General features: G+C 37.2%; 3 long non-coding RNA genes across 4 annotated transcripts; 2 read left to right on the top strand and 1 right to left on the bottom strand.

Annotated features, from left to right (window-relative positions):
* Positions 1-32,693: 32,693 nt before the first annotated feature.
* On the top strand, positions 32,694-36,740 carry LOC139132768 (uncharacterized). The gene is made up of 2 exons (XR_011552417.1): positions 32,694-32,778; positions 33,844-36,740. It is a non-coding gene; the product is annotated as an uncharacterized lncRNA (long non-coding RNA).
* Positions 36,741-38,654: 1,914 nt separating this feature from the next.
* LOC139132769 (uncharacterized) lies at positions 38,655-43,145 on the bottom strand. 2 transcript variants are annotated; one of them, XR_011552419.1, is made up of 3 exons: positions 42,797-43,145; positions 39,767-39,991; positions 38,655-38,818 (listed from the first exon to the last, which is right to left on the bottom strand). It is a non-coding gene; the product is annotated as an uncharacterized lncRNA (long non-coding RNA). The 2 variants fall into 2 exon arrangements; XR_011552418.1 differs by having other exon boundaries at positions 39,767-39,996.
* A 3,177-nt stretch (positions 43,146-46,322) lies between these two features.
* LOC139132422 (uncharacterized) lies at positions 46,323-56,158 on the top strand. Its single transcript, XR_011552284.1, has 3 exons — positions 46,323-46,488; positions 54,536-54,580; positions 54,821-56,158. It is a non-coding gene; the product is annotated as an uncharacterized lncRNA (long non-coding RNA).
* Positions 56,159-69,122: the final 12,964 nt, after the last annotated feature.

The following is a 69,122-nucleotide window of genomic DNA, read 5'->3' on the forward strand; positions in this document are numbered from 1 at the left end:
TTGGTATGAATACATTTTCATCTTACTGTTGTCATGTTGAAAGTGCAGTGACTGTGTTTCCTGCGACGAGGTGAGTTATAGATGGTGACTTAAGGAGAAACTCAACTTCAGATCGCGTTCACTCCACGCATGTGCAAATGCACTGCAAGATCAGATAGGATGACTTTATTTTAAATAATAATGAACTTGAAGTATAGAGACCGGCCTAAAACCATCATGATGTCAAAAGAGCTTACTAGAGCAATGTGGGACAAAAATTTTCACACTATTTGTTGGGGTGTGGAAACATTTTCAATTCCCCTGAAAATAACGATTTGTCCCTGCTATGGAAAATCTAAACAATGCCATTATTGTAATGTTTACGTGAAACAGATAAACGTAATTTCAGCTTGTCCAATAGACTTGGTTCAAGTCTATGATTTGTGAATTTTTGAGTGGAGTGAACGCAACAATGATTTGTATTTTGCTTGCATGTGAAACGTGCGCATGAGTGGAGTGGGCGCGATGAGTCGGGTGAACGCTATACAGGGGAGTTTCACCCGGAATCACAATACTGCGCAGACTCAAAGGTTACCCATTAAATCGCTGGGAAAACCTGGCCTGCGCTACCAAATTCCGCATAAGTTTGTACGAAATAGGAGAGACAAAAGAGAAACTATTATAAATGATTTTATTTTTTTTAAATTCACCAACTTGAACCAAGTGTACTCGTCCAAGTGCATATAAATAAATCGCATTACTTCAGAAGGAAATGCAGATATCTACAACAATCTCAGACGGTTGATGGCGAAGAGATACCGATGTAAACAACAAAGGCATCGTCATTGACTGCTACACAAAGAGAATGTTATCCTGTGATTGGATAACGTCTCTCGAGCGCTAACTTTTGTATTCCTTGCATCAAGGGGGAGGGGCACACTAGTAAGCCTGTATACAAACACAGTACCTTAGTAAACGTCGTTGTTGTACTTGCTGTGAGGAGAAAACATCCGTCAACTTGCACTTCTACAGCACTCCTATGAAATGGCAAACTACTTGACGCAGATTCACCTGCTACTACGTGCGTACAACAATTTACCTTCAAAAAAGGTGATGGTCAGTACAGGTTAAAAACGAAACACAGGCTAGAGTGCGAGCATGTTGCTTCTCTGCTTCTCATCCATTTGGATACAAAGTGATGTTCGCTGTATATCGACATGTAAAGTAGCGAGCACTGTATTATGTTGTGATAGTCTATGTAGCTTCACGAACAATCTTGTGCTTAATTGTTTCAATTTAGTTTCATCAGCAGCCGCAGCAGCATCAGATCACCATCTAAGTTTCACCTTTGACAATATCCTGCTTATGCAAGAGAGAATCAGCATGTTTTGCCTTCGCCCTTTCAGTACTAACTTTTACACAGAGCTCGCTGGGGTTCTTTGAAGAGCCCCGTTCATGACCGCTCGAAATAAGTTAGTTACGCGTACGTCTGGTGCAGTGGCGTACGCATGTTCGTGCTAATTTAACGAGTGGCTTTTCTCATATGCATGCACTCTTCATGAATTGGGTGTATTTTTCTCTGAAATATTCGAAATGTGTTAACTTTTAAAGAAACCATTATTTCTTTACGTGACAAGTATTCTTGAACCCCGTTCTACCCTTGAATTCAACCGGTCCATTTCCTTTTATTATATAACAGTTATTAATGACATTCAAAGAAATTGCGAAGCTTCAAACGAAAAGTGAACGGAAACTATACAACAGTTCGTTAATGTCGGGAAATATAGCAAGTGCTTCTGTACAGGTGCAAACTCTACAAAATAGTAAAGATATCAAAGGCATTAGCTAATTTATAATGATACTTTATGAGCTTGTTTGCCTAAATTCACGAAATACATCAAGAATATTTAAACAAGTATTAAACCTAATAATAATAACAACACAGAAATGTCGTTGCTGTTCTGAACGTCTCTGCATTACGTGACATCTGGTAATCATGTGATATATATATAAATATATATATATATATATATATATATATATATATATATATATATATATATATATATCTGTGCTAACAATTGAAATAGTACGTTAAAAATTGAACTGAATGCATGGCTATTTTGAAATATGTTGTAATTGGCTTGACGTTTTTCACTGGCTTATGTCCAGTTTTCCGATTGGCTGATTTTCAGTTTTCCCATTGGCCTATGTCCAGTTTTCCGATTGGCTGATGTACTTATATTCTGATGAGATTCAAGCCTTGTTTTGAGTTGTACCATTTTGTTGAAGGTATATATCAGTAAAGGAATTTAAGTGGTATTTAATCAGTAGGGAGATGCTTAATTTTGTTAGTGATAAACATTAGTTTGTAGGTGAAGATAGAGGCACGTACTAATACCGTAAGCTTTGATAATCTAGGGTTGAATTTAAAATGTCATTTAAAAAAGGCCTAACACAGTGAGGACTTTGACACCTGTACCAGAATTTGGAATGAGCCAGAGCAAATATGGCGTCCAGTGATTGCACTTGAGCAGCGATACTAACTACTTATTCTTACTGCCTCATGCAATTAATTTTCAAAGTATCTTTTTTCGTGATTCATATTTGAAAGACATTCTGTGTGTGTGTCTCTAGATTAGTTGAGCAAATATTAATGTGATTGAGGGTGGGAGAAAGTTATACTGGCAAGATCGATTGCTACGGCCATGGAAGTATTATACTTCCATGCTACAGCTGTATACAGCTGTACTGCGTGAGTGGCGCCCTCAAGTATCCATCAATTTTGAAATGGAAAGTTTTACTTGTTGGTGAACAAGTCTAATTAGTACGCATAACACCAAAATAAAAATATCAAAAACTATAGAAGCTGATAAAAGGATCTTCAGACTGATTAAATAACGGTAGTCAGAAGGTTTGACAAACTTTACAAATATAAATAAGGGAGCCTTCAGTAATTACAGGGGGGTAGGCTGGAGGAATTGAGGGGAGGGTCATTTTTTAGAAAACAATTCAAGGGGGAGGGTCACGTTTTATGAACCTATCTTGGGGAGGGTCACTTTTGACAGAAGCTGATTTTATGGCCAAAACTTTGATTATCAGATATTTCCTGAATAGCAAATCACCAACAAAATACATGCACATTATAGACCGCTAAAAAAAATCATAGTTTCATCATAGACCGCAATGCATAGTGAATCGACATTTCAGTTAAATTCCAAAATCAAATTTGTTGCACAACCATAGACTTGTATAACCACTCTAGTCTAATCAAGAAAATTAATATCAATAATCAAGAGTACACAAATGCAAAGATTTACCTATTTTTGTATTGGAAAAAACTATTCATATCATTTCATCATAGACACCATGAATAGTGGTGTGCGCGGAATTCCCCCGGCCCAACTCTCCCTGTAATTATTGAAAGCTCCCCAAGTTATAAAAGTTAAGTTACTTTTTTCAATATTACAACAGATATATATATATATATATATATATATATATATATATATATATATATATATATATATATATATATATATCTGGTAATCATGTGATATATATATATATATATATATATATATATATATATATATATATATATATATATATATATATATATATATATATATATATATATATCGCTTGTTCATGGACCGTAATTACGTGCATGGAGGCACCAAAGAGACCATTTCTTCTCCCGGTTGGTCAATATGAGTTCATGTACTTGTACAATGATTTCCCTGCGACGACATGTCGGGACGTAGCGGGGTATTCGTCTATAGTTATACCTGGTATCGCCGTTACGCATTGAGATACAATACGGCAAAGTAACTGAAGGTCCAGTTTGGGTCAACCATCAATTATACAACGTTAAATTAATGATTACTAGACAACAAAATATTTTACTTTTGACGTAAATAAAAAACAACATTGACTACTTGTTGATTCAATGCGACATGGGCGCTCTGTGCACGCCTACATGATGCAGACGTTCTCAATGTCCTTTTCTCATGCAAATCATGAATGTAGCAGTGTCGCGAGTTCTTTAATAAAAGCTAGCAACAAGCAATAGATTGACCATTCAATACTTTGTAAATTGTCGCACAAGACTTCACCTATACCCATACGTAACTGTGATTGACATCATAGTCTCAATTTTTTCGATGTCATTGGCTTTTGGCCGCAGTGAACTATTATGAAAGCAACTGGCGTAACTGTTTCACCTTTCTGAAAAATCTATGACATCGTAACTAATTTTTTGCTCCTTCGTTCGGCGTTGGCATATACAATAATGTGTCAAGCTCGGAAGTAACGCGAGCCTTCTTCTTTTGGTAAACTAAATGTAACGAGGCGTGCACTGCCTAAGCGCAGAGAAATGAATGCATATGGTTCGTTAATTTTTTTTAAATTTACAAATGTATCAGTTGATCGCTTCATTTTAGAGGACAATACGGTACTAATCATGCGCCATGTGCTTCTGTAGATGTATTTATGACGGACAGAGTTATTTTTTTTACGGAACTACCACTGTTGGAGGATTACAAATCATTCATTCATACATTCATTAGTCGTGTAGAAATAGTGACTAGGGGGGGGATCAGTATAAAAGAAACGCAACGCAACGTTACATAATTACCCATACTTCACCGGAAAGTCTCGGAGGTGAACCTCAAAATTACTATTTACAAACGTTCAAAAGAGCAGACTATGATTTTGCAGCAAATTATACAAGACAGAATGAGCTATCATGAAGCTTTGAGTCTTGTCAGAGATTTTTACCAGAGTCTGAATATCAGCAATATTCGGAGTGTGCACTACACGAACTCATGACAATTTTAACCTGCTTGCTTGTAATTCCGGTTTCAGATAACCCTTCAACAATTGGACGTATATCAGAAGCAGCTGCAATGGCGGTAATGGTAGCGTTCCGCTTAAACAAGAAATGACCAATTGACTGGAATAAACCATTAGAACTAGTGACCAGGGGCACAGCATGTGAGGGCGTGGACATCGATGTGTTTTGTTTGGTATGTACATCACTTGAATCTCTTTGATGTACTTAATAGGTTTCTTTATGTGTTTGTTTACCAAATTTGGAAACTATAATCGGCAGATATGACATCATTACGACATTTTATGTTCACAGCGGCAAAAATATCATTGATACAAAGAAGTGGATCAGTTTGAGATTCACTGTTATTTTGAAATCGCATCAGAAATAAGTTTGAACTATAGCATTGTCACATCATATAATTGTACGTGTTAATTTCATTGCTTGTACCATACGTATGCGCATGCATGATTTCATTTGATGGCAGTTGTGCTTTTTCTGAGCAGACATGAGTTCAAAATTTTTCAGTCTTTGGTTGTTCCGGGAAGCGTTTTGTGCCCGACTTGAATCTCTGTATTCCTGGCGGATGATATATTCATTGTAAAATATATTCATCTTCATTTTCCAGGTAGTAAACAAACGGGGGTCGTGAACAATCATATAATCTCGACATCATTATATGCTATTACATTTTTACATATTAAGAAACCACAAAGCATTTTGAAACATTTACAATATCAGCGGATGTTTATAATTATTACAAATTGCGTTAACTAATGTTACAAAACAATTTTTATTACAAAATGCTGATACCCTTATTACAAATTTTATTACAAAATGCTGATACCCTTATTACAAAATGCGTAGACCATTTTATTACAAAATGCTGATACCCTTATTACATTTTGCGTAAGTTGTTACAAAATGCGTCATATTACAAAATGCCGCTGTACAAGGTGACATATTGTTATATGCAATATCTTCTTTAGGTTTCACGAAATATGACCAAAACATACCCCGTACCTCAACGTTTACATTGGACATTACTGTCATAGCTAATGTCGAATTCTACCAATTTTTCACCTAGACATAAAAAATGGGGCAATGTTTTGTATGAAATCTGTTTTTTGGTACTGACACATTTTAAGAATATGAAATAGACTTTTAACAGAAAAAATATTGGGATTCTATAGCTTTACCAGCTGTATTTTCAAGGGTACAGCAAATCTCAGTATTCCTGATTCGCATTCGTTTTTGTTAAATCTGTCTTCTTATAAGTCGTCTGCTGAGCTTGTTATTGATTATAACCTGGCTTATTTTGAGCATTGGAAAGGTAATTAACTGGTATTTACAATGGCATATTGTAACAGGCAATATCTTGTACAGATTTCATGGAATATGCCCGAAACTTACCCCATACCCCAAGGTTTATATAGAAAGTACTGTCATAGCTAACGTGATCAAATTCCGCAAATTTTTAGTAGACATGATAAAAAGAGCTCTGTTTTGGTATTATATCTGTTGTATTTGGTACTTGGTCTTGTCAGATATGTGAAATAGACTTTTAACAGAAAAAGTATTTGGATTGTATAGTTGTAACAGCCATATTTTGAAGGGAAATGCAAAATCGCAGTACCACAGACTGGCACCTTTTTTGTTAAATTCTTCTTCTTGTAAGTCATCTGCTGAGCTTATTTTGTAACACAACCTGGCTTGTGAGGTACGTATCATTAGTAGGGCAATTTATTCGTCTTTAAGATGACATATTGTAATATGCAATGTTCTTCATAGTTTTTCTGAAATATGGTCAAACTTTACCCCATACCCCAAAAGTTCAAATCGCAAATTACGGCTTATCTTAAATTCTACCATTTTTTGCTACACATACCCGGTAATACAAAGGCAATTCTTGTATGAAATCTGATTTATTCAATTCTCTGAAGTAACGTTTATACTTGTGTTGATTTTTCAGTGTCTAGAATATTTCTATTTCAATCACTATAAATACCGGTACACTTCAACATAAATCTATTGATTTCCAGAGAAATCAAAAGAAATCAATGGAGATCTATACATTCTATGTTGAAGTGTTGTGATAGCAAAAGTTAATTAAAAAAAACACAAATTGCAAAATATACTTGCCCTTTGTATGTGTACACATGACAAGGACAAATAAATTTGTAATATTTGTTTCTATTTCAAACACTTGATATAGTGGCGCGGCATATCCAAAATGTTCATAAAGATTGTGCATTTGGTGATAAAAGCATAAAATTTGGTATGAATGTAGATTATCATCATATAAATCAATTTGGATACCAAGCCACCACATGTTGAGCCTCGTTCTTGTGTGGTGGCCATTTTTAAACATGGCGAGCATCAGTCACTATAAAATCCAATAGTTGGATGATTCTGGGAATAGTGGACGTATTTCGATTCTGTCTGTGGCCTCTCAGCTAGGCGACTGATGCCGTATGTTGTGGGTTCGAATCCGATTGAAAACTAGCCGTATTTCCATCATTAATGCCCCTAGACATTGCCCAATAGGGACAATGTCTAGCTAATCCATACATCGACTACCCAAGTACCGATAAATTAAATTAAATATTGAAGCACAGTCATACTGCCTAAGCAGAGATGTACCTATAAAAATGTCTGTATTACGACTTTAACCAAAACGGCACCAGGTTGTTTCTGCATCAAGTCGTTTTGGCCCAAGTCGTTTCCGCCTCTCAATTTCCGGCCCCAAGTCATTTCGGCACCGCAATCCAAACTGGTCTCGGCATCCCCGTTTCAATTTTTTTTCAAACTAATTAGTTATCAACTGACCCGTCATATCCGTAAGCGTGACTTTTTGCATTCTGACCAGTACTTTTATCACAGACACTTGATTCGTTGATTTGCAATCAGTACTGATTCACAGTAAACAGAGAGAAAATGTTCTGGCCTGTGAATCCGTACCAATTGCGGAGTGACAGGTCAAGTACCAGTGACTTTTATGTGCATTTTGTGTTACTTTTGCTGTGCTGTTTCGGCACCGCTTTCAAAACATTTGCTGTTACTATCGATAGACTTGTGTCGCAGATTTGAAAACGATATGATGATTTTTTTCTTACGGCCTTTTACCATGTTCTCACGAAGATAAAAGTATGTACGTGAATGTTGACACTATACTTTTTAGTGCTTTGATTCGTAACGTGTAACATTACGGTAGTTCCCCGATAGACCCTCGTTTTTCGTGAGGGTCTATGGTTCCCCGAGGTAGCCTGTGAGAAATAGAGCAGTGCTGAGACGTGTTAGGTCATGGTGCCGAACCGACTTTGTGCCGGAAATTTGGAGGCCGAAAAGACTTGGTGCCGAAACGTCCAGAAACCAACAAAACAATGATGAAAATGCGTGACATAAGTTTGCCTTATCAGTTTTCCCAAACATATCTTTTTCTAGCTGTTTCGTCAGTAGACCAATAAACCAATGTTCTTTGTTTTCTTATAGCAGATGACAAGACAGAGCTAGAGAATACGAGCATGCCTGCATGATGCTGCAGTTGCGGCAACGCAAAGCTCTTCCCCAGCCTCAGAACCAGTTAGGATTCCGCCATGAACCTCTTCACCTGATCAACTGCCACCACCCCAGCAAAAAAGGTTAGTACATACTTTTGCACTGCTCTGCCCTGTGGATTTCAATGATATTTGTTATATGATTGATGTTTTTCGTTATTGCCATCTGTATACTGGAACAGGTATAATGAGTATAGGTATACTGTTATTTGAGGCTAAAAAATATTGAACTGGTTTGATTTGTGGTCTCTTTTTATGGCAAATCACATTCTGCCCATACACAAATCAGCTTATAGCAGGTTGTTGGTCTTTCACCATAGTATACCGGTAAATTGCAATTACCCTTACTCTTCATTCTATTTTTAAAGTAACTGTGCAGTTTAATTGCATATTTTGAAAGAAGTGAAGAAAATTCTATTGCGGAGGCAGAAATTTCCGAATACATTTTCCCTCCTGGCAAAAGGATCCTGATAATCTGTTCTTGCGTATCGTATTTTGGTTGCGGAAGAAATGCCACTATTTCAATGTTCATAAGGGATATCGCGACACCGTTCTTTTTTACATAGCCAAGAAAGGGAAGATCGACAGAAACGGTTAAGAATGTACCTAAGGCAAAAGGAAAAACTGTCAAGGCCAAGCCGAAAGAACAACGGGTAAGTTTATCACATCTATTTGTCCTCTGTGTCTAATGGGAAGTCCCCGCTTGCCTTTCATTTCGGCACCGACAACAAAAAACTGTGTCTTTTTTGGCCCTCTTGTCTTTTTGAACGGCCTAAATCATGTATCACAGGTACCGGTATATATTGTCCCATTCCGTCCTATGAGAATGTTTAGTCATTAGTTTACTGATGACCCAAAACCATTCTTTAATGGATAGGCAATTTACAGTTTGACTGTACGATGTACAAGTATTCTCAAGTAGAGTACCGGTATAACGAGGGTTAAACATCGAAAACTCAATGGAAGTTGCTTTGGTCAGAATGCACAGTCTAACAGGAGTGTGACTGCATCGATATGGAGCCTGAGAAAAGACCTCCGTGCTACATGTGTACCGTATCTCCACACGGTCGCTTGTAATTCGGAAAACATAAGTACCTATTACTTACGGTGATCCTCGTTGTGTATCGAATCACAAGCGACTGTGTATCCCCAAGATAAATTGATCAGGGCCAGGATGCTTTGGCAAAAAAAGGTCGATCAGGATCAAAGGGTTCCAGTTTACCATTTACCATAGAAAACTATCCATAACAAGACAGGTTGTATATGTAGACGTATACGCTTGAATTTGTTGATATGAAAATGTGTGCTTGTTACTGTTCACAAGTGTATGTCTAAAAGAGTGCCATTGCATGATTTTTTTTATTTTGGAGTTATGGAAACGAAATGCATTTTGCACATTCCGCTGTCACACGAGCGCCTTGTCTGGAGTTGTCAATGACGTAAGCCGTAAATGTTCAACTCAGTGAGATCGCAGATGGAAATTTAAGTTTACTAAATTGTCTGTCACATTTTTTGTAGATTGTCATCGAGAGTGTTTCGGCACCTGAAGCTGCTATGCTTCCCAAACATGAAATGGAGAGTGAACGGGTCCATGTCAGCAGCATTAGTATCAATCTGGGGGACAAAGAGAGCCAGGTGGAGCAACTTGTTGCGAGTTCGCAGCAGCTCATCAAATACCACACAACGTTGGCGTCCAGACTGACAGACATTACACCAAACGTGTTCCAACTGTGAGCACATCCCAGATATGAGGAAGGAGATACGAGTGCAGCAGAGCGAAATAAACCACCTAAAGGCCAAGCTTGCTACACTTAAGCATACTCTCGAAGTCATAAAACAAGCCCACCACCGCCTGGACAACACCATACAGGTAGAACCAGTGACACCTTCGCCACAACCCAGCCACACCACCGATAGTAACTGTCTCACCTGAGGTAGTGTCGCACCTAACAGCAACCGGTGCTGCTGTTCAGGTTTCAGTCACTCCAACCGCATGTGCACCAGAAGCAATGCAACCCCAGGACAACATACCACATAGTTAGCAATTGTTTAGAAAGTAGCAGCTCTCTTAGTCCGTGGGCTAGAGGGGGTCTACGTGCACCCCCCCCCACAGGATAACAAACCTGTATTTTTCAGAACCCTTGGGATCCCTAGAATACGAAATGGAATTTTAACAGGAAAAATATAGGGACGCAATAGCTGTTATGGTCATGTTTTGAAGGGTACCGCAAAATCACGATTTTCCAAGCCAAATGCATTTTCGTCAAATCTGTCTTCTTGTAAGTCATGTGCTGAGCTCATTTTTTAACATAACCTCACTTGTTTGGTATCATTAGAAAGGAAATTTATTCTTCTTTAAGATGACATATTGCATTATGCAATATCTTCTACAGTTTTTGTCAAATATAACCAAAACTTACCCCTTACCCCAAAATTTAACATTGCAAATTACAGTAAAACTCAAATTCTACCAATTTTTAGCTGGGCATAATAAAATATGCATTGCTTTGTCTGAAATCTGTTTTATTTGATACAGGGACATGTCAGAAATATGAAATAGACTTTTAACAGAAAAAATATTGGGAATCTACAGCTGTAACAGTCATATTTGAAGGGTACCGCAAAATAACAGTGTTGCAGATTTGCATGCATTTTTGTTAAAACTGTCTTCTATAAGTTATCTGCTGAGCTTGTTTTTGGATATAACCTGGCTTGTTAGGTATTATTAGAAAGATAATTTACTAATCTTTGAAATGACATATTGTAACATGCAATATCGTGTGTAGTTTTCATGATATGTAACCAAAACTTACCCCATACCCCAAAGTTTACATTGAAAATTTCAGTCATAGCTAAAACCAAATTCTACCATTTTTTTAGCTTGACACAAAAAATCTGGCCGTTTTTGCTATGAAATCTGTTTTATTTGGTACAGAGACATGTCAGAAATATGAAATTGACTTTTAACAGAAAAAATATGGGAATCTACAGCTGTAACAGTCATATTTTGAAGGGTACCGCAAAGTAACAGTGTTGCAGATTTGCATGCATTTTTGTTTAATTTGTCTTCCTATAAGTTATCTGCTGAGCTTGTTTTTGAATATAACCTGGCTTGTTAGGTATCATTAGAAAGATAATTTACTAATCTTTAGAATGACATATTGTAACATGCAATATCGTGTGTAGTTTTCATGATATATAACAAAAACTTACCCCATACCCCAAAGTTTACATTGAAAATTTCAGTCACAGCTAAAACCAAATTCTACTATTTTTTTTAGCGTGACACAAAAAATCTGGCCGTTTTTGCTATGAAATCTGTTTTATTTGGTAGAGGAACATGTCATAAATATGAAATAGACTTTTAACAGAAAAAATATTGGGAATCTACAGCTGTAACAGTCATATTTTGAAGGGTACCGCAAAATAACAGTGTTGCTGATTTGCATGCATTTTTGTTAAAACTGTCTTCTTATAAGTTATCTGCTGAGCCTGTTTTTGGATATAACCTGGCTTGTTAGGTATCATTAGAAAGATAATTTACTAATCTTTAGAATGATATATTGTAACATGCAATATCTTGTGTAGTTTTCATGATATATAACCAAAACTTACCCCATACCCCAAAGTTTACATTGAAAAATTCAGTCATAGCTAAAACCAAATTCTACCATTTTTTTAGCTTGACACAAAAAATCTGGCCGTTTTTGCTATTAAATCTGTTTTATTTGGTACAGAGATATATCAGAAACATGAAATAGACTTTTAACAGAAAAAATATTGGGAATCTACAGCTGTAACAGTCATATTTTGAAGGGTACGCAAAGTAAGAGTGTTGCAGATTTGCATGCATTTTTGTTTAATTTGTCTTCCTATAAGTTATCTGCTGAGCTAGTTTTTGAATATAACCTGGCTTGTTAGGTATCATTAGAAAGCTAATTTACTAATGTGTAGAATGACATATTGTAACATGCAATATCGTGTGTAGTTTTCATGATATATAACCAAAACTTACCCCATACCCCAAAGTTTACATTGAAAATTTCAGTCATAGCTAAAACCAAATTCTACCATTTTTTTAGCTTGACACAAAAAATATGGCCGTTTTGCTATTAAATCTGTTTTATTTGGTACAGAGATATATCAGAAACATGAAATTGACTTTTAACAGAAAAAATATTGGGAATCTACAGCTGTAACAGTCATATTTTGAAGGGTACCGCAAAATAACAGTGTTGCAGATTTGCATGCATTTTTGTTTAATTTGTCTTCCTATAAGTTATCTGCTGAGCTTGTTTTTGGATATAACCTGGCTTGTTTGGTATCATTAAAAAGCTAATTACTAATCGTTAGAATGACGTATTGTAACATGCAATATCTTGTGTAGTTTTCATGATATATAACCAAAACTTACCCCATACCCCAAAGTTTACATTGAAAATTTCAGTCATAGCTAAAACCAAATTCTACCATTTTTTAACCTAGACATATAACATCTGGCCATTTTGCTATTAAATCTATTTTATTTGGTACAGAAACATGTCAGAAATATGAAATAGACTTTTAACAGAAAGAATATTGGTATTCTATGGCTGTAACAGGCATATTCTGTGGAGTACTGCAAAATCACAGCAGTGCAGACTCATATGTGCTTTTGTTAACTTTGTCCCATTGTAGGTCTTCTGCTGCGCTTATTTTATTACATAACCATGTTTATTTGATATCATTATAAAGCTAATTTACTACTGTTCTAAATGACATATTGTTATATGCCATGTCTGATATACTTTTCATGGAATATGACGAAAACTTACCCCATACCACAAAGTTTATATCGAAAATTACTTTCGTAGCTATCGTCAAATTCTACCAATTTTCTAGCTAGACATAACAAATAAGGCAATGCTTTATATGAAATCTTTTATTTGGTACTGAGGAATGTCAGAAATATGAAATAGACTTTTAACAGAAAATATATTGGGACTCTACAGCTGTAACAGTCATATTTTGAAGGGTCTCGCAAAATCACAGTATTGCCAACTCGCTTGCTTTTTTGTTAAATGTGTCTTCTTATAAGTCATCTGCTGAGCTTGATTTTTGACATAACCTGGCTTGTTAGGTATCAATAGAAAGGTAATTTACTAGTCTTTAAAATGACATATCGTAATATGCAATGTCTTGTTTAGGTTTCATGAAATAGGACCAAAACTTACCCCATACCCCAAGGTTTACACAGCAAATTACTGCAAATCTGAAACTCTACCTTTTTTTACAATTTATTAACTTTATATACCAAAGGCAATGCTTGTATGCAATCTATGAAATCTGTGATTTTGTTTAAAAAGTATGTCACAAATATGAAGCTAACTTTTAACAGGAACATAATATGATTTTGTAGCCTTTTGGATCATATTTGGAAGGGTACCCAGGTATCAGGGCAAATTTGCCGAAACACATACATTTGCAATATATGGGTTCCCCCTCCAAAAATGATCCAAATGGCTACTAAATTGTATCATCTTCCCGTTAAAAGTTAATTTTATACTTGTGACATACTTTTGTAACAAATAAATCAGATTTTAAACAAGAATTGCCTTTTGTATTATGTGCAGCAAAAAATGGTAGAATTTAAGATAAGCCGTAATTTGCGATTTGAACTTTTGGGTATGGGGTAAAGTTTGACCATATTCCAGGAAAACTATGAATGCCATTGTATATGACAATATGTCATCTTAAAGAAAAATAAATTGCCCTACTAATGATACCTCACAAGCCAGGTTGTGTCACAAAATAAGTTCAGCAGATGACTTACAAGAAGAAGAATTTAACAAAAAAGGTGCCAGTTTGCGGTACTGCGATTTTGCATTTCCCTTCAAAATATGGCTGTTACAACCATACAGTCCAAATATTTTTTCTGTTAAAAGTCTATTTCACATTTCTGACATGACCCAGTACCATATACAACAGATTTAATACCGAAACAGAGCTATTTTTATCATGTCTAGCTAAAAATTCACGGAATTTGATCACGTTATCTATGACAGTACTTTCAATATAAACCTTGGGGTATGGGGTACGTTTTGGTCATATTCCATGAAAAATATACAAGATATTGCCTGTTACAATATGTCATTGTAAAGAATATTTAATTACCTTTTCAATGATACTAAACAAACCCAGTTATAATCAATAACAAGCTTAGTAGACGACTTATAAGATGACAGATTTAACAAAAACGCATACGAATCAGGAATACTGAGATTTTGCTGTACCCTTAAAAAATACAGCTGTTACAGCTATAGAATCCTAATATTTTTTCTGTTAAAAGTTCATTTCATATTTCTGATATGGCAAAATACAAAATAAAACAGATTTCATACAAAAAATTGTCTAATTTTTTATGTCTGCGTAAAAAATTGCTTGAATTTGACAGTAGCTATGACAGTAGTTTTCGATGTAAATTTTGGGGTATGGGGTAAGTTTTAGTCATATTTCATAAAAAATCTGTACAAGATATTGCATGTTACAATATATGTCATTTTAAAGACTAGTAAATAATCTTACTAATGATACCTAACAACTTACATTATATTCTATAAGAAGCTCAGCAGATGACTTAAAAGACGTTAGATTCAACAAAAATGCACACAAGTCAGGAATACTGAGATTTTCCTGTACCCTTCAAAATCTGACTGTTACAGCTGTAGATTCCCAATATTTTTTCTGTTAAAAGTCTATTTCATATTTTTGATATGTTCCTGTACCAAATAAAATTGATTTCATAGCAAAAACGGCCATATTTTTTTGTCAAGCTAAAAAAATGGTAGAATTTGGTTTTAGCTATGACTGAATTTTCAATGTAAACTTTGGGGTATGGGGTAAGTTTTGGTTACATATCATGAAAACTACACAAGATATTGCATGTTACAATATATCATTCTAAAGATTAGTAAATTATCTTTCTAATGATACCTAACAAGTCAGGTTATATCCAAAAACAGGCTCAGCAGATAACTTATAAGAAGACAGTTTTAACAAAAATGCATGCAAATCAGCAACACTGTTATTTTGCGGTACCCTTCAAAATATGACTGTTACAGCTGTAGATTCCCAATATTTTTTCTGTTAAAAGTCTATTTCATATTTATGACATGTTCCTCTACAAATAAAACAGATTTCATAGCAAAAACGGCCAGATTTTTTGTGTCAAGCTAAAAAAATGGTAGAATTTGGTTTTAGCTGTGACTGAAATTTTCAATGTAAACTTTGGGGTATGGGGTAAGTTTTGTATATATCATGAAAACTATAGACGATATTGCATGTTACAATATGTCATTCTAAATTAGTAAATTATCTTTCTAATGATACCTAACAAGCCAGGTTATATTCAAAAACAAGCTCAGCAGATAACTTATAGGAAGACAAATTAAACAAAATGCATGCAAATCTGCAACACTGTTACTTTGCGGTACCCTTCAAAATATGACTGTTACAGCTGTAGATTCCCAATATTTTTCTGTTAAAAGTCAATTTCATATTTCTGACATGTCTCTGTACCAAATAAAACAGATTTCATAGCAAAAACGGCCAGATTTTTTGTGTCAAGCTAAAAAAATGGTAGAATTTGGTTTTAGCTATGACTGAAATTTTCAATGTAAACTTTGGGGTATGGGGTAAGTTTTGGTTACATATCATGAAAACTACACACGATATTGCATGTTACAATATGTCATTTCAAAGATTAGTAAATTATCTTTCTAATAATACCTAACAAGCCAGGTTATATCCAAAAACAAGCTCAGCAGATAACTTATAAGAAGACAGTTTTAACAAAAATGCATGCAAATCTGCAACACTGTTATTTTGCGGTACCCTTCAAAATATGACTGTTACAGCTGTAGATTCCCAATATTTTTTCTGTTAAAAGTCTATTTCATATTTCTGACATGTCCCTGTATCAAATAAAACAGATTTCAGACAAAGCAATGCATATTTTATTATGCCCAGCTAAAAAATTGGTAGAATTTGAGTTTTACTGTAATTTGCAATGTTAAATTTTGGGGTAAGGGGTAAGTTTTGGTTATATTTGACAAAAACTGTAGAAGATATTGCATAATGCAATATGTCATCTTAAAGAAGAATAAATTTCCTTTCTAATGATACCAAACAAGTGAGGTTATGTTAAAAAATGAGCTCAGCACATGACTACAAGAAGACAGATTTGACGAAAATGCATTTGCTTGGAAAATCGTGATTTTGCGGTACCCTTCAAAACATGACCATAACAGCTATTGCGTCCCTATATTTTTCCTGTTAAAATTCCATTTCGTATTCTAGGGATCCCAGGGTTCTGAAAAATACAGGTTTGTTATCCTGTGGGGGGGTGCACGTAGACCCCCTCTAGCCCACGGACTATCTCCAAAATGGTGACATATATCACGGCCTGGAGAAAGTTCATCACCATCGATCGAATGTCTGTGATATTGCTTTTGCTTCCAAATAGACATATTGAAATGCACAGGGAACTTCGTGGTATGGCAATTATATGAATTTTATGAATTATATGAATTTTACCGTAGAGAAAGTCTATGACATAGCGGAGCAATGATACCGACTTCGGAGACTGCGAATTTTTTTCATTGCGACCGCTGGTGAGAGCAGGTCGTCGATTTTTTTCCCACTGGCTATTTGGCTTTGAATTTTCATTGCCCTCATATGCTAAGTTAAAGCTAAAAACAAGAAAGGCGTTCTCTGTAAATCAATAAGCCTATTGAATATGAAAAAATCGGACATCTGAACCTCAACATGCAGTTTGAAAGTTGCGCTCTCTGAATCAGGACAGGGACATCGGTGAGGCCGGATTTCACGTAGTAGCTATGGAAACCGACGGTTCGTTTATTGTAAGAAAGCATGCGATGTACTGCTCCTGCTCCCTTGGGCCATGGACTTTCACTGTCTCGTCTCTATAACGTCTATTACCTAACCATGCTAACAATCACATGATAGTTCAGTGACATATATCTTCAAGTTTTGATACATTAATCTACCAATCATCAACCATCGAACACATCAAAAACAATGGTCGCAGCCATGGATTCAAGGACGTTCACAAGGAGACACTATCAATGAGCGGCGCGCAGAATTGTTTTTACTAGTTTTGAGAACTTCTAAAATAACTTGTAATCTGTGTACCTTCACACATCGAACCGATATTGTATGCCTATCATCGTCGAAGTTTATTTCTTTCACTGTAAAGTTGTTTTTATCCAAAACACATTTCCAGCTAGAAGAGTCCCACTGAGCAGTCAAATGAAAGGATAATTGCTTCAAACAAATGAAATTGCACAACGAAAGATTGAAAATCAATAGCACATTGTGGACGTGATTTAAAACAATAGAGCTCGGGAATGGGACTATTCTGTTTTAGTAACGGGGATGGAAAGCACAGAACTATAAAGCTACTGGAAAAACGTGCTGTTTTTCCTCATGATTTTAGCAACTGTAACAACCCTTTATTCTTCACTTACCTTTCCATAATTGAACAAGTCATCGTTGATGACACAGTCCCCACTTGTTAATGGGTACTTTGATTACAGGTCCTCAGAGAGGATAGAGTCCTCTTCATTAAATCTGTGATAAAAATACTTTTGAAAAAATTCTCTGGATACATGTCTGAGTTATCATTCAGGACATAAAAAAATCGTAATAAAATGGCCACACGGCGACCATATTGGATTGTATCACAAAACAAATTAACGTGCATATGTATGACATTAATCAATCTCCTAGCTTGTACCAACTTTTAATAAATTTGCTTGATACATGTCTGAGTTATGGTTCCAGACATGAAAAAAACGTAACAAAATGGCCACACCGCAGCCATATTGGATCGTATCACAAAACAAATCAATGTGCATGTGTATGACATAGGTCAATGTCCTTGTACCAACTTTGAATAAAGTCGGTTGAGATATGCCAGAGTTATGGCCCTGTACATGAAAAATCATGACAAAATGGACGCACGGCGGCCATATTGGATCGTATCATAAAACAAATTGATGTGCATAGCTATGATATTGGTCAATGTCCTTGTACCAAATTTGAATAAAATCGGTTGAAACATGCCTGAGTAATGGCTCTGTACATGAAAAAATCGTAATGAAATGGCCGCTTGGCGGCCATATTGGATCATATCACAAAACAAATTGATGTGCATATGTATGACATAGGTCAATGTCCTTGTACCAACTTTGAATAAAATCGGTTGAGATATGCCTGAGTTATGGCTCTGTACATGAAAAAAATCGTAACAAAATGGCCGCACGGCGGCTATATTGGATTGTATCACAAAACAAATTGACGTGCATATCTATGACATTGGTCAATGTCCTTGTACCAACTTTGAATAAAATCGGTTGAAACATGCCTGAGTAATGGCTCTGTACCGGTACATGAAAAAATCGTAATAAAATGGCCGCCTGGCGGCCATATTGGATTGTATCACAAAACAAATTGACGTGCATATGTATGACATAGGTCAATGTCCTTGTACCAAGTTTGAATAAAATCAGTTGAGATATGCCTGAGTTATGGCTCTGTACATGAAAAAAATTGTAACAAAATGGCCGCCTGGCGGCCATATTGGATCGTATCACAAAACAAATTGACGTGGATCGTATCACAAAACAAATTGACGTGCATATCTATGACATTGGTCAATGTCCTTGTACCAACTTTGAATAAAATTGGTTGAGATATGCCTGAGTTATGGCTCTGTACATGAAAAAATCGTTAGAAAATGGCCGCCTGGCAGCCATATTGGATCGTATCACAAAACAAATTGACGTGCATCTGTATGACATATGAAGTAATCCTTGTACCAAGTTTGAATGAAATCGCTCCAGGCATCTCTGAGATATCTGCGTGAACGGACGGACGCACGCATGCACGGACGCACGGACACACGCACGGACATGACCAAACCTATAAGTCCCCCCGGACGGTGTCGTGGGGGACTAATTAAACTAGGTTTAGGGGCTCATACACACAGTGTACACAGATGTACAGCATTTTAAAAAGTATACTCTGCTGGGGAGGAGCAGGGATTTACACTCTGACGGGTACAGTAAAACAATGGTCACGGCCATAGGTTCAAGGATGTTCACGATGAGACACTATGACAAAGAGTGTGTCTAAAATTGCTTAGACTAGTTTTAAGAACATGCAATATTTGGTCATCTGTGTACCATTGCGCATCGAAACGACAAGTGTAGGCCTTTAGCTTCGACATTTTATGGGAGAGACACCACGACTGAGACCGACAGCAGCGGCACAACAAATAAAGGTCAAGGGGCATCCGCAAAATTTTGGTGTGAAATTTGGTCCCCTACTGGTCATTGTTGTATAGACACTAGCGTTCTTGGATTCTTACATAGGCCAGAATAAACCCTAGCTGCGTGGGTATAGGGGAGAGCAAAGGTCATAGAAAAATCAGAAAAATAATACTTTGAAACTATTTTTCTCAAAATTGACAGGGCATATGACCTTCATATTTCGCAGGAAAGAACTTAGCCCTATATGGTTTAAAAGGTGACTGTAACCGAATTTTGATTTATCAATTTTTATGCAAATGAAGTCAGTTTTAAAGTTTAAATTCAAAAGTGCCGTCAGCTCATGTGACCTTTTTATAGTCATGTGATCAAAAAATTAATTGTGGGGAGTTTTACCCGTGTGCAAAATTTGAAGTCTCAAGGTGCAATTGTGTTCTCATGAGGGTTTTGGTCTCGAAACCCTAACTATAGCACCATGAAACATATGCTGAGACCAGGCCCCTACCCCTGCCCCATCCCAGGGAATGGACATGTACACTTCCCCCTATGCCAAAACAGGTCATCTGACTTCTTGGAAATGTAAGAAGCAACCAACTTTTGCCCTGTCATCCTGTGAAGCAAATATATGACACTTGTAGCAACTATTCAATAATGTCCTTATCACATTCAGATATTTAATATCTATGGTATCAAAAGTAAACAAGAGCATGTTTTGATATTTTGAAGACAACGAGGGCACAACTGCCTTACTCAAAATCACAGTAAACTACAAAAGGTTAAAAAAATTGACATTGCTCTCCATCTTATGCATATTTTTAAAAAAATGTCTTTATATCAATTTTTCACTGGAGGAAATGAAATCTTCCTTATCTCATTCTAAATGTTGTCAAACCTCACTGTAGAAGATGTACTTATGTATGTGTATAGCATCCTCATGAGGAGACCCTCATGAGGAGAAGTTTTTGAATATTTCTGATGCTGATGCACAATCCAACAATTGAAATCCTATCAGGCGGTTGTAACTCTACTACATTTTGTAGTTTATATAAGTATATATGTTTCAGTTTTGAGTGGTATAAAAAAGTTTTGTCATTTTTTCAATGGCAGTCTTGATACACATTCAGTAATTGTTCACTACTTGCCTATGACTTTTTTTCATCCTCTAGCCAAATCTCCAAAGTCTACATTAACACTATACTTACAATGCATTAAACAATGCATGCATACACCCGAATTTTGACCTTGGTACACTGACTTTCACTCGAGAGCCCTATGGGCTAACTACGATCCATGAGGCAATTTCTGACAGCAAGTTATGGAAGTCAAAGAGAAATATTAAATATGCTAAAAACATGACCTTGCTAACTGTAACCAGGTGACACTTTCACAATAAGTAAATCCATATTTATCACTTTTGATTTTCATCTATTGACTTAAAGACTGGTCAGTTCTGCAGAACCTAATGATACAGTACGTTGCGAATAGTTCTTTTACCGGTTCCATGATGCAGTGCGCGCCAGGGTATACAAAGCGTACGTTACGCATAGAACTTCTTAGCCGTAGGGTACACGCAGGGTACGTTAATCATAGAACTCTATGGCAGATTACACCCTGACCTATATTTTCGTCGCTGATGATTAGATTATACACGGGGCATTATTTGGTATTGCAAACAACAATAACAATCCGTTGTACAAAACAAATCAGCATGTTTTCGCTGTTTTTAGCTTATATACGGTGTTTGATAAAGTCACTGCAATGCATTGTGGGATAACCAGGAAAAGGTCTATAGGACAGGCTAACACATCCAGTGAGCTAGTGATTATTGTGACCGTTAGCTTTTAGTCTGATAACCATCATCTCCTCTGCCTGCGGCCTCCATGATTCTAAACCAGGAACTCCTCGTTGTTGGTTGTGATCTATTTATTATATAAGTGTTGCTAACCACACAAAATGTGCTACATCTAAGAGAAAAACTTTTGGGGTGAAAACACAAGCTGGTGAGAATACTGAACACAAAAGACACTAGAGATCACTAGACACTGCTTGGTGTTCATTGTTTGAGACATATATCTTCATCTTTGGCAGGCAAATAGAAGACACACATTTGCAGTGTTTTATAATATGCAGCATGGGAATAACTGTTGATAAAATTCCCCTTGGTACACTGATGAATCAACCATGAGAGGGAAAAGCAAAAATGTAGCCACATTTCCTTTACCCTTTGTTTAATGATCCACTGCAAACATACAGACTATGTGCAGGCCATGATGAGTTCAATATATGTTTAGATTATGAGGTGCAGTTCCATGAATTACTGAATGAGTGATTACTAACTTAACAATTGACAGATTTCTCGAGTTGGCTGTTTCGGTTATAAAGATCTGAAGAAGTACAACTGCATTACTCAAGGAATTCCAGCTTTCCCTTTTGATAATAAGATTATTCAATTACCTGCATGGCAGCTACACAACCTTTGGGTGGGTCACCTGGTACATCTACATGTATGACACCAGCTGGGGCACATTTAAAGTTACGCTCTGTAAGACCACAGAATTTCAATCAATCAATCTTTTCATTGAGAGAGACTGAACTTGCAATTTTGATCAACAAAAATTACAATTAAAGTTGAACATACAAATAGGCTAAAACAACTGTTTTTCTTGATTGAACTGAAAAGATGTGTATTTCATCTCTTAATGTCCAATCACAGAGACAGTGGTATTTGCATTCTGCCAGTTGTAACCTGAAATTGTAGCAGTGTGTACATTTGCAGGCTGACAACCGTATTGTTGTGAAACGTCTCTAAAATGTTGTATGACTTACTTTGGAATGTGCCTCCAAACAGAACAACTTAAACTTTTTGCTCAGCTGTTCTGAAGGAAACTTTAAACCACCCTCTTTCAAAATCAAGGATGTGATTCAGGAATGATAGTGCACATTCTGGTATGAAAAACAAATTATGAAACATTTACCGATGTTAAAATTCCAAACTGCCACTATTTTCACTAAATGGGGACAAATGTAATTTATGATTTTCACAAAATCAAGATGTCATAACTTCATTTAACGTAAACCAAAAATTTTAAAATGAGCTGACAGAATCAGTAGACATATGAAGTGTACAAAAGTTGCAGGTTCCAAGTAGTTGGAGTACAACAACAGTATTAAAAGTTCTTCACATTTCTCCATAATCGTGTTAAGTGTTTGTCTTCATCATCACTTACCTTTGAACACTGGGACACATGATTTCAGTTTACTCATTGCACTTTGGTCCTCGACACTGGCTTGGCATACCGGTAGTGCATCCTAATCCCCTTGTTACGTTCATAGAACATTTTCTGTGACAATTATGAATAAGAAAAAAGATTATAAATGAAAAATATCACAGAAATGAATAATACAATGATCAGTATAATACTTAATAGTGAGGCTTTAAGAGAATATGTGATACAATAGATATTTAGCAGACATAAAAGACAGACAGATAATGCTGTGCCAACTGGACGGAAGATTAAAATTACCATAGAAGCTACCGGTAATACAAATGGTGTTAAAAAACTGTTCAAGCAGCTTACATGACGAACTAAAGGAAGGGAAAATATTGAAGCAATATACCACACCCAGCAATGGTATACCATGAGAGTTCACTTCATATGTGCACTCGCTATCGCTCGTGGAATGTCGTGAACTGGTCAAAATCTCGTGGTATACCATCGCCGGGTGTGCTTTATTGCTTAAATACATTATTGCACATAAGAATTTATTACCCTTTATCAACTGTTCCTGTGTGGTATCAGCATGTGTGTGATTTGTACTTGATAACCATGAGACATATTGGTTTATAAGTATTTGTGTAAAACGTGAGATAAGTTTACGTCCCCATGCAGCCACGTAGACATCTGTTGGAGCAATTTTCCATGATACAAATATAAGACTGCAATAATAAAACAAAGCAAGAAAACCACTAAGTGAGTTACTTTTGTCACACACAAGGTCATGAAAAAAATTCACCATAAAGGTAAATGTGTATTGTACCAGGTTTTCTGCATTTTGAGGGGGTTGACAATTGAAGTTTTTTCAAACATTTCATTTACAAGTCAGGGTTCTCCCCAGAGTCCCAAGAGTGTTGCATGGCTCATAATATTTATGAGTATTAAAATTCATGAAACACTGTAACATTTTATATGCTTGTATGTTTACTTTTATAGGACTTGATGTACAAATTATAACAGCCATTTGATTTGCACTGTACCTTCAAGGTATTATATGAAAAGGTATCAGTTCAAGTCCAGAGTCTGCAATTTATATTTCATTAGGTCATTATCTAGGCTACTGGGACTAGGTAAACTATTACAGTATCTGGCTCTTCTTTGCAGGAACCAGTTCCTACCAACCCACACTTATGTAAATATGTAATACCTAAATTGCTGTACAGGCAATTTCATGGACTTGCCCTCAGTCTGTGGGCTCACTTTACGACTCCATCTAATGAACTGAAAGCATGAATTTTAAGCACATGTGTTGTGTTCTTGTCGTGTATACCGGTACAGGGCTTTCATTAAGAGCCAGCACCCGATCAAATTGAACAGTTACTCTCATGATTTCACCACTGAAGCAATAATTCAAATCTGATACTACACCTAAATCCAAACCTTACCCAGGATATCACATCTGATGGAGGATGCTGTGGCTACTATGAGCCATGTGAGGTGATGGGTTTGTGTATCAAATATTCACCTTGCCAGAGGAAAAAACCTGGAGGTGATGGATTTTAACTTCTGAAATTGATACATTGTCAGGACATGGTATGATACGGTACTATATGCAAAAGTTTCAGTACCAACAACCATGCTGCTTTACAGAAAGTTTTGTTTGGTGTTTCTGTTCATTCCATTCATTGGCAGATTTTCAGTAGCAAATAGACAATACTGCAGAATATTTTCACTAGTAACTTATTTTCACTATTGTTCACTGAACTCGTTTTTGTGCTAAAATAAAATCCCGGTGAATACTCTTATTTTCCATTCTTTACACATACCGTACACTGATAAGAAAGAGTGAAAATAAAATCACAGTGATGTCAAGAACTATTGTTTTCAGCGAAAATAATTCCAGTGATAATAAAATATTCTACAGTACATGTCAAACACCAACAAATGTTGAGCAAACAAGTCATTGACAATGACATAGTCCCCACTTGTAATAGGAGTATTAGTCTTAATGGGGCAGGGAAATGTGGTCTTTAAAAAGTATCACTGGAGTGTATATGTTGAGATCTGTGGGCACATAGGTCTATGTCGTTGTTCCCAATTTGAAACAATGAGGCATATCTAAATTATGGTTCTAAATCAGGAAAAAAGATCAGACCTCTAGCTGTATTGGCCAACCAAGAAATACATATGCTCATAATAAATGAGGTACAAGATGTGACATCTTAAGGTCTAATATCCTATCAAAATTGAAGGGTATAGAACTTGTGGTTACTGAGATATGCATAAATATGTATAATCAAGGTCAAAGGTCATCAAGGTCACGTGACATTTTGAAAAAAAATTGTATTGCTAATTAATCCCTACCGGTATATACCAAAAATCAGACCTCTAGCTCTATTGGCTTGCCCAGAATTACATATGTGCATAATGAGGTAAAGCGTGTGTTGTCATAAGGTCTCCCATCCTACTAAATATAAAGGACATAGCACTTGTCGTTACTTATTTATTGACATAAACGTATATTTTAGGTAAAAGGTCATTGAGGTCACATGACATTTGGTCAAAAAATTTCTATCCTATAGTCATCCCTATACCGTATACCAAAAATCAGAGATCCAGCTCTATTGGCTTGCTCAGAATTAGGAATGCACATAATTAATGAGGTACAGTATGTGGCATAATAAGGTCTTCCATTATACCATATATGAAGGGTGTAGCACTTGTGGTTACTGAGTTTACGGACAAATATGTATATTTGAGGTCAAAGGTCACCAAGGTCACGTGACATTTTGTCAAAATAATTGTATTGCTAAATTATCCCTATATACCTAAAATCAGACCTCTAGCTCTATTGGCTAGCTCAAAATTAGATATGCACATAATTAATGAGGTACAATATGTGGCATAATAAGGTGTCCCATCATACCATATATGAAGGGTGTAGCACTTGTGGTTACTGAGTTATGGACAAATATGTATATTTGAGGTCAAAGGTCACCAAGGTCACGTGACATTTTGTCAAAAAAATTGTATTGCTAAGTTATCTCTAAATACCAAAAATCAGACCTCTAGCTCTATTGGCTCGCTCAAAATTAGATATGCACATAATTAAGGTACAATATGTGGCGTTATAAGGTGTCCCATCATACCATATATGAAGGGTGTATTACTTGTGGTTACTGAGTTATGGACAAATATGTATATTTGAGGTCAAAGGTCACCAAGGTCACGTGACATTTTGTCAAAATATCTGAGATATCTGTGTGAACGGAGGGACATGACCTAATCTATAAGCCCCCTGGACTTCATCCGTGGGGACTAAAAACTGTGTCACTGCATCCTTTTTGCAATATGAATACGATGAGAAACTAAATTTTTAATTTTACTTGGCCTTATACATGGGATTCTATGGAGAGCTGACTTTTCCATGGGAGTCTATGGAGGTGTAAACTAAAAAGTCCTCTAACATGGCCAAATTTGATTGCATTGTGAAACAAATCAACGTGCATCTGTATGGGGTAGGGTACTATCCTTGTGCAAAGTTTGAAAGAAATTGACCGGGGCATGTCTGAGATATCTGCGTGAACGGACAGACGCATGCACGGACATGACCAAACCTATAAGTCCCCCCTGACTGTGTCCATGGGGACTAATAAACCATTTAGTTTAAGACTTTGAAGGGTTTTAGGGAAATCCACCATAGTAACCATGTCACTTGACTTAAACTACCGGTATTTGTCTCTGCAGTTGCACCAGTACTCTAATATGCACAAGATATTAATCCCAGTTGGTTTTTGCCATTCAATAAAATCCCCGGAAAATCCAGTGGGCGAAAAAAAGAAAATTAAGGACCCAATGCTCCATTCTGCAAATTAGTGTAAGCAGCGGCTGCAATGTTTCAATCTTAGAGGTCAAAAGTCATCATCACTTCAAGTGGGAATGTGCTTTGATATATAGCCTTTGGATTGTGAAAGCATCATTGATCAATGAGCGTGGAGATAATTTTACCATTCACATGCCGACTTTTTACCGGTATTTATATCATTTAGCGTCAAACTAGTTTAGCCAATAAAATGATGGAAATCTTGGTAAACAAATCTGGCGGGAGATCGACGACTATTGTTTTTTGTTGCAAAGGGTCTGCAGACTAGGGGGAGCACCATTTGATTGGGGGGAGCACTGGAGAAAATGGAGGTGTCGACAATCTATTTTTTTCAAAGTACCTGCTCGCACAACAAATAATTTTTTTTCTGCATAACTGAAGGCAACACAAAATATTTCATTTGTTCTAAAAATGAAGTGACGTGCATATTTTTGCATGTCAAAGTTCATTCCTGCAACCTGTAATCTTTAATGGTGCAGAATTTTGCACATCTAATCCCTTCTCACATTAGAAAATTCAAATATGCAGATATGCATTTTCATGAACTCAAAACTAAATTGACTTCACAATGTTTATCTTGTACCGGTATTAAACATTTTTGATGAAATGAATCTGCATCCATTCTTCAAATGCTAAACTGAGCAAAATTTGTCATCGTATACCATAACGGAGGGGTCAAAATTAATTTGGCAATTATGAATAAAGTACATGAATGTAAAGAAATCAACTGAAACATACACATTGTAATATGACTGCCACCATAGGCAGCAGCTCAAAATACTAAGATCGATTCTAAACACTCATTTTTGGTAATTCCAGCACCTCACATCACTTTTTTGGGGTGATGCGGCAAATATTTTTTATTAACCGGGGGGGGGGGCGACAATATTTCCCCCCAAAATCCTCCAGCCCCTCCCTCAGAAACCAAATGGTTTTCCCCTCAGCATGCTTGGTAAAAATCTTTGTGACTTGGGGCTGAAATTAATCAGTCGATTGGCCAATCACTTATACATACATACATACATACATACATACATATACATACATACATTATTACATACATGTACACATACAAAAGGACATCACTCACACCACGGTCCGTCTACCGGTATATACACAGTCAACAGTTTATCAACGCGGTAACTTAGAACTACGGTCATTTTGCAATTTTAGCCATTCTTTTATGATCAGTTTATGAAGGCAGGCTGTCTTTACACCCCTAATTGTCGTTGTATGCCGTATATGTGCAATTACTGTTTGAAAACTAAGTTGAGCTATTGTGATTGCACAAAACAGAGTGTATAATTACATGTTGGCCATAGACACGCCCTCTTTTGGGCTGATCGCCCCCTCCACACTATGGTAGTGCCCTCTAATAGGCATGATTCTTGCGGTAAGATTTAAATTCAGATATAGCTTCAAATTGAAGTTGTAGCTTCGTTTCCTGTGGTATTTGACACAATTTTCATCTTGTAAACTTCAAAAGTTAAGGTGCTCTACTTGTATAGAGTTTAAGAAGTGATAAAATTTCCTTTAAAATTCAGTGTTGCTCCAAAATCCAGTGGGCAAAAAAACATTGACTTTAATGAAGAGAAACCATTTTTTTTTATTGGTGTGGCTATTCTGTTCCGCTCATTCCGTTCCGCAAATTAGTGTAAGCCTTATCATACCATACATTAAGGTTCTTAATATACAGAGCAATATTGTCAAATTATTTCTAGATTTTAGTTTTCTTTGTTCAAAATATATTCAACATTATCCCATTTTTATCATTTTTAATTGTGAATTATCATATTTAATTTCTTAGGAAAATGGCTTTTATGATATCAACACAAATTGTCCTGGAACATTTCTGACAAAACTCCTGAAAATACTACAATTTCAAGTGACTGTGAGCTGTAAAAAGTGAATTTTTTAGCTGATTTTCCGGGGCTTCTGGACCCTCCCCCCGATGACCCCTTCGTGGCTACGTGGCAAGCTGCCTATTTTTTTATTTTAGCCCCCTACTTCAAAACTTAGTGAAACCCCTGGTATATGTATGGAGTGAAGTGAAAGCACTTTCAACAGGTGAGATGGCTTTTCAAAAGAAAAGAAGCAGTCACTCCCGTATGATCACACGCGAGTTCACCAAACCAGAAAATATTACAGTAAATACATCAGTAGCCAGCAACAGAAACAAAACAAATATAAATATTTTAACCACCAGAAACAAATATAAATATTTTAACCACCGTCAGCTGGAAAGCACATCAGCTCCTCTACAACACTGTAGTCTGCTGACTGGACATGAGCAAATCAATAACCTACTGGTGACATTACAGTATCAATCTACTGACACATAAATCCTGGCGTGGCAATGTACTTCCATTTGATGTTGCTTATTTTTTTGTTTCTGTTACACTTGATTTTTCACAACCTGCAGCATAGAAATATGAAAACTTACGACGCGGCCACCTCCATGAGTGAAAAAACGCTCATGGACTGGGTAGTCTTTTTACTCGATAGATCGATCGAGTACTCACATCGTCGTCGCGCCTCTTTACGGCAACATGAGCTTAGCGCTACTTGATTTTTGCGTAGGTTAGCGGTGCCGAAATTATGCTCTGGCTCGCGAGAATTTGCCCTCCACCACAAGCAGACAAGTGCAACAACCAATACAAGGGGAACGACGACGCGCGACTGTCGCGCGACAGTGGGAACTGAGTGTGGGGTCGTGCTATGCCGCCGTTGACAGGTACAACTTACCCAGCGAAATCATCCACCGTAAGTATCTCACGTCGATCCGTTGAGTCAAACAAATACTTTGTAGAGGCGATCAGTATTCTTTGACGGTATTACATTCGCTGAAACGATTTTAGGAACAGCATTGAAGCATGGAAGTCTCGTACCTAACCTAGCCTTCGTCAATGACCTGCATTCTCTCGTTGACTCTCCTTAGTATTATCGGTATTGTCACAGAGTAATATCATAGACAGAGTGGCAACACTTGCATGCCTTTTGTTCCATGGTCGTCTCGGTAGACTATTGGCTTTTCATATTAAAATGAGCTTAAAAGGTGTTAAACTTTTTGGAGGCTTGGTTTGTGGTTGATAATTACACGAGATTATGCGAAACATACGACGAGATGGCATCGTACTGCCAGTCGCGTAGCAACCATAGTTACTTTGTGAGCTCTCAGGCCAGAAACACTGCCTCACGCCAATCAAAACATAACACGCCAGCAGTTTCATAAACATGTCCTTTCTTGGCGCACGTGTAAAAGACGGTATGACTGACCGTAAACCATTGAGTAAAACCAGACAGTATCGATAAAAGACTTTCAAATTTGGTTCAAACACACTCATTATATATCATAAAAATATGAGAGGAATTTTTTAAAAACGGTTAAAACCCACTTTCCTGAAGCTCAAAACACTCCCGTTTTCGCCAGCACATCAATTCCGATCAGCACCACACGACAACAACAACACAAGCTTTGTCGAACATACTTTCGCTTAACAATTGGTGAAAATCCGAAAATTACCGAAGGGTGCATGGTCGGCACTCTTCGGAAAAGAGAGCCAAGAGCTTCGTGAGGCGAGGCAAACATGGATTGCTTACGTAACCGCTTCACGCCTTAAACAATAGCTGTTGCCACTCTGTCTATGATATTACTCTGTGGTATTGTGGATGAGATAATCAGCCCTCTGAAACATCGAAAATTCGTTTGGTGGATTTTTTCGTAGCATAAAGAGTCACTCTCTTGTTGCATGACAGTATTAATCCTTCACACGCTTAACGCGCTTATTCTCAAGTTCAGTGTATCTATCTCCTGATAGATCATAGATGATCTATAGAGTCTGATTTTAACATCTTCGCTCGATCGTGTTGTGCCCTCAAGTAAACAATTACGGTTAACAGCATAGTCTTTTCTACTTGTTGTTGGCTTATCGCAATCCGGCGCCTTCAATCTCTTCAAAGCCTTAAAGAAATAACATTGTCTGGTTCGGGTTTGGTCACAGGGGACTGTCTAAATGTCCGTCCCAGGGGTGGGTAGGTGTTTCGTTGTATCGCTAATAAAGATATATTCTACCAACCCTTGGTGTTTCGGTCTTAACTTAGCACTGCCCTTGACAATCTGCGTATACGTTTTATCAACATGCTGCGTCTATTATTGATGAGTTTGAGTGCCTAATTAGCCAAAGTAATCAAGGGTAAATTACTAATCTGTAGACGCTCTCACCAGATTATCACCGGATTAAATATGACAAAGTCAATAACGAACGCACCAGCAAGGTATAACTGAAGAAAGGGCTGAAAACTCTCAAAAGCCGTGTTCACAGAAATCTACTTTACAATAAACATTTCCTAATTTTTCGAACGTCAACAGTTTTCTGACATGTTTAAACGGGGACAGGCCAATTTATGCCTTCGTCGGTTGCTTCTTCGAGCTGTAGGACGCTAATCGAAGCGGTGGAGTCAGTGTCCCGATGCGGTCCGTCAGACCGGAAGCCGGAACTACAAACCTTTAACCTTAGAAATGTTAGTTTAAGCCCACATGATCGATAGAGGTAAACAAATTAGCCAACATGCTTTGGGATCGAGGGTCAAGCTCATCGGTGTTTATGAACACGGACATGACAATCTATGTATTTTTTGACTACAGCCGGTCATCGTTTGCGGGAAGAAACTCGCCGCTTGTAAACATAAAAACTGACTAGTCGGCAAAAGTATTTTCATGCCTTATATATGCTTATTCGTTTCCAGACGAGATGAAAGCTGCAAAGACACACTGGAAGCATAGTAATACTCAACCAGGTTGATCTATACGTTGGGGAGATATTGATGTCACAGTCTTGTCGAACGAAAACGGGGATGTTTAAGCCATAGCAAAGACGATATAGCAAAGACGATAAATCAGTCAGCTGAATAAAACGAATTTTTTGGACACCATATCTTTTTATGTCAGTTTTGAGCCCGCGTGAAACCCTGCGTAACAATGTAATAACTATACAAAACCTTTTGGACATATCTTTTATGTCAACGTTTGGCACGCTTTAGAAATGCATGATATAGCATACTGTATATGTCTGACTGTCGGGGAAACACTTCTTGCGCCGCTGTCGGACTCAGTCGCGCGATCACGGTGTCTTTCCCCGTCTTTCCCTCGCACATTCGCTTTACCAAAAATGTGTTTTTGTATAAAAACCGCAGCTTTACAGTTAAGGATGTTAGACTTCGAAGTTTATGCAATCCATCATCATATGGCCACTGGCTCGCCTTTACATGTTATGTGGGACTTTGCTCGGAGTTCACTACAATTTGACGTAGGCGTCGTTGACTGATAGAATGGAATAACAGAGATGTGTACATCGACACAAATGCGAATGCACTGGGTTTTTATCGCCTCCGTCGGACTCAGTCGCTGTGTCTGTCCCTTGTACGTCAGCTTTCTCGAAAATGTGTTTTGTATAAAAACAACTTACAGTGAAGGATGTGATCCCTCGAAGTTAGTAATACACTTGTCGATTTGATATGCGAAGACACACTGACGACCAGTTATTTATTAGTTCTCAAACCTAGTGAAAATCATTCCGCGACACTAATCGATTATATGTCTTTTGGAGAATGTCCTAAGAACCTGACATGACCCTTGTTTGATGCGTTAGGTAGTTGAGTATAAGGATTGATAAAATAATGTATCAAAATATACACAGATTCACGCGACTGCACTATATTCTTGGCAGCTCAATGACGTTTATGGCCGTCCACTGCAGTACATTGCATGCTTTCCATGCAAAATCCCATATGTGGCCCAAAATCCGGCTGTGACTAATGTTCCCGTCCTGTTTCCGAGCATAACTTTCGAGCTGCGTAGCTGGTAATGTTGAGGTCAAGATATCTGAATCGTTCGTGTTCGAAATACTTCTTGATTTGCAGAGAGAACACTCGACCTTCTTGTTTGTGTAACTTAGCACATGGGGAAAGTGTGAAGTCAAAGGTATGAACATCAACACATGTAGGTTAGGCTGCAGATAATTTAAATTGTTAGCATTTGGTTTTGGTTTTGGTTAGAGCCGTAACTCATGCTAACTCTATGGCATGTAGTGCAATTGCTTAGTAGGCTTAGAATTTGACAGTTATATTATTCCAGAGAGGGAAAATTGAAAGATTTTTTAAATACACAATTGATGTCATCTTTTACGATGCCCAGGGTTGCGGTTATAGTCTCAGTACAAGAGAAGAATTGTTTATTGACTGTTTTTACAGCTATGTTCCAACATTGGATCTGATACTCCCTGCTGATTAATACAGCTAAAATGTGTTATTGAATGCCAATTTGGTATCTGGTAAAATGACTGGATGAGTTGCTATTAGCCGCATTACTGGGTGAAACTCTATTAGAGACCCTGTGAAGGGGCAACTGTTCAGTAACTGCATTTGACATGTTTTGGCTATTTTATTTCCTTTGATAAATTATTGATGTTGTCAAATGCATTGAAATGTGCTCAATCACAAGTTGGTAGAACTCAAACCATACATAGACTTAAAGCATGAATACTGAGATCTGTTAATTTCTTTGATTAGTACAAAGTAAGTTATGATTTCAATAATCAATGCACTTAAATTGTCAGATGTGCTCCAATGACATTTGCATCATTATTGCAGAATTGTTTCAGGGACATCTATGCACAGCATCTAGTTATACTCCTGTGAAAGCACAATATAATAATTTTGCCATGTGTACCTTGAGAATATTAACTTACAAGATTTTAACCTTTAGCAACTTTACTAGCAAATTTCAGTAGCAGATACATTTTACTACATTGTCATAGCTACATAAATGATATACTGATCTTTAGATTTCATGTAAGTTTACCTTTACCACATCCACATTTGGTGGGCTATGCTGAGACTCTTGACAGCACTGATGCCATTTAGAAATGACCTCAATGACCTGATCAAGTGAAGAGTACATTCCCTTTTTATGTGAATAATTAACTAAAATATTGAACCAGTGAAATTCCTTTTCCTACAATAATTATGTTATTTTATTCTTTTTCAGAGTCCAGTCCAGGCATTTGTGAAATTCTGCAGTTCATCACGGGTTCTAAGTCTGTTCCCCTAAAGATGTCAGTAAAGTTTGCCATTGTGGACACTATGCCTCTACCAGACCCAGGCGTTTGCACTGAGGAAGTCATTCTTCCAATTAGTCATAATTCATATGAAGATTTCAAAAAAGCTTTTGATTCTACTGTGACCATACAAGGAGTAGGGTATGGTAGATGTTAGGGACATGGCATGAAGGCTTGTGAACCACAGTCTAGCGTATGCCTTAAATAGGAACATTTCTGGAACTATTCATGGTCAAGAGCAATGAAAGCATTATTTTTTGCCATTTTTAATTTGTTACAGAAAGTTCCATTGACATTTGTTTAATATTACTAGCTACATTGTTGACAAAGTGTAATTCAACTTGATAACAGGTACATGTAATACGGCAGAGTATATATATTTGACTTCTAAAATTTGGTACACTGCCTGAACTCAACAGGAATCCTCTCCAAGGTATCAGTGTTACTGTTGCAGTTACTGTAGCTGATAAAAGTATAAACATGCAACTTCTAAAAGTTTGAAGGTTAGAAGTGTAGCATGGATATTTACTGCAATGAATCAAACATTTTGACTTTGGTTCATTACATTTTCAAGATATACCATTAAAATATGGAGAAACTGTAGGTAAAAATGCTGATTGTTTCAACAGTATGATGACATGTTTGTATTGTTTGGTCCATAGCTGTCATTTAGATCTCCCACTGATGCTTTAGCGCTGCTAGCAGCTCTCACTGGTATACATGTCAAGATCAAGTATGGCCAAAGAGTCTCATGGACTGTCATCTAGTGCTAATGTTCCTACCATATATAGGACACGTAATGCCCTCCCCACTGCCGCATGACGCAATATAGATGTCATTTTGAGATTCACTTTCTCAATATTAAAAATGTTGAAAAAGTGTTGCAACAGCAATAGGATGAAAAACTTGCAACTTGCATACAGATATCAAATTGTGTGACAACCTTATCCTCATTTGCCTGGATTGACCATTTTACCTCCGAGAGTTTGTGCAAGTACAATATTTGTTCTGATAGAATAGTTTGTAAATTTTGGATAGGGTTTGTAGTTTTTATATCTTTTAGAAGTTTTGACAGGTTTCATTTTTTTGAATGGTATGCCTCGTAATCAGACATGCTGTCCTTGTGTAAGTTATGCACACTGTGCCATTGCAGTGGTGTACAGAGCATAAACCTTCCCAGGGTAAATACCCACGCCATGAGTCCAGGAATATACCAGGCTGTGACCAGGCATGCTAAGGGACAGCTTAATTCTTCAAGTATAAATCACCCAAATTACTGTAATCTTGCTGAGTGAGTAGTGTTTTTTGCTCGTCATAGCTACATGGGTGGACATGTATAAAATTTGACATTTTCTTTCAGTTAGAGCTGATGGTAATTCCTCATTAGGAGTGCCAAGCTCATATTAGGTAAACTGTCAGCAATTTATGAGGAGCTTATTAATTACACTTATTGTCTGTCTGCCATCTGTTTATCATCGACCAAATTAGTTGAATACTATTGCTAAACTGATGATCAGACTGTGTTGAAATTTGGTATGAAGGTTCCTTGTGGTGACCTCAAACAAAGTTGTTATCAGCATGGTGACAGTTGCATATTTTGGTTGGCAGCTTTTGCCATATTTCATTAATAAACCTTGGTATGCATTATCATAGGGGAGACAAAAAGATTTGTTGAAATTGGAGTTTGGATATTTTATGCAGTTTTCTGGTTTTAAAATCTTGTGCACTTTGTGTTGCAAGCTGAGCTGAAAGAGTAAATTAGTTGCTGTAGTGTTTTGTTTGCTTGTAATGTTTGCTTGTAACAAAATCTTTATTGTAATTCTGGCATTTTTTGGCAAGATTTGTAAAATTTTTGTCAGTCACAATCAGCAAGCAGCTTTGAAATGTATGCATCATGTTCTCCCCAAGATCTTGTGAATTTAGTCAACTGGGTTTCATGTGATTCACATGTACTTATTCTGGTTTGTTACAGGTGACAAAAATCATAATCAGCTTTACAATCAATGTACTGTAGTTGTTGTTCTCTTCCAGCCAAGTCAGTGGAAATCAGCATGATTTCAAGAGTATCCATCTGTTAGGAACCCAGACCCATTAAGCTGCTAATCATAAGGGCCTGAACGGCTTACAAGCCAAATCTGTTGCTGTTCTGTCAAATTGAATTGATTTTCAAAGTGACAAAACTATCAAATGAGTAAATTTATGAATATGTGTCAACACAAGATGGTCAAAATATGTCAAAGTTGAACAATGGCTTCAAACTGCATTTCACTGACTTGGTAGGATGACATTTTATAACATGCCTGGAAGGAAAAAGGTCAAGGTGAAAACTTTTGAAAAATATTCCCCTTGTATCAGGTTTGTCACAAGGCTCTATTGGTCAGTCACATCACAATATCACATTGGTATGAGGTGAACTTTAAACAAAAGAGGGCAATTTGGATTTGACGTATTGACACAGAGACATAAATGCAAATATTTACCCCTCTGCCTATTTTGAACCATCAAATGTAATGTGGAGAGATTTCAATTGAACAGGGACCGGATAGATGGACTGAAGTAGTGAAAGTGTAACAGCATGACATTACCTCAGATGCTAGTGATCAGGGTACTGTGGAAAATGTTTTGTGAAAATGTCAGTTATCAGGTGTGATAGGAGATGCAGCTACATTGTAAAACAAATTTAAAAATGTAATGAAAATCATCACATACTAATTATATTCTTATTTACAGACTGTTAAATTGTGCATGCTGTGTTTTATAAAAGTGTATTTCAAAGTTGTTGAAGTTGTTATATTGTTAAATAAAACTATCCTATGTGCAAACATGATTTTCAATTCTGTTTGTATTCTACCGTACAAAACATCACAGAAATTACAAAAATTATTCAGCTACAGATGCCCCGGATCAAATCTGGATGATCACAGAAAACCATGAAATTTTGAGTGACCTTAGATTGACCTAAGATTATGAACTCTAGGTCAATATGTAATGACCACAGTATGTAAAACCTTTGTTCTGTGTACACTCATAGTTTTGAAAGATAGGCGGGTAAGCAGTTTAGGCAGTATTTCCCGCATCATTGAAAGTGAATGACTTTAACTTTTGCTCAAACTTTCCTCAATGAAACTTTTGACCATTCTATTACCAAAATAACAATCATAAATCAGGGGTCACTGTGCAAATTTGGTATTAGAGACTGAGACAAATTACCCATGATTTACTGATATTTGAAATTAACATTCACTGTCATCCCTGTGTTAACTGTAAGTGTAGAACAATAACAATTTTTATTTAAAAAAAACTCAGATGGTTAAAACTTGTATTACACCAAAACCTTTACAAGGAGCCCCCCATAAGTGGTAGATCAGAAGAGAATTGATAAAATTTCAAAGCCCGAATATCTAGTCCCCATGCTTGTTCTACCCTAACAGATGCAGAAAATTTTAAAATCAATTGCCTTGCCCTTTTCATCATATTAAACATTTTATTTATGCATCATGTACTTATATAACCAGAGCTGAAAATAGACACTGCTCTAACATGTATAACTGAAGCCATTTTACATTGGTACATGGTTAAATTTGATTTCATTATGTCAACCCCTAAAAAGGTAATATAGGTAATTTCCACAATGTCAGACGATGAAAGTATCTTGGAGCTGCTCCACATCTGTGGGCACTGTTGGTAGGGTAGCCTTCACTGCAGTCTGTTCACGAGAACTGCATTAAACAGTGGCTGGCACATGTTAACTGTAGCAATTCGAGAATTTGAAAGCAATAAGGAGAAGACACTGCACATGTCTGAACTTGTTCAATGTAAGTACCTGTACTACCAGCTAGATGACCCAAAACACCTTAAAATTCATGAAACATTCACTTTTTCAAATCTTGTACAGCCTAGGTGTATACGTATCATCAAGTAAGTAGTTTTTTGGATCTCTTGAATGCAGTGTTAAGACTAAGCACATCACAAAAGATATAAGGCATGCTACTAACTAAAAGTTATAAAGGTTGCTAAAAAATCTGATCTATCCTCGGACAACAGTTCACTACATGTTCATACCATATCTGCTGCCAAAACTGATACATAATCCCACTTCTGGTTTATACACAGCACCCTAACAAGGAAAGTGACCCTGAAATACTTTTTTGCAGAAATTTCATTATTCACCAAACAATGCGATGTAGTCCTACCTTGGCTTTGTGACTAATATCATATACGACGGAAAGTTTGATCAGTAAACTTGTGGTTTTACAGGTTTATACATAAAACTTCAGCCTATGGCTGAATGACATCATTTTACTTTGAACATGACAATAAGCTTCAAGTCAGATCTCAGAAAACTGAAACAGCATAGCAAATGTGGCAGATATCAGCGGCAACATGTCTCATAAGGCAGTATAGACAGTCAATTTAGAGCATACAAGCATCTGACATTAAGAAACACTTTGCGGCAACAAAACCACAACACAGATGTCAGATATAAAATTATCATGAAACTGATGTGAATATAAGCACTAACACAAGAGCAGAACACACAATCCCCCGCTACAAATCAGAAAATAGGCAGCACTATGAATTCTTGGTTACCTTGCCACATTTCAAGCTCATAATGATTTCTGTTCGATAACAATCTTGATTTGTGCATGTTAAAATGTTGTATACACGGTAATCGGGTTTGTACGTGTTACTGCCTTACAAAGGCGTTAACAGCGTCACTAAATATAAGTCAATTCCAAGGCAATACAACTCGGAGAATTGGTCAATCAAGATATCCAGCTCCTCCCGCTGTTGTTCTGTCAGTTGCAGTAGTACGTCTAAGGCACTGCCACCACACCAGATTCAGTTGATGATTGTTGGTGAAGGTATGGGGCCATCCTAGTCAATACCATAGGAGTTGATATCCTGCAAATTAAGTAAAACAATGACATTCAATGGTTAGACTTCCATGTTACGTGAATTATTAGGGTAGACATAGTTTGAATCAAATGAAATACAGGATGATTACTCTTATGGCACATAAAAGAAATGACAGGCAGATACAGAACTTGCGTGTATACCCTTATAAAGCATGGTATCTGAAATATTGTTAATCTCCTTTGTGAGACAATGTTAAGAATCCTGAAACTGATCAGATGGTACATAATAAGGAATAAATTTAGTCATTTCTGCATGTATTTACTCGGTGATCACAAAATTGTAGGATTGGTGTGTGGTCTGGAGAGGGGATGTGAGGACACAGTACAAATTATTTTACCCACAATTCTCCTTGTTGGTACAAACAATGGTTGCCATTCTAACAACCTTAGGTCAACCTTTCAGAAGTCTACAAGAATTGGATTCAAATTTCAGAGTAAATGTTTTACTGCAATAGAAATCTGATTTAGCAGGTACTAAAAATGGTATAATGGGAAAGTAAGTAAATACCAAGTGAGGTCACTCCCAATGGAAAGTTGATAACATTGTATACAGCCAATTTAGTGCACATCTACTCTCATACATTGTGACAGACCCCATGACAGCATGAGTCCATAGCAATACCTGCATGCAGAGGCTCAGCTCTTGTCACATTCCTGAGTTACTGTTTTAGTAAGGCAAGATAAAATGTGTTTATAGCACAGCTCTGCTATGTATTTTGTACAACAAGGTTGTGGCAGGGCTTGTTGCACAGCTGAAAGTTTGGCTGTGTACATGCAAATTATGGATATCCCATTCCAGTATGGATATCCCATTCCAGTGACAAAAAAAGTCTATAACAGTAGTTGAACATGTGACATATGTTTGAAAAATGTACAGTCATGTTTTTTAATCTCTTTGAAAACCTGCAGAAGCATATTTTTTTTCAAATCCTACCTGTGGTGTTGAAGTGAAAATTTCGCTAGATACAGTATGGTTCCAAAGGAACTGGCAATGTGGAGAAGCCCTTCAATCCATAGTTGATTCGGACTCACATTCCCAGCTGTTCGTATCCCATGTGCGTTCAAGCCACCCACAGCCGCAGGACTTTGTTGATCCAGTTCGCATAATTATATAGCAGACACAGAACAAGTGCACCTCATTTGTTGGGTCAAGCAATCTCTGTTCTTCCAGTTGATATAGTAAATCAGAAAATACATATGTACAATCAGAATACATATCACGCAAAAGCCTTTGAATCCTACGGTTGTTAACACTCATTCCTGAAATGTAGGTATACCTCTTACACAGCCTCTGTCTGGATGGTTCAGCATGAACTTTGCTATTTCAACATTCTCCAACCCCTTGTCTGATCAGACATGTGATGATAAACCTTATTTAAGTCCACTGCATGCTGAAACTGCAAAAGCACTGTTTGTGCTTCATTATCTGCGCTACAGTATAGGTACACTATTTTCCTTGAGTAGCCTTCGATGCCACCATGTATCACTAAGCGCCATCTGCAAAAGAAAAAAGTCAAGTGTGATAGTACCATTTGGTAATAACAACATGGTTTTGCATAATAAATTTATGACAAACAACATACAAATTTTTCCCTACAAAATTATAGATATTGACAAAAAAGACAAAATCACTGTGTATAGTATATAGAATCAATTTTCAAAGCAATCTGACTAGTTCTTGAGTTTTGACCATAATTTTACTTTAAGCTCATTTGCAAATTTATGGTGGCAGCGACTTCATTTGAACAAAACCCATATTCAGTCCAGCATGCACCCAATACCAAGGTGATATGCAGCAATTATGTTATTGAAGTGGATTTATAAATTTTGTACATATAGACCTCCTTTCCAACAATATAGCTTTACAGCTATAAAATTCATCATCAAATTAAGTAAGTGTTCAGTTATTACGACCAGGGGTGGGCCGGCAAAATCAGGGGGTCATCTTAAATTTGAAAACTGTAAAGGGGGTCACATATTTTTCAAACAGCACAGAGGGGGATCACTTAATTTTCATAAGTATCTGTCCAGTTTCAGTACTCAAAAATATTCTTTGAAATAAAACTAGCGCCAATGATATGGTGTTGCTCACATTTGATTGAAATTGGTACATACTAGTATTGGTAATAAAGAACAACGATGAATGTTGTTTCTATCTGTTCAGTGCAGAAAAATTCTACGTTGATGTTATGACATCGACAATAATTTCTGCACAGTACAACCAGAAAGAAAAGAGTGACAAAAGCAAATACGGTCTATAGCTTAGGCACTTGAGTTAAACTTAGAAACATGCATATCAACTTCTGCAGCAATTGGACAAGCAGATCCTACATACATTTGCACATGTTAATGAAAAAAAAAATCAGCCAGAGAAGGGTTGATAAAATGAAAATGACGGAAAGCGGGAAAAAAATAATATACAAAAGATCAGGTAAAAAAAAAATGAATGCTACGGTACCTCATCAATCTACACCCCCCCCCCCCCTTTGATATGAAACTTTTCATCCCTTGGCATTGACCCTGTTAAGATCAAACAAAAAACTTGTGCTATTCCGATAACCCAACCTACCTATTTTTACCTGACAACCATAAATTTTTAGAGCTACGTAAACAGGGAAGAAGAAACAACTTTTTACCTGTCACTGCATGCAAGGTACATTTACATAAATCATCAAAGTGTGTAAATGTACATATATAGATATGTTTTTTATGAGAAATGTTAATAGTTTTGCGCAATACACTTCTGTGTATTATTATTTGATATTTAAGCAATAAATCACACCAAGCGATGATATACCACTAGATTTTGACCAGTTCACGACATATATGCATGAGCAATAGCGAGTGTACAGTGTATGTATGAAGTGAACTGGTCAAAATTGGGTGGCTGGGTGTGATTTATTACTATTATATCATAACAGTATATTGAAATCCTGGTGTGGAACGTCATATTCATAAAATATTTTTGCTCAAGCTGAATGATCACATGTATGCCAGCCGTGGTATATGGCCAATATACATGTACAAGTGTTCTTTTCGCATCTCGACCAATCAGATCGCTGTATTGGCACCATCAATATACTGGTATGATATTATATAGTATGAAGCACTACAATTTGATATCACACACTTTGACCTCTAATAGTAGCACTAAAAGAGTGACCTTCCCCAAAAGGCATGCATGAAATTTCATTACCCTTAAGTGCAAAAACTTTGCAATGCACCTTTCAATTCCGTTCAATCCCTTTCAGGGGGATTTAAAAATAACAACAAGTCAGAAGGGGAGATTGGAATGTGAACAAATTGTGAGTTTGTATGGGGATCATTGGAAAAAATCTGAGAATAAGTTTTTGGGTTTGCATCCCCCCCCCTCCATAGGTGTTTGTTTGTGCAGCTGTACTCAAGCAGGGGGGGGGGGGGCTGAAAATTGTCTCATTTCAAAAGGGGGAGGTGGTCATCAAGTATTGGTGCAATGCGTAGGGGGGTTCACTTATTTTGACCGATGCATAGGAACGATTTGCCGGGCCACCAATAATAATTGAATAACAGCCATCATAACTGAATGCTCCCTAAAAAGGTGGTTAAAAGTATGTGATAATATTATAGTTATACTTTCACAACTACACATACAAATTTTCATGGGGAGCATCTTACCTGCAATTTTATGCCCACAGTTTCACTGTGTCGGCAACGTCATTTCAAAAAAATATATATTTAACATTTTGTAGAAAACATGCATTATACATATACATGGCTTATATGTAGATCTGATTATATCTGGTATGATTACAATCTGGGCATCTAATTACAATTTGACCCAACGACAAATGTACATGTACTGACACTGAATAAAGCAGCACGATGACAAGTTCCAGTTTTGCATGTCAGATCAGTATATTGTAATTTCCATTGTAATGCATTACAATGGACATGTCCATGTTCATTGTAATGTCATTGTACTCACCTGGTAAGTTTGTGATTTCCATCAATATGCCACAGTGCCAGAGGAGATCGTACATTATAAGCCCGTCTTGGTGTTTGTCGTATCTCCAATTACCACAACACAACACCACAAGCATCAACCTGCACAAAGCATCTCTTTAATATTTGACTTCGCTGAATACGCAAGAACCTTGCCATTCTTCGGTGCACTGATAATGATCTCAGTCTGCGTTAATATCGATAGTCCGTTCACTAAGTAACTCCAAACAGTTACAGATTTCCAATCTTGGAAAAAGCAGATCCCATGTAACTTTAACCATGCTTTAACTATGTTCTTCACTTCTGTAAAAAGTTTGTCTTCCAGCCAGACCAATCGGTGCCACTGATGTATATCGCAGCAGTACATGTGATGTATATCGAACGCGCTCGGGTCAAGGGTCATCGCCACAGTTCTACTCGTCAGATACTTGTTCAACATCTTGCAGTTCACATTGAGCCTCTCGTGTCCCGTACAAGTTGAGTGACGTGTTCATCACACAACCAAATTCATTTTGATGCATTTTGCAACTGTGACAACAACCTCGGAGGTAGAGAGAAATTGTCGGAACTGTAAATCTGGACTTCCGCAACAGACTTTCGGGTTGAATATTTGGATCCCCCAGGACAATGACAGAAAACATATGAATATATTAATGACGTCATGTGACGTCACTATGACGCCCTGTGACGTCTCGTGTTGTATGGCAGAGTTGGTCACTTTAATGATGGGTTGGCTGCCATGAACCACATTCTGGCGCGGTCAATTTGAAGTAAAACAGAGTCAATAACATAACATAGAATCACCTTCACATATTTGTAAAGTAAATATGGACTCTAAATCACGTGTGGTTTGTTTCAACTCAAAAGTGTCTTCATTTGAATCGCATGCTGTGGCGCCCATTTCAAAAATGGTTCGCCCCAACCAAGCCCCCCCAAACACGGAATATCCCCGACACGAATGCGTTCAGCTCAAAAAGCAAGACGAATGCAGCAGAGTCATCAAATGAGTTGAGCTTCAAAGGTAATCTAGGGAGCATGATTCAAACGAGTCGCGGCGGAAAGCGAATGCATTACACGAGTCGCATGAGTTCGTGAAAGTTGGATAGGCTGGCGACAATATTGGATGGAATTGGGCGATAGTTAAATGAAGTTGGCCACAGTTGGGTCGCACTGAGCGAGAGCCGAATGAAGGTGGCCACAGTTGGGTCGCACTGAGCGAGAGTTGAATGAAGGTGGCCACAGTTGGGTCGCACTAAGCCAGAGTTGAATGAAGGTGGCCACAGTTGGGTCGCACTGAGCGAGAGCCGAATGAAGTCGGCCACAGTTGGGTCGCACTGAGCGAGAGTTGAATCGCATTGAGCGAGAGCCGAATGAAGGTGGCCACAGTTGGGTCGCACTGAGCGAGAGTTGAATGAAGGTGGCCACAGTTGGGTCGCACTGAGCGAGAGTTGAATGAAGGTGGCCACAGTTGGGTCGCACTGAGCGAGAGTTGAATGAAGTTTGGCTCAAAATGTAAGGTATTAATTTTGGCATGGATTACGCGCCATAACCGAGGTGTATAACATTTGCAAGCACGTAGTCACCAACCCACAACACTACTGCTGCAGAGCACATGATCGGTCGTATGTAAAACATGTCTTTTGTTATTTGAAAAAAAGACTAATACAAAAGTGTACGTATTGCAAGAACGCAGTTGATAAACTGGACAAGTTGAAGGCGAGCTCGAACGTCGAGTTAATAAAGTCTTTTCTGTTCTTGTTCTCGACTAACACGGAATTTTTCAATATACCCGTGAAGTCTGATTCAGTTCGATGCGGTGTTAGACACGTCGACCAACGTGGTTTTTGCCGGGCCAGCATGCAGGAAGAGTATAAACACATCTCCGATACGTTACCAAGGTGTGTTGAACCACAGTCCCTCCACATAAAATTGGTGGAGGGACTGTGGTTGAACACATACCACGCATTCCTGGGAGGTCCTCCTTTCCGACCTGTTCGTTTACAAATGAATATTCAAGTTTGTTTTGCCTTCTGTTTGTTTATGAATACATGATATAAAGTGTCCACTAGTTTAACGGACCACCTCTGGACACGGCTTTTGAGAGTTTCAGCCCTTTCTTCAGTTATACCTTGCTGGTGCGTTCGTTGTTGACTTTGTCAAATTTAATCCGGTGATAATCTGGTGAGAGCGTCCACAGATTAGTAATTTACCCTTGGTTACTTTGGCTAATTAGGCACTCAAACTCATCAGATAATAGACGCAGCATGTTGATAAAACGTATACGCAAGATTGTCAAGGGCAGTGCTAAGTTAAGACCGAAACACCAAAGGTTGGTAGAATATATCTTTATTAGCGATACAACGAAACACCTACCCACCCCTGGGGACGGACATGTAGACACCCCCTGTGTCTTCAGTTATACCTTGCTGGTGCGTTCGTTGTTGACTTTGTCAAATTTAATCCGGTGATAATCTGGTGAGAGCGTCCACAGATTAGTAATTTACCCTTGATTACTTTGGCTAATTAGGCACTCAAACTCATCAGATAATAGACGCAGCATGTTGATAAAACGTATACGCAAGATTGTCAAGGGCAGTGCTAAGTTAAGACCGAAACACCAAAGGTTGGTAGAATATATCTTTATTAGCGATACAACGAAACACCTACCCACCCCTGGGGACGGACATTTAGACAGTCCCCTGTGGTTTGGTGTTGCGTTCTCCAACATTGGACCGGACTGTTGACATTACTGCAAAATTAGCGTCATCCTCATCTATAGTTTCAGATCGTCTTGAAATCCAAATGACGTCGACACATTCTGGCAAGTTCACTGTTTCTCATGTTTTCTACATTATTAGGGCTTTCGTATGTCCTTGTATCGTGGTGATTTTTACATATTTTGGACCATATATGGCTTTTTACATTCATTTTCGGAAATATTTTTACTCATGAGTACCAACAAACACTGCTACGTTTCATGGGCTCAAAATTACACACACTACAAAAATATTAATCTTTTTAAGATATTCTCCTGATAAAATTTTACTTGCAAACCGATTTCACAATTCAAAAGAAAAATGTGAAAGAGTGTCGACGTCCTTTCTAAGATTTTGGGCAAATTTATCAGTTCTCTCCATCATGAAGAATTTGATTTTCATCTTCAATTACAAAGGTCACTTGAGCTGAGGATGAGGATGACGCCAATTTTACGCTCGTAAGTTTCAACCCCCGTACCCTTCGAAAGTTGCCTGGTGCAGTACCGTTTTCAATCCCCTGTCAATCTTACCCCTGCACATACTTCGCCGGGAATATGCTGTCGATTCTGTTCTGTTGCCAAATTTAACACACGTCATAAAATCAAAGCTATTGTTACATTGTTTATTCAGTGATATGATATACAATGCACTGTTGAATTCCAATCCTATATATTGTACTCAAATATGCGTTCAGGAAGTGAGGGCCGCCCCCGGGGGGGGGGGGGTTGAAAACTAATCGCTGTCGTCCGCACATGCGCAGAGATAAGATCCACAAGGGCTGAAACAGGCACTACACCAGTATGCAGATTGTATGAGCAACAACCATCTGGGGCTGGCTGCGAGATCACATGTCATAACATTGTACTCAAGACCGCGGACATGGACGAAGATACGCGTGATACTAGGGACGGTGACGAAGGTAAGGCTATTTACGAAAATGTAAACATAATAGAAACTGGCATACAGTAAACCAATTTTTAGCGTATGTGCAAAGACCGTGCGTACGTAATAAAGTGTTGCATCCTAGTCGTTCGCCAACATTTTAAAACAATTGGATTGAGAGAGAAACGATGCCTAAATACGCACAGTGCGCAGTATTTCCCAGCGTTGTACGGTAGCAGCCATATTGTAAATGCACCGCTTTGATGTTTCCACCACAAGTTAACAACGATAAAGCAAAGTCTTTTAAATGTTTTACAATAACAAGCTTCGGGTGGCTGAATTTACAAACCGCTTGAAGAGAAATTATGGAAACTTCTCTGTGATTTTCTGCCCTTGCACTGTATTTCCAACGCACTGTAAAATGTCTGCCGTTAGGGGTAGACCATTTGATAATCGGGGGGAGGTGGGCTTGTAGGATTGACTCCGGAACATCATTTTTTCTCCCTGCTTCACTTTGAAATATTTTTGTCACGTGTTTGTTTGAATTCTGGCATTTTTTTCTTCACTTCGCCTTTAAGAGGAACCATGTTTTCGTGCATATATGCATATTGCAATGCCAATATTTGCTATTCTTTTTGAAAAGATGCCTTTCTTCATATGATATGATATGACAAAACTTCACATACATTTTCTGGTCCTCATCATCAATGAAGAATAAAATACAGGGCTGAGGGTCAAGGCATCCTGTTTCCAAATATCTGTCATATGAATTAATCAAAGTTTGCAATCATGCTAAAACACAAACACATAATTTATTGTAAGCAAATTAAAACAAACTTTTTTCTTATCCCTCGGAAAATTTAAAAACTGAAGTAACCACTTATCAACTTGCACTAAAAGCCAGATCAAAAATCTGAGGATATGAGGGTAAATCTCAGAAAAAGCTGGGTAATTTGACAAGTTGATAAATAGAAAAGTTGTTATCTTAGAAAACAACATTGTGGATATGTAATAAATGGTGTATTTTGGGAGTAATTATGTGTGGCTTACGTAAACTATTTATGTGTTTGTTTTTGGCTCATGCATCTCCAACACTTCAAATTGCATCAAACAACCATTTGATCTTGAGCATCTTAAAATCATACTGACAGTGGCATGAACCTAGGAGAGTTACCGAAGCAACTCATTTTGAATGCTGATCAAGAATCCATTACTGAAGCTGATAATTGTTTATTCTAAATAATGCCACTTCCCTTGTTTGTTCTGTACAAGTAATGAAATGAGTTGACTTCAAAACTTAAGTATTGTCTTCTTTGACATGTCGAAGCAAGAAATGACTTTTTTTTTCATGATGACAGCCAGTGTGCGATATTACGAGAAAGTAGCTTCAGGTCATAGGGACCTGCACCAAGCCAAAACTTCAGGTCCTCACAGGAAACAGCTGGTCCTCACTACCGTAAATGCAGTTGTTAACGACTTGTATTACCATTAAATCCACACCCTCTCCCCAACACTATGGTATGCTTTCGAATGTTGCAATCTTTAATTTTTTCATATCCTTTTACCAATAGAGTCAGCAAGTATATGTATTCACTCCAAAGGACTATTGTTTACGTAGATTGAAGAATGTCAATGATCATGAATCATCCGTTTGGGGGGGGGGAAACTATGGGACTAACAGAGGAATTCGACTTTTTTCTAGCCATGACAAATTTCCCACTTTAGGGCAAGTCTTTTTTCATTTAAAATAGTATATAGTATATAATTTGATAAAATTGCATTAAGACAACAACCTACCACAAAGAAAAGTGCTGTTGACAAAACACATTTGATTTTGAACATGGTGGTTTTTACCTGCATGTTTTTGAACTACATGCTATACAAGGACTAGATGTTATTACACGACAGCTCAATTGTGTTACCAGCAGTCGACAGTCAAGTTCATCTTTCGCTGAATTTGTTTGTTGACTGCTAAACATCTTGCTTGCTTGTTTATTTTCAACCAAAGTTCACAAGGCCAACTGTTACCACAATATATCAAAGCGATAACAAGTGTATATTTTGTATAAAACAAAGGGGTCTTATCATTATAAACAGTAATGTCAAGTTGCACAATCTGTCATGTATACTTTTAGAAGTGGAGTAGGGCTTAAAATTGTTTCAATATATACCGTTTTATGACAGGCATGCAAAAGTCGCTGTCATCCTGGGCTTTAGGCGTAAATATTGAGAATGTCTTGTAAGATTTTACAGTATCATCAACTGTTTTTTCAGCAATATTGAGTGTCTGTCAAAATTGTCAAGGTTATTTTAATTATTTTAAGCTTTCAAAGTGCCCTGAGACCCATCAACCACTCAGGCAAAACTTGTCCATCAGAAAATTATGCATTCATTTTCACGAGTGGCGACGTGTGTTATTCATATTGTCTGCAATTTCTACTCATTTGATCTCAATAGCAAAATGAGAACAGTGTTTAATTGTCATGCATATTTTTGCAATGAAATTTTGCTGCCACAGCACAGTAAACTCTTATGTGAATAGTTTTGCTTTGATGAAAATCAAAATCAAAGCAAACAAAATGGAGTCAGTTTGATAAAATGCCGGCTGTATTATGTACATTTGTGTACATGTAAATTCCAAACAGTTGAAATATGGAACTAGTTAAGTATACTGAGTGTTGTCGTCACATGATACCGCTACGCTATCACTCCCTGGATGAGTGTTATTATAATATTGTATCGAATTGTTGCCCAAAATCAATCCATTCAATGGCTAGAATCTGCATGCATGAACCTAATTCATACTGAACATTTCAAAGAAATGTAATTAGTGTACCATGCTATGGGCGTTGATCAGAGGAAATTTGACAGTTTGTACATGTAAAATGTTGCAAAACAAAAATTACTCTGTTGCATCATTGTACCCCCCCCCCCCCCGGTCTGGTTAATCCCCCACTGCCAGGATATGGAATGCAATCAATTTCCCTTGTTGCCCAGCACTCCCTCAGTGTATGACATTAATGGTGCATGACATTAAGTCTGAATCACATGATTCAAAGTCAGTCATCATCAGCATCTGTTACAGTTCTTGACAGTGAAATTTTCATCATTTATTCAAAATTCCAGGAGGTCACAAGGACTGACATGTTGCTAAAAACTTTCAGCCCAACGAGAATCTGTCGGTGTTGGACTGTCAAACTGTCATTGATTTCGCACACTGATGACAGCCTGTTGCATGAAGTACTGTAGTAGTGGGAAGGCCATTCTCAGGGCGGTTGAGTTCTTCTACAGGTTGCAGATTTGAAATGGCAAATTTGGCAATGATGTAATTTTTCATACCTAAGGAATCATTTTTGAATATTTTTGTTTTTGTAAAGTCCTACCAAACAAAATTAAATTCAACAAAAATTTGAAGTATTTAGAAAAGAGCATATGGACACAACCCTACATTGTAAATTGTCATATACCATACAATCAAGGTGGGCTTTGACCAATCACCTGCTCAGTGCTTTCACACCAATGAAAATAGGCCAAACTGAGACAATGTCTGCACTTTGAAATGTTTTGTGTATCACCCAACAGCACGACATTCTGTACCTCATTGATTATGTGCATATCTAATTCAGGTATAGCCAGCAGAGCCAGAAGTCTGATTGTTGATTCACAGTGATAATTATCGGAGCAATATTTTTTGCCTGTATGTAACATTACCAGTATGACCTTTGGCCTATTTTTATTTTTAGCTCATATTTGGTATGAATATAAATACCATAAAGAGCTTATGTGATGAGTCGGTGGCGTCTGTATGTCTGTATATTTGTGGGTATGTATGTGCGGATGTATGTCCGTCACACGCAAATGCTCCCATACCGCCAGAGCTACCATCTCAGTATTTGGTGTACAGGTAGATGCATGGGTTGAGATGTGAATTGTTCAAATGAACACGTCAGTGTCAAAAATGTGCAAATGAGGTAAGAAAAAGGGGAATTCTGCAAATGTGCAGGAGTGATGGCATGCCAGGGACTTGAAACAGGCTAACTCCACTGTCTTGAGTCATTTCCTGTCATTGTTTATGAACTGTTACATATTAACAGACCTGCTCAAACCATAGACAGTAGAGGGGAGGAAGACCGTCTATGGTCAAACTAAGAGGGGCTAGCTGCCTTTCTGCTATGCATGTTGCTAAAATTGACCTCCAGTACCTAAAGTTTCAGACCTTAATTACTTTAATTTGTCATTCTTGTTTTTCTGGTTTAAAATATTCTTGTTGTTTTTCTGGTTGTACTCTGCAGAAATTATTGTCATAACATCAACGTAGAATTTTCCTGCACTGAACAGATAGAAACAACATTTATTGTTGATCTTTGGTACCCATACTGGCATTTACCAATTCTGATCAAATTTGAGCAACACCGTATAATTGCGGTATTTTTTAAAATGTGTTTGGCCAATAATTATGCCATAATGTCACATTAAGAGGCTCACCTCGATTAAGCAACTGTGCCTGTAAGTGAAACTGAAAGTGTTACAGTACAAGTCCAAATAAGGTTTTGGATTGTGCTCGGTACAATGTGCTAATGCACGTAATGGTGCTGTGGTCTGTGTTCTTTGTAGTGCAAACAGACAATGGGACGAGCCTTCTGAGATTTCAAAAACAGAACAATCAGCTATTTTTGCAATGCCAAGCTGTTACTGAAAATTTAATTGACACAAATGCTGTACAAAATTGGTAACCATGTGCTGTATTTCCATGTTTACATGTAGACACAAGTCCCTCCACATACATGTAGGTGGACATTTGTTTTGTACTTATAAGTGTCAATCTGTGCAAATACTTGTAAATAGTTCATAATGCTGTTGCCTGAGATATGATATTCTAAGGAGATAGCATAATCCAAAGGTGTACAGTATACTTATCAACAAGATTAAATAAAAATGGCATCACAGATCATAAAGAAATGTGGTGTTGAAGAACAGATTTAACAGAAGACTATGGCAATGTTTACCCGTAAGTATGGTCTGAGCAAACTTCTGAAGCCAACACAAGAGACTATCACTTCAACATGATCAATGCATGCAGCTGAGTAGTTGCTGTGATAAAAAGCAAGGAAAAATATGCATGTGAGATTGAGAACATGTTCCTGAATCCAAAATTTTAAACATTGTCAAATTTTGACATGCAGTATATGATGTTTCAACGTTATATGCTTGTATTGCGATTCTGTGCAAACTGACAACCTACAGTATCCAAGAAAACAGCAATCACTCAGAGCAGTCCTCACACCTCTCTCTCTCATCAAGTGTAGCCAATTTAAAGTTTCTTTTGTTGACATTACATGTAATTTATCAGTTTGTGGTCTTTGATCCATGGCGACAAATTGTAAATACAGGTTATGTCTTGTGTGTCACCATTTTAATATATATTTATGTATATATATATATATATATATATATTTCTTCCTGTACATTAATATTTGACAAATGGGTAAAAACATTAATGAGATATCTTGAGTCTACAAAGTAATTAAACGTTGTAACTGGGAAATGTCATGATCTGGAGAAAGTCATAACCATTGAATTATTTTGCTTCAGAGCAAGTAACATGCAGAGGCCACTCGCACCGTGATTTTACGGAAATGGTGAGACCTAAGAAATGCTCATGGATCAATGTCCTATTCTGACTGCTCGCTTCTATATGCAAGCATATGGGTAGAAAATAAAGAACGACCGAAAGTTTTGGCAATTATTAAAATTTGAGAAATCCCTTTGTTATTTCTGATTTCAAACACTATCTTTATATGAAGTAAGTATTTGGATTTGAGTAATTGGACTTAAAATATATCCAAAGAAGAGCAACAATGCTTCAAGCATTTGAGGGTAACATATAACAATGCACTACACAGTGCTATGTTCATGTACAGTAATGTTGTGTAAGGTAATTAAAAAACCTAATCTTGATCTGTACTGTACAGTCTTCATATTTGTTGTGATGCAGTATTTTGTGTAATAAAGCATCTCATTGCACATTAGCCATTTGCCTCATTACAGACATGCATACCATATTCTAGGTTTGCCCATACGCACTCACATATCTTGAAAATCCGACCATTGCTGATATGGATCTACATTTTTATTTGGAATTTGTCAACTGTTAGAATACATATTTGATTATACTAGTGTGTCTTTGCCACTCTGGATGATTAGTTTGCTTTGTGAAGTTAACTATTATGTCAACATACCAGTTTCATAAAATATCATACCAAGCCTGATTACATACGTTTTTTAAAGTTTCAGTATTAACATTACAATTACCACTGGCTAACATGATCAGTGACTTGATTTGGATTTGGATTTCTGAGTTGATTCTCCCATTTTACTGTACCCGAATGCATTATGATAAAGCTTTATGTGTACATTGCGAAATGGTCACATTGTCTCTTTCCAAAAGTCATTTCCTCTACTTTGAGTCCGACTAAGTGGCGATTGAAGTAATCTGCTGGTTAGCAGACAGCATGCCAGCCTCGTCATGAATACTATTAGGGTAATTATATGGTATTTCTAGTGTAACAAAGGCATTATGTATAAAATTCTAACATCTAATACCTCTTTTGTGTACAAAGGTCATTTTTGTGACCATATGTAACAGCTACACTGTACATAGCATCAAGAATAATTGTTCCACATTGTCAACTGAGATCTACCGGTACTATACTCGAGAGCAATCACTTCACCTCGGTAACCGCATGAAATTTTGATAAAAATTTGGCTATGGTGTTACTGTATATATATATATATACCGGTGTGTATATATATATATATATATATATATATATATATATATATATATTTTTTTTTTTTTTTTTTTTTCTCTTTTTCTCTCTCTCTCTCCCTTCTGGCTAATACAACTTGTAAGCACAAGTATCCAGATCATTCTGAGGGATAGGGTCAAAGGTTACACACCACACACACACACACACAAAATGAGGGTCAAAGGTCATCACCCTAACTTTTAGTTACTTTTGAAAATCGACCAAAGAAATTGTAAAGGTCAAACAAATACAGGACAGATTAAATTTCAAAATCTTATTGAATAGCATGCTGCGATCACATGGATATTGATAGACAACCATGGCCAAAAGAGAGCAAAAAAGATTAAAATTCAAAATCTCAATAAACTAGCATACCATGATCACATCGATATTGATAGACAACCATGAAGAAAAGAGCAAAAGACCCAGCAATATTTCAAATCAAACTGATCATAGGAAAGTTTTTGATAAAATTTCATGTGACCAACCAACTTCTGTATATCATTGATTATGTGCATATCAAATTTTAGGCAAGCCATGTCAGCTGGAGGTCTGATTTTTCATACTAATAGCTCATTCATTATGCACACATCTAATTCTGAGCTAGCCAATAGAGGTCTGATTTTGGTACACAGGGATAGGTATGGGATAAAACTTACACAAAATGTCAGGTGATCTTGATAACCTGTCACCTCAAATATACATATATCCATAAATCAGTAACTTTAAGTGCTACAAATCAGTAACTTTAAGTGCTACACCCTTTTATTTAACATAATGTTAGACCTTATGAGGCCTCATCCTGTACCTTTTTAATTATGTAACCATATATCTAATTTCAGACAAGACGTTTGATTTTTGGCACATAGAGACAACTATGAATAATTTTTTTATTTTTTTGACACATGACCTCAATGACCTTCGACCACAAATGTATATATATGCCAATAAGTCAGTAACCACAAATGCTACACCTTTGATATTTGGTATGATTGGAGACGCCACATCCTGTACTTAATTATGCACAGATCTGATTCTAGTATAATCAATAAAAGTACAGGCTTTTTGTTTTGGTAGACGGGGACAACTTTTACATAACTTTTTTTCCCATTAAACTGTCAAATGATCTAAATGATCTTTGACCACAAATATACATACATGTCCAAAACTTAGTAACCACAGATACATATTTACACATATAGATATGTGTACTCAAATATATGCACATATACACACACATATATATATATATATATATATATATTATTTTTGCAGATGTAGACTGATGTATGGGCCAAGAAGACACAGAAGAAGAAAGAGGTATTTTGCTATTCAATATTTATTTAAAAACAAAAATTGTAAATCAAATCTTACTAACAGTTTCCATTCTTTTCCTGTAGGTACATTTATATTTTCAGAATTGGACCTGGAGATGGGCTGCGAAGAGGACCAGTATTTGTAAGTAACCCCCAAGGTATGTCAATTATTTCATTTTGATCGATATTTTGATAATTTTTTTTTCATCAAATCTTATTAACAGTTTCTATTCTTTTCCTGCAGGTATGTTTATATTTTCAGAATTGGACCAGGAGATGGGCTGCGAAGAGGACCAGTATTTGTAAGTAACAGCGAAGGTATGTCAATTATTTCATTTTGATCGATATTTTGATAATTTTTTGTTCATCAAATCTTATTAACAGTTTCCATTCTTTTCCTGCAGGTATGTTTATATTTTCAGAATTGGACCAGGAGATGGGCTGCGAAGAGGACCAGTATTTGTAAGTAACAGCGAAGGTATGTCAATTATTTCATTTTGATCGATATTTTGATAATTTTTTGTTCATCAAATCTTATTAACAGTTTCCATTTTTTTCCTGCAGGTACGTTTATATTTTCAGAATTGGACCAGGAGATGGGCTGCGAAGAGGACCAGTATTTGTAAGTAACAGCGAAGGTATGTCAATTATTTCATTTTGATCGATATTTTGATAAATTTTTTTTTCATCAAAACTTATTAACAGTTTCCATTCTTTTCCTGCAGGTATGTTTATATTTTCAGAATTGGACCAGGAGATGGGCTGCGAAGAGGACCAGTATTTGTAAGTAACAGCGAAGGTATGTCAATTATTTCATTTTGATCGATATTTTGATAATTTTTTGTTCATCAAATCTTATTAACAGTTTCCATTTTTTTCCTGCAGGTACGTTTATATTTTCAGAATTGGACCAGGAGATGGGCTGCGAAGAGGACCAGTATTTGTAAGTAACAGCGAAGGTATGTCAATTATTTCATTTTGATCGATATTTTGACAATTATTTGTTCATCAAATCTTATTAACAGTTTCTATTCTTTTCCTGCAGGTATGTTTATATTTTCAGAATTGGACCAGGAGATGGGCTGCGAAGAGGACCAGTATTTGTAAGTAACAGCGAAGGTATGTCAATTATTTCATTTTGATCGATATTTTGACAATTATTTGTTCATCAAATCTTATTAACAGTTTCTATTCTTTTCCTGCAGGTATGTTTATATTTTCAGAATTGGACCAGGAGATGGGCTGCGAAGAGGACCAGTATTTGTAAGTAACTCCCAAAGGTATGTCAGTTATTTCATTTTGATTGATATTTTGATCATTATTTTGATAATTATTTTTTCATCAAATCTTATTAACAGTCTCCATTCTTCTCCCATAGGTAACTTTGTATTTACAGAAGTGGACCAGAAGACTTTTGCGGACGACGTGGGACCAAGAGCGACGCGGATTACGGACACATGCGGTACTGCATGTTCGCGACAAAACAATCCAAATTCTGCGCTATCAAGTCACAAGAGAACGTGAAACTTGCGTTGTCTTGAGGATGTTGCCCGACATCTTTTTAAGCCATTTAGCATGCAAAACGGGCTCTGGGTTTTTTTGGCAGCTATACCCAATTTATGTTTGGCCGGGTGCTGTTTTTTTTTCCCAGGCGGCTATGGCAAATCTGTACACATCAGAGACCAGTCCTTGGTCTCTGAGTGTACCTTTGGCAAATACTTCAAAAATTCTCTGTGGCTCACGTGTTTGCGCTCACAAGGACATACTGGTAATAGACATTGTTCTATGGAGGTTCGATCCCTCCGATGTCCGGCACAACGGTGGCCTGCATTGATTTTTGATGTCTAACTTCAAAATTTGTAAATTTAAGTGTCTGGAAAGCATGCATAAACTGAGTTTGTAACCTTCTGAAAAGCATGCATAAATTTTGAACTTTGAACACAATGTACAAAAATTTTACCACAACGTCTCACTCCCTTTGAGGAAATTTAAAACAACCAGAAATGCGGTACAAATCCACGTTGAGATGTCTCACAATGCAAGTGACGAAGATTTTTTCAGAGGAGGGCATCGTAAGTTACTGTCATGCGTAAGTTTTGTGAAATTCCACATAAATGTTTTTCTCATTTCTCTTTTTCAGCAAATTTATTTAATACTTGAAAATTTGTTTATACAGAAGTGCAAATTCTGCATGCTTTTACCAAAAGTTGTCAAAATTCTATGCTATCATATTCCAAGGAAAAGTGGAAAACCATGGTTCTTTTGGGGTGGTCACATAGCATGGCAAATCAGGTTTAAGATTCTTTACCATTGATCTCTTGTTGTAGATTACTTTTTCAAATCCACTGAAGTTGCAAAATTGGATAACAGCTACACTACCTAACCCTTTGACAAGACATGGAACACCTGTCAATGTAGGAGGTGACAATGAGCCGTGGTTCACATCCGCAGGATATAATCAACAAATACCTGAAGAAAGGATTACTTCAAACATGCAACAATCAACCAACGTCTCAGACATGGAGTCCAGCAATACTGCAGACATAAGACAGTCAAAGACATAAGACTCAAAGGAAAGGATGTCAGTCTCAGCATTCTGGATTACACAAACACACGGACCAATGATATTGGATGACATGCACAAACACGGATGAGAAGATTGCAATAAATCATTCCTCACTCCACCAGGAACTCTGCGATTTTCCCATATTGAGACAGTGAGGACACACTGTCAAAGCAGAACACATCTGATAATCATCAAGGAAATGTACCTTCACCTGGATTTGCAACAACAATGATGCAGGGAATTTGACTTAAGAACAGAGCTTTTTGCCATTAAGCTGAGTGTGATCCCACTAGTTGACCAGAAAGTCGCAACTATGAGAACCAAAAGGATGGAGAAAACAACTGGATTATGTGTGACATTGATATCAAAACACAGAGTCAAAAGGGCAGAATAATCCCTGACTCACTTGGTTATAGAATAGGAACAAGTGGGATAGTCCACCCCATCTTGTTAGCAGTTAGTCATTTGGTATTTGATCATATTTATTCATTAGTCATATTTTAGCACAGACTACAAGATACATGATGATTTACATTGTGACACAGAACACTTTGAACAGAATAACTTCAGAACTTGAACTGTGGACTCATATAATATATGATTTTCTTTAGTTAAATATATATTATTTGGAATTTTAAATTATTTCAAAATTACAATTCAAAAATTTGTGAAATTGTGAATTTTGAAGATACTGTGAGATACACAGATTTTCAAGTGGTGTAAGTTGCCGATAATTGTTGTTTATATACTGGCTAATAAAGCATTTGCAGATTTGGATTGTTGTACCTGATATTTACCAAGTTAGTGTCTCCCTAAAGGACATCTCAGCATAACCTTCATGCCCTTTTCAATAACACTTGAAGATAAGGGTGCCAATGTTACCCATCCATATGTTCTTCACAAACTTAAACGTGCTCAAACTAAGGATGATATGAGCAAAATTTCAGTTCAAATGGTGTGTTTATTCAGAAGAAGAATATTATTGGCTGGTAAGCGTAGGTTTTTTGCTAAAATCAAATGGCTACCAAACTACACAACCAATGGAAATGCTTTTTGAAAACTTGAAAGAACTCACACACATTGGAAATTTTTGAAAATCCAATAAGGTAGCTGAACCATAAAACTGATCCAGTTACCCTTTGCAAACTTAAAGAGTCTATGACATGCACATAACATCTTTTAAAATCAATCTCAATGCCTTGGAGATGGGTTCTAGCCATATCTGACATTGAGAGGTGCGAGCTGTAGATAGTTATAAGCAAGTAGAAGTTCCAGGTTTGTGTCCCCCGAGCCCAGTTGTTCAAATTTTTTTCGCGTTTCAAAATTTCAAACAAAGGTTTATCTAAGTTTTTCACACCTCTAAAGCTCTCCTTGAAAATAATTATGAATTGCAAGGGATTCTGTTCACACAAAGACATAAGACTCAAAAGAAAGGATGTCCATCTCAGCATTCTGGATTACACAAACACACTGACCAATGATATTGGATGACATGCACAAACACGGATGAGAAGATTGCAATCAATCATACCACTGAACTACCTCACTCAGTACTATTTCTCTGCTCAAGTTTCAGTTTAAGTATTCATTTCATAGGCGTTCAACCAGTCCCTCCTCTTTATTTTCCAGTTATAGCAAGATGCAACAAGTTAATGTGACAAATCTAAAGATTTGCAATTTTGTCATATGAACACGGGAAATGTGGGAAGATTGTACGTAAGGCAATTGTACATTAGCGAAATTTCTGACAGCTAAAGATTGCACGATTTCAACTAGTTTGTGTAATTTGCTGAAACGAACATCGACATCTCTCTAATCAACTGCAACTCGGATGAAATACCAGTAAGTGTTCCGCCTGAGTGTTTTAGAGTACCGGGCCCAATATTCTATAATTTTTGCCGATATCTTATCAACCAGCCACACAAACTATCCAATCTATTATTAAAGTGTACCTCCATTGAACTTGAATTTTGACATTGGCCATTGAATTCTTTATTCTTAAAATAAGTATCTTTTGAACTAAACAATGCACATTGCATTGCATTGACTATAGGGTACAATCGATGTTCGCACTTGCAAAGCTTGCCTTATGCTTCAGCAATTGACAGGATGGCAATGCTACTGCCAAGGTAAAAATGTGAATGAGATATCAGCTGAAGCGAAATAGACATTGAGCAAAGCATAGTCCCTCTAGTGGTACTGACAATGCTGTCCAATGCAGATCACCAGTAAAATTGATTTGTATGGCTACTTATTAAATTTCATGGCAGTTTGTCAGAACTGTTTCACCTTTTATAATTTATATATCTGCCAAGTGGCAATTTCACTAGCATTAACAGATGCAAGATGAACAAGCACCCAATGGAAACTAAACTCAAGCGGCATCGTGACTGGGCAACAAGTAGTAGTAGTACTGTTTATATAGGTATAACTGACCAGTTCCGAACAATGCTGGAGATCTACTGAGTAACATCGCCAGGCTGCATAACATGAAAAGAAAATCTGCTGTTGAAACACAGTTTTCGTGTAGCTTTGACGACTACGTCCGGTTGGTAGGCACGCGATAGATTTTGAGTAAAGGGAATTTACGTAACCTCATTATTTAAAGCACAACATTGCCCATTGTCTGACATTTTAAAACCTGACCCTCCCCCCAACCACTGTGGTATTCTCCCCAGGAATAACTGAACCAGTATCAGCTAATTTACATAACAATTGGTTCAATTTTTATGTTAGGGACAAATTACAGAGGGGAGGGCTGGTGTTTTTGGAGGGACAGTCGCAATTTATCACACAAGAATTTATGAAGAGATATGGTATTTCATACATTTGAGGGAGGGTCACCATATTTTGTGCAACTATGAGAAGTCAAGATGTGGCTGATTTTGTGCTTTATCCAAAACTATCAAATTATAATACACGGAGTCTATCAGGCAAATTATTGACAATTTTCCCCCACAAAACATTCTATATCTGTATATTATATATGTTTGATAATATATTTAAATGTACTTTGCTTGAACTGGGAAGTAAACTGTGCATTTGTGTACAAGAAATTGATTTCTGAATTTCATTTAAAAAGTTCACTATCCATGGTGTCTATGATGAAACTATGAATAGTTTTTCCCAAATCAAAAATAGGTAAATCTGTGCATTTATGTGTGCTGGATTATTTACATTATTGTTCATGATTGGACTAGAGTGGTTACAAGTCCAGGGTTGTGCAAGAAATTTGATTTTGGAATTTCACTGAAATGTTGATTCACTATGCATGGGGGTCTATGATGAAAATAGGAATAAATTTTCTTGTACAAAATTAGATAAATCTGTGCATTTATGTATGCTGGATTATTTACATTATTGTTCATGATTGGACTAGAGTGGTTACAAGTCCAGGGTTGTGCAAGAAATTTGATTTTGGAATTTCACCGAAATGTTGATTCACTATGCATGGGGGTCTATGATGAAAATAGGAATAATTTTTTTCAAGTACAAAATTAGATAAATCTGTGCATTTATGTATGCTTGATTATTTACATTATTGTTCTTGATTAGACTAGAGTGGTTACAAGTCCATGGTTGTGCAAGAAATTTGATTTTGGAATTTCACCAAAATGTCGATTCACTATGCATGGGGGTCTATAGGAATAATTTTTATTCCAGTAGAAAATTAGATAAATCTGTGCATTTATGTATGCTGGATTATTTACATTATTGTTCTTGATTAGACTAGAGTGGTGACAAGTCCAGGGTTGTGCAAGAAATTTGATTTTCGATTTTCACTGAAAGTTGATTTACTGTACATGGTGGTCTACGGGAGAACTATGCACAATTTTTTCAGATATAAAACTGACAATATCTTTGCATTTATGTACATTTGATAATTGATATACTCTTTTCCACCTGTTGCATATGTTTTTGTTGCTTGTCTTTTTAGTCATTCAAACCAGGCACAATACGATTTCCACTGTTTTTAACGCCTGGTATCACCTGCACTCCGGCTAAGTACAGGCAATCAATGATGTCATAGAATTGAGAAATGCTATTAACATGTTCTTTACATTTGCAATATATATCTTTTTACAACAAAGTACATTACTAGGAATATTAATATTTCACAGAAGCCTATCAGAGATATCATAGAAAGTGATACGCTGTTGATCAGTGATCTTAGCCCATTTCATCGTTTGTTCAACTTTACCGGAGTCAGACTTAGGGGTAGATTCTGATGGTAAAATACCAACATCACAATTTATGCTGAGAGCTCGAGGTAAATGGTCTGAAGAGATCGTATCGTACATGACTGAGATAGAATCTATACATTCATGAGCACCATAAGTAGAAATACAATGGTATATCCAAGACGTAGTGCCGTGCACATCACTGACATAAGTAAAAGAATTTTCAGGCAAAACAGCGCAGTCAGAAATACAATAATGGTAATCTTTGCAAAAGCTTTGCAGTGAAGTACCAAACAAAAACGTTTTATCAGCATTCCAGTCACCAATAACCATACAGATATGACAGTTACTAGATTGAACAATACAATGATCTTTTGCCAAATAATCTAAAAAATCATCGTAGTTTTCCCTACTGCAGGCATATAAACACATATAATAAGCATTTTACACTTGCCATTGTCAAATTCTACACCAGCAATTCTGCTGTTATCAAATGACTTAACTTTGATGGCATTACCAAGAGATAGCTACACCACCAAAGGGTCTCCCAATTAAGAGTTGCTTACTAGTATCAACTGGAGACTCACTGTAATAGTCAAAATCTTTATGTGCAGATGATAAAAAAGCAATGTTATCTTTCGTAAGCCAATGTTCCTGTAGTAAACAGATGTCGTGTGTTTCACAGAGAGCTTGGACATCATTTATCGAGTTCCTAACGGTTCGACAGTTGTATGACGCGATACGTAGCTTTTTCATCTAATACGAGGTTGATAAAATTTCCTAATCAGCACCCCTTCCGGCCAGAGATTTGGATTCAATAGAGAGTCAAAATTCACCGAATTAACAGTGACGCGGAAGAAAGCATATGACCTGTATTTTGTTTGAAGTCTTTCACATTCCAGGACACTTGTATTCATAACTTCCAGGATATATTTTTTCAGTTGATCTCCGTTCGTATCTGGACCGAGCCTACTGACGAAATCCGACTTTCTCTGTGTTACAACCGGCATTAGCCCACCATGCTTTTTCTTGCCGAGTACATACGTACTTTCGACTGCTTGTTGACTGAGTGGACACTTGTCTTCCGTGAGATGGGTTGCCATTTAGCACCAACGACACAGCGGAGCTCCTAGAAGACTTCGCTGCTCGCTCGGTTGGTATTCCATTTACAAGCGCATCTGCATAGCTTGAAGGCCTTCGCTTACGGTGGCGATAAGTAACCGTTGTAAAAATCATCAGCGTTGTCGCCCCTAACAGCTGTATTTACATCGATATTCTTCTTTTTGTTGTTTATGAATACAGGATCGCTGACATGAATTGCACCATCATTATCACCATACTCATCTTGGTTTGTCATCGTAGGATCAACAGGTGGCTGTTCGCGGACACGAAACTACTTCTCCAGAGCACTGTTTTGAAGTCGAATCACATACAGCTGCTTCAATATGGCGAATGTCATCGGTTGTTTCTAAATAAAGTTTAGACATATTATTTACAGTAAGACAGTAAGGAAGAAATATCAATATGATAATATTCAACAGAGGGTAAGCTCGATAAGTCTTCGGCCACACAGCACGGTATATGGTCAGGTTCAATTTCCAGTAAAAGTGTCAGTATATCTCGTAAATTAGACGATGATTTATTCTGACCTTGTCTTCTTTTAAAGCGACGCGAACTAAACCCGCCACACAGATCAAAAATCAACGACTTGGCCAACTCAATGTCATGGTCATCGTAGGTCTCAACGCATAACTTTATGATAACATCGAAAGGCAGAATATCCATCTTGTTTATCATGAAACAAAAAAGTTCATTCATGATTACATTAGTAGTGGGATGAGCCCTCTCTAGGGAAGTGTTTTGCGAGGTAGAACTTCTTAAATGGTGACAGCTTGAAGTACCAGGTGAATCACCGAAGAACAGAGGATCAGATACACTGTTGAGACCGCCATTGTTTCCGCCATTGAACGTTGACTGTGACGCATCATGCCTCTGACCATCATGAAACCGCTTTCTGTTGCACTGAGAACAGAGATCCACGTCACCTTGGCATAAACTAACACCCTGGGTAGTTCAATAATCTGCACACTGCATAGTTGCGATTAAACCAAGGCTACGATACGAAAAATAGAGAATTTAGCAGAGCAGGCTGAGCAACACGCAACCCCAAGCATGCATCATGTTATGCTCAAACGAGTCTGATTTTTTAGGTTGAAACGGATAAAATGTCTGATATTTCAGATTGAAATGGCTAAAACTTTTACCAGCAATGCTTTCATGTTAGTTTCACCGATACACAATCGTAGTGATGTGTGGAATTTTACAGTATATTTTTCTTACATATTCACAGGTGAACTTGGTATCGACTTTTCAATCGAATTACTTTGGACACACTGTCAGACAGGTCTACGGTAACGTATGGAGTAATCCGCAACTACTAGTATATTCTACATACCTATAGGTTGACATGGCAACGACAAAAGAACAAATTCAATGCTCTGTACGCGGGTGTGCTTCGTTCGACAAGAGTCCATCCACTCTGTGCGTTCTGCGCTTCCTTGGAAATTGATTGTACTCGGTATTACACAATTGAAGGAACTTATCTCTTTGATACCCTGATTGAAAGAAACAGTCATTTTTCCAAAAACTATGGCCAGCGCTGAAGAACAGTTAATTTAGTGTTTGGAATCTAATGATCCATATTTAAACATCCATGCACTTTCACCGTTATACCCGGTAAAACGCTATCATTTTTTTATTCTTTTATGAAAGTATACTGTGTTTGTACAAGTGAGTGCTGTATAGGCAAGCCACTTCCTCTTCAAAAATGTTCGAATGTAATGTACGTACAGTAAAATGTCTGTCTTACTACTAACTAGTTGGCGCCGTTCTCGCACTATAGGTCGAAGAGTGACATCATTTTTTTGGCTCAACGTTCTCTACGATTTCAGGAATATGACATTATACAAATTTTGTGATAAAAATCCCGAAATTTGACTAAAAATGTTATTTTCAAACTCTCTTTTGAGTCTCGCGAGACAGACAAAAGTTTAAAAATTCCATCAGTCGTCGATGTACCCCTTTTCGAGGTACCTGTGGTGAATGGTTGATTACAGCAGGGCTCGAAATTAACTTTTTTCCCTGGTAGTCCCTTTGGGCTACCATTTTCTGAAGTTAGTAGCCCAGTGACAAGGTCTGGTAGCCCATGCATGAATGAAGAGTGTTTTGTAAAGGATATTATTATTTATATCTAAACAATGAAAGATTTATTTTGCATGATTCTATCCAGGAAGTGAATTTTCTAGTCATTTTGACATAAATACCTGCAGATCATAGCCTTAGGGTAACATGTATAGCATGTGAAGTGGACGACGGTGACGCCTCAAAGTTAGACGACCTATTCACATATACGCAGAGCTTATATGCAAATTTTGATGTTCGCCATGACAACGACTTTTCACTCAGCACGTGTAAACATAACGTGGCTTAAAATAGATTGGCTATGAATTTCAGATGACAACTTGGTACAGTCATGTTCCTAATACTTTCGTGGCAATTTTCTCTGTATTTCTCCACCATAGTACACTATCATAGGATGATCTCGTACACTTCGGAAAGCGTAATCTGTGGATGGCCCGACAGCTTTTTCTTTGCAGTTTGAATAAGTTTGTGTTTAATTGTGATTGATAAAGTGCAATTAAATAACTATAAAAATAAATTTTCATTGGACATCATTTCCCGAGCCAGTCATCCAAGTACAACAGTTAACATAATGACACTTTATTGAAAGTGTGTCGCAACAAAATCGACTGCTCTTTCGCCTTTTTATTTTCATAACTGGGTTGACTGTATGAGTGTCGGTCGTCTCACAGCGACCAACATCATGTCGCTCACTAAGTAATTTCATGTCCCAGCCTTTGGTAGTCCGTGTGGGCTACCATTTTTATGGGTTTTGGTAGCCCCAGAGAAAAGTTGGTAGTCTGTGGACGCGGGACTACCGCTAATTTCAAGCCCTGTACAGGGATTTTTGGAAAACAAAATTGAAGTTCACGTTTTTAACCCCTCGTTAGTATGTCATTAAGTCTTTCATATTTTTATGTTCTTCGATTGTTTGCAGAATTTGCTCTTTTCCCTAATTTTTACTCGATCCGCAGAGTGGGTCAGTGACGCTCTTCCATTTACTGCCTGATACCATTTTCGACTTGGAACTCCGTCGATACGCGACCTCCGTCACTGGGTCCCAGTCAACTCTCATCTTTTCCAACCCGCCCAGAACAAACTCGCCCGATACCAACTCGCCTGATAGTTGCCTGTAATTCCCCGTCACTTACCCTATGCACTTTTGTGATTTTATGATGCCAAAGGAAACCAAATAAATTGTTTAAATTTTGCACATTTGGATTGATTAAACCCCTACAATTATCAAAACTTTGTATGTTTACCATTATTTCGCAATTTAAATAAAGAATTACGACTTAAACAAATAAAACTCGACATGCTACGAGTGTATGGGTGTGTAGTCCCCTGGCGTAGTCCAACCTTAGGAGTCATCGAACTCTCAGCTCAGTGGAGTTCGCGCGGAAATGTATATGTATATATTCGCAGACGGACGAGCGGGAAGTTTTCGTATTATGCGCGTAAAACTTGGCAATCACATTATTTCGCAATTTAAATAAAGAATTACGACTTAATCAAATAAAACTCGACATGCTACGAGTGTATGGGTGTGTAGTCCCCTGGCGTAGTCCAACCTTGGGAGTCATCGAACTCTCAGCTCAGTGGAGTTCGCGCGGAAATGTATATGTATATATTCGCAGACGGACGAGCGTGAAGTTTTCGTATTATGCGCGTAAAACTTGGCAATCACAAGTTTACTGACCCGGTTACATGCTGAGGTCAGGTGTTCAGCAGGGCCGTGGAAAGCGAAGGGCCGCGGGGCCGGCTGGGCCGGCGGGGCCCGGGGCGGTCATACATAAGCATAGTTCTGCCGTCGTACTGTACAATGAGCCGTATAGTTTACGTACTTCCCTCTGCTATAAAGTCGGCTTTCATACTACTACTGGTGTTGTAAAATTGTGAGACAAAATGTATCATTACTCAATGTCGATTATTCCGTAATCTTTACATTTTTCACAAAGGTATTTTCTAACCCTTGCTCAAGTTGCTGGCTGGTCATGTAAAGTACTAGACTCGTGTGCCGTCGGATGTACGCGTTTATATGCATGTGAAGAGAACTGATATCGATCCTTCAAGGCCCGATAACGTTTGAGCAGTGGACATCTTTCGTAATCGATGAAATTAGTGCTGAGAATGGTCGGCCGATATCGTTTTTATAGCTTTGATACGATCCATCAAACTTACTTACTGATTTAGTTCACACAGTACTTATCATACAACATTGCATTGTACCATGGCCATGTTTGACCCCAAGTGAGGTAGTCTGCATATACCATACTTGACCACCTATATAGTTGTTAGAGGTGCTCGCAGCGCGGCACTGCCTGGCTGGAGAGTTTATCGAAGGCTGCGAGTGTGAGGCCCAGGCCGATAATTTGCATCCGTTGTTTCCGAAACGCTTTGAAACGATGACATGGATGATGGTATGTTTTCTATTAAAAAATGTTCCGAGACAGTTGAGATACTACATTTTACTGAAACTTTAATCTCCATTAGAAACACGAATCTAATTTTAACAACAAGAACAGTTATGAGTGGTAGGCTATCAAGCTCGATAAAATCCATTCATCTGTTTATTGTTTATTATCCATTCATCGGTTTATTAATTTATGTATATCAGGACTTCTCAGAAAAACATAATATACAGTTTCACTTTTTGATGCATAAGCTTATGCACGAAATATGGTGAGTTTTATGTAGAATTTAAAGGAAAACATAACAATAAAAAGAGTGAAAGTTTCAGGGTGGGTTTGGAAAATCGGTAGGTCGGATTACCTATTGAGTATACACGTACATTTTGCTACCATCAGTATTTATGACAGGACATGCAAACAACAATATAGAAAGTCATTGTCTTAAACTCAGATTTTAATGAATTTATCATTTTTAAACTGATCAAGTGTTTGGCCTACAAATGTATAAATATAACTCACAAAGAATGATGATGAAGCAAATATTGAATGAGGGAAAGTTCTGACACATTTCCACGAAGTTGTCCAGGATAGACCAGTGAACTGTGGTTTCGAAGTTATCCAGGATAGACCAGTGAACTGTCGTTTGTTGACAGTTATAATTTTCAACACGTCTGTGTCATTTCAGGTCATAAAGTCAACACTTGACTCGTTCCTTTAGCAATGACTCACATCATCCTCTGCATAATTCATTCTTCAACACACGTCATTTTTCTTTCGCTGTGTCACCTCCACTCTCTCAAAACAAATGATGACACCTTCAAGAAGCAGAAAAGGGTGTAGCAAATAGTGTTGTTTGCTATAATAAAATTTCAAATTTTAAATTCGTGAATGAATACAACTGAATGCAGGCAAAAATCAGTAGATAATTTTTTTTATTCAATGCTATATCATTGGTACCAGAAATACCGATGTATCCAGAAATACCAAAATTACAAATATAGTGTGAAATAAGTTTTGCATCTCCTTGGATTTTGGGGGGTGCCTAGAAATAGAGATCGAATAAACGTTATTTAATGCTAGGTATGCTTTTCATAACACTGATGCAGAATGAATGAATGAAAGTAAGATGACATTTTGGTATGATTTCATGTAGCTGTGAATATCATGTTGCTGTAACGGGCCACAGTTTGAAATGAATAACCTAGGTGAAAATCAGCAAGACTTGCATCTATAAATGACCCTATTTCAAACGTTGCCCCTTAGCTACTAGTACAACATCATGCATTGACCTTGAGATTCAAGATTCTCACTCATCTAAATCTAAACCTTCTAGCCACGAGTTAACTGAGCCCCATAAATGGCAGAGACATATTAGACACAAGATGCCGGGGAACAAGAATTTGATTTATTTGCTCATTAATTCCGGATACAGTTTTGGAGTATCCAAGGTCATTGATTTTGCGATGCCATGAACATGCAAGGCAGCACATGCAGAGGATGAACATCGACCGATCTGGGGGTCAAAGGTTACAGTGTTGGCTCTCCGATCGTTTGTTGAGACTTTATGAATCTTTCTCTCTAGCTCCTGCCGCACGCCGTACTTCGCTGTAAAGTTCAACTTGTTGTGCTTATGGTACTTTTACTTTGTTATTTTTTTGGCGACGTTTTAGAATTTCGTCACCACTTTAATAGCCATTTCTCAGCGCAGCCACAGAGTCATGTTGAAGGCGATCATCTGTAAGTGTCGCGGCCATCGAAAATCTCGATGAAAGAATGCCGTGAGAGTTGTGACTTGAACTAGACCTTTTCGACTTTTACTCTGGAAAACGGATAATCAACACTGAAACGTTGTATTGTACAGTACTTGAAGTTTGTTCTATAGCCCAAAATACACATGCAGAGCATGTACAGGGCCGTGACTATAACTCGGGTGATACGGCACTGCATATGACGGCTTTTGCTACTGCGTTCAAAACGTTAAATTTGTGACGTGTTAGCACTTATTTTGTAATTTTTACGTGGCAAAATAATGTGTTCTTCATTTAAGCGGAAAAAGAACAGTTTATTTCGCTAAAATGTGGTGAATTTTGGCGAAAAGCGCCCCGTGTTACAATAGCCAGTTTTTGTTTATTGACAGGCGCCTGTCAATAGACTTTCCGTTTTTATTTTCGGACCGTGGAAGGGATTGAAAGATCAATTTGATATCCC

Source organism: Ptychodera flava, chromosome 5, assembly GCF_041260155.1.
Source record: "Ptychodera flava strain L36383 chromosome 5, AS_Pfla_20210202, whole genome shotgun sequence".
In the NCBI taxonomy this organism is placed as follows: domain Eukaryota; kingdom Metazoa; phylum Hemichordata; class Enteropneusta; family Ptychoderidae; genus Ptychodera; species Ptychodera flava.